The sequence below is a fragment of the Tinamus guttatus genome, unplaced genomic scaffold, assembly GCF_059628265.1.
Source record: "Tinamus guttatus ecotype Peru unplaced genomic scaffold, ASM5962826v1 Tinamus_guttatus_pri_ptg000327l, whole genome shotgun sequence".
In the NCBI taxonomy this organism is placed as follows: Eukaryota; Metazoa; Chordata; class Aves; order Tinamiformes; family Tinamidae; genus Tinamus; species Tinamus guttatus.
In genome coordinates, this window is record NW_028288861.1 from 8,765,636 (window position 1) to 8,836,288 (window position 70,653).

A 70,653-nucleotide genomic window follows, 5' to 3' on the forward strand; every position below is an offset into this window, starting at 1 on the left:
TATGAGATTACTAGCGGAGTTCCCCAGTGGCTCGTCCAGGGCCCAGCGCTCGTTAATGATCTTGGCGCACTGAAGTGAATGTGCTAATGAAACTGGCTGCTGAGCCAAAGTTGGGAGGCATTGTCAATGCAGGGGAGGATATGGATAGCCTTGGTTGACACAGTAAAATTGGGGTGAAATTTTTCTGTACTTACCGCTTGGAAATAACGGCACTGGAGAAGGAGGCAGGTGCCAGGAGGGGCCGCTCAGTTTTGGCTCTGCGGCCTACTGCACGGCCTGACGCGGGCGGGAGTCGCTGCTAGTGGCTGCAGTTGCTAACGGCCCAGCTTGGACATGTTGGGATCCAGCTGGGCTGAGGGAAAGCCGGACAGGGCTACCGAGCGTGTGAGTTTCATGGGAAATATTTCACGCTTGGCAGCCCCGACTGGGGTTTGACAGTCTGAGCTGGGGCTGATGTAACGTGAGAGCATCCGTTCTCATGGAGACCAAGAGCAGCAAGTGCACCGGGCCTTTGCTGGCCATCAAAGCCCCTTTTTGCCCTTCAGAGAGGGAAATTTCATTTCAGGTTTCATGAACATTGACAGATAATACACAAATACCAGAGTATTAGCAGTTCTTCCCTCCTGCACAACCCCTGGAGACGACATAAAAACCCATGCTGACACCCGCAGGCTTGTGTGGCCCGCGCGCAGAGGCGAGGTGCAGCTCCCCATAGCCGCTCCCTCCAGGAATTGTTCTTGCACCCCATGAAATCCGCTGCCGTGCGTGCGGCTGCGTGAGAGGAACGCTTGCAGCGCGCACACGCACACACACATGCGGGCGGGCAGCCGTTTAGTTCAGGGCCAGGGCAAAACTGAACAAGTAAGGCAGACACGGAGTTGAGAAAGTCCCACTTGGAAAAGGACCATGGGAAAGAGCAACCCCGGCACCGCAGACCCAAACTGGAGGGGAAGCGAGCAGGGCAGATGGCTTCAGACAGGGACAGCCACCACAGCCACAGGTCTCTGCCCTTAGCTGTGTCTCCTTCTTGGCTGAACAGGCTCAGATGCTGCCCATGGTGTTGCAGATGTTCAGAGAGCGTGAGCCAGAGTCCAAAGGAAGGAACATTCTTGCTACAGGATGAGAAAAGAGAGGGGAAGCCCTTCTCCTCCTCCGTAGAGGCAGGCAAAGACACCCACGGGGCACCCAGGCTGCTCCTACACGTGGAGCTGCTGTGTGGGAACCCAGCAGGGACTGGGGAGGCAGGGGGTTTCTGCGCTTCCCTCTCTCTGCATCCTCTCACCAGGAGTCTCTGGAGGCAGAGGTCAACATTCCGGGGTAAGGCACGGCCCTGCATGTGCGGAGCCGTTTTCCTTCCCGCACGTGGCCGCCACTGTCCCTCGGGCAGCCTGAGCCTGGGTCGCATGGGGGCTGAGCTCGCATGGGGCGAGGGTGGTGGGAACGGGCCGGGCTCAGCGCCCAGGTGTGCGGGGAGCTAATGCACGGGGTCTGCCTGGGTGACACCGGCCCTCGGAGGGCCGAATCTGTAATAAAACAGAAGAATGCCGTATCTGGAAGCCAGTGATTTTACGGAGCCTAAGCAGCCTGGCTTCCGAAGAGGAAAATCACGCCTCACTTACTGAATTCCTTGAACATGTCAAGGTTTGTAAGGAGAGATAGTATCTTTTATTAGACCGATTGATACAGCTGGAAAAAACAGACAAGCTTCTGGGCACAGAAACTCTTCTTGTCTGTTTTTTTCCAGTTGTATCAGTTGGTCTAATAAAAAGTTATTATCCCTGCCTACAAATCTTACTGCACTTAGTCCTGGGATCATCACGGCCACAGCACAGCTCCTTGAGCCTGTCGAAAAGGAATGGAAAGGGGCAGGATTCGCTGACACCGTTATATTCGCAATTCTTAGAGGCCTTCGGGCAGGGAGCGCAGAAGAACCCGACGATCCCTCAATCCCTCAGTGTGAGGTGCTGGGGCCCTGGAGCTGTGATAGGGACTCTCCACGAGCCGGGGCCGGGGGCTGGTGCGCAGAATCCCCGGTGCCCAACGCCCCCGGGCCTGGGCCCGGGCTTCGGCGCGGCCGCGGGGCACCTCGCCGGCAAGCCCCGCCCCCGCAGGGCAAGCCCCGCCCCGAAACGCTCAGGCCCCGCCCCCAGGCGCACAGGGCGGCTCAGAACAACATAGGCCCCGCCCTCATCCGCTCAGGCCCCGCCCCATCCGCTCAGGCCCCGCCCCATCCGCTCAGGCCCCGCCCCGTCGGCGTGGCGCGCGGCCGCTTTAAGAGCGGGCGGCGCGGCGTTGCTAGGGACGCGCGGGGCGGGCGGTCTCCAGGAAGTGCCGGCGGCGGCGGGATGGAGGCCGAGGCGGAGCGCGCGGAGGCGCCGCCGCGCCGAGCGGGGCCCGGGGTGAGGGCCGGGGCCGCCGCGGCGCTCCCCGCTCTGCTGGGCCCTTCCCGGGGCTGCTGCTGTGAGTAACCGGATGTCCTCTGCCCCTTCGCCCGCAGGTGCTGAGGATGGGCCGCCGAGCGCGCCAGGATCCCCTTCCCGATGAAGGCTCCGGCCGCGGGAACTCCTCCTCCTCCTCCTTCTCCTCCGCTGGAGAGGTGCGTGTCGCTCCTGATAACCTGCTGCAGGCTGAGGCACCCGTTGCCCCAGGGTGGCTTCCAGGGGAAGGTTCCTTGTCTCTGTCAGGTTCTTTCCCATATGTTGTGCTCTATCCTTGAGGTTTGTCCTTGGCCCATTGAATAGCTCTCTCTCCCTTTCCTGGTGTTGTCCTTTTGAGGTGTAGTTTTCACATGGCTGTATCCACGGCTGCAATATGTGGTGTATACAGAGGGTAGTATCAGAATGGGCATGATAAGGTGGAGCCTTCCAGACCTTGCACGTTCTTTTACCTCCTAGGGATCAGTGTGACCAGACACACTGCTTCATTACCATTTTTGCCATCATCCATGGTAGAAAGACAAAGTACAGGTGAGCAGTGGGGTGTGAAGTTGTTTTTCCTTCCCTTCACTCTTTGCTGGTGCTGGAGTGTAGTTTCTGATGGTCACTGTCCGGTTTAACAGCAACATGCTTTTTCCTTTAGTACTTTCCAGTTTCTTCCCTGTACGGACTATCAGGCTCATGCTAGGAGCCAATGAGTGTGCTGTAGCTGGTCTCCTGCAAGCCTCATTGCAGCTCAGCCTTGGAGAAAGGCTGTTCCATCAGTACCCCTGCTATTAGCAGGAGGAGGTGGCCTGAAACCTCTCCCTTATGGGAGAGGGAAGCAGCATCCTTGGATACTCAGGAAGATGAGATGGGAACCCTTCAGCTGTGCTTGAAGGTTGCTTTCTGATGCTTGACATGACTTCTACACAGGCATCTTCTGTTGGAAGAAGCACCCCTTATGAAGTGATAGAGATTATGCTTCTTGACACCTTCAAATAGACCAAATCTGTGTACAGTGACATCTCACAGAACAGGTTACTCTTTCTGGAGAAAGTTTGCTGTCATCTCCTTGCCCAACCTGTGCAGTCACCCTTTCCTGGCTATGTTAGGAGCTCGGGAAGAAATTTGAGGAAGGGTCTGTGGGAGGTGTGGAAGGCTCATGATCAGAGATGACCTAAACTGTGAAGTCTATCCTCATTGTTGCACTACTTGTCTGCCACTTCAGCAAAAAAATGAATATTCTGTATCACCCATTACCTGTGGTTTTTAGGGTTAAACCACTTCCTACTGGCAAAGTGAGCTCCCTTTGGTGCAGTTATGGATACTGGAGAATGAGGAAGAACTAATACTTGCTAAGTCTTTACTTGGGTGAAGCTATCTTGCCTGGGTGAAGCTGGACATCCACCTGACCAGCTGAGCTTCTTCCAAGGCGTTAGCTTCCATCCAATAAGAAGATGAATACACTCTCTGAAGAAGTTCAGGAGACTGATTCCCTCAGCAGCCTTTGTGCTTTCAGTGGGCCTCTCGGATTGCCTGTGAAGCAAGATGCAGGTGGTTTGGCCTGTGGTTTCTCCTGCCCCAGCAGCACTGCAAAGACAGGACAGGTCTGTGCAAAGCAAAGGAATCTCCTTATTAACAGCCAGTAGTAGAGTCTTTTTTAATTTATAAAAATCAGAATAACAGTGGGCCTTATAGGTAAGAACAATTAAAGAAACCACAGTTAAAGCAACCACATGATAGGGTGGGATTGCTGGTTAGCCTACAGGTTAGGGAGGCTTTCAGCCAGACTGGTCTCCAGCTGGAATGGGCTGTCCTGGCCTGAGCAATGACTCCCTGGTCAGGAGGAGATTAAACCCCGATGTGGGCGACAGTTTAGGGGTTGAAACTGTCACGGGTTGTGCTTGGCGTCTCGCTTGGTGTGTCTCATAGCTGTTGTAATGGTTGTGAAGGGGTTGCGATGACTCCAATTTTGGGCATCACTAGAGAGGCCTAAGAAATAATTAGGGTCAAGGCAGTGAGCTTTTCAGCAGTAGCAGAGAAGGGTTAGCCTTCCATGCCTTAAGATTCAAATATTTTATTTTTGGATCTTAACCACCAGGAAGAAATGTTTGAGTCAAGTCTCCCTTATTTTGTTCTAAATGTTGCTTTTAACTTAAAATCTCAGAGCCACCAGAGAACAGAAAATCCAGTATAAGTAATCTTCACTCTTTTCCTCTGTTGTACACTGGGGGCATCTCATACCAGATTTGATACTTCTAACGAGAGCTCATTTTGGTAACACTGTCTTCCTTAATCCTAGGTTGGTTAACACCTTCCTCCGTTCTGGGAGCTTGGCCCTGGCTCTCCCCCAAGCGGTGGGGTCAGCTGTTAGGATGGGTGTCTCGTTCAGCCAGTTGGTCACCCGGAGACCTTTTCAAGGAGTCTTCCCAAAAGGAGTGCTAAATAAAACCTGTGTTCTTTTCTAGAACTGGCAATAGTGAAGGATGCACATTGCAAGTAACTCTGACATAGGAGGTTGTCTTAAAAGTCTTAAAAATCAATAAAAGGAAGGGGCGGGGCGGGGGGGGGGGGGAAATGTGAAGAGATTGGCCTAAATGTAGAGATTGGCCTAAAGGTTTATTTTCACATAAACCTTCAGGATGGTGATTCTGAACATTATTTCAAAACTGTTTTCTCCCTCCATGTTGGTCCATCCAGCTGAAATTTCTGGTATTAACATCTCACTGTCATGCTATTGTTATGGCCTTTCCCTGGCTCTGGGAACCATGGGAAGTGATTTCCAGTCACAGCTAAAGGAAGCAAAAGGTACTTGTTTATGCATGTTTCGACACTTGGGCTGCTTATAAGGAAAGTTATTTCAAGGAATCAACAACTCTTTAACATAATTACAAAGATCTTTGTTTTCAATTCAGTAGGCAAATCTTCTGACTTGGAGCCTAGATTTTCGGATTGCTGCTGAGCTCCCCTTGACCCAGGCCTCTGTCTTCCCAAAGAGCCTGCGCACAGCGGTGCATCTCCTCAGCTTGCTTGCTTCTCTCCCAAGCACCTTGAGAACCCCTTCCCTAGAATGCAATTGCACTATGTTGTGCCTTACAGCCTGTTATACTTGCTCAGGATTCTGTAAACAGCATATGGTATCTCAGTATCTTTTCAGTGCGTATTGTGTGTATATGCTGTGCCCTCTCCCAAAACAAGTTGCTCGGAATGGTGCTTTCTGTGCAATTCCTCTGCTCAAATCTAATAGATAAATCTCATTCCAGTGCAGTGGTATCTAGATTACTGTCAAATTTAGACCTGTCTCCTCACTAAGTGTCACTAAGTGCAGAGTCAGGCCCAGACCCACAGAGCATGCCTGTGTTTTCAGTGCATGAGCAGTGACACAGAGCTGTACGTGGTTTCACGAGGCAAGAAGGAACAGAGCTAGTGCTGTGGCTGGTGCAGTCGGCATCCCCCACAGCAACGGCCGCGCGTGTTCCTGGCTCCAGAGCTCCTTGGCAAATCAACAGGCACTTCTTGGGCACCCGGGGGAATTGCTGTAAATGGGAATTCCTAGAGATAAGTCTGCCTGCTGCATGCCAGAACTCTGCATTTCAGGCATTCATTTTCAGAAGGGTAATGCATCCATTTTTCCATTGGGAGGCCTTTCCCATCCCCTGGCTTCATGTGTTCCTTTTTATTCATCTTGATGCTATTAGGATTCTGACAAAATGGGGACAGACTCAAGCTGGTCATATTATTAGTATAATGGTAAGAACAGATCATATGAGTCTAATGATCTTTGCTCCCCCATCCTACCAGTGCTTCTGGACACTTATAGAATAAAAGCCAACCTTTTTTCCTGGCTCTAATTTGCTATATCTAACAGCCCAAGTGCTGGCTTGATGACATTCACTGAAAGAAGCTGTTCAGCCAGTTTGGAGCTCTTTAGAAGACTGATTTGGAAAGTTGAGTGGAAAAACCTTTGCATTTAAATATATCAGCAATTTTTTCCTTTTCAGTGTCTCCTCTCAACAAGATTGAACTATTTGCTGCTCCACAAAAAAAAAAATCTGTATTCAAAAAATATTTTTCTGTTATCCAGCTTCCATGATCTGTTTCCTCTTCATCCTGCAGTGACAGGATTCCTTTGGGCGCTCGTTCAAGCTTTCCCTGCTTTTTCTACTTTTTTAATCTCAGTATGGTGTTGCTGCCAGAGGGATGCAGACACTTTCTAGATTCTGTGAGTGGAGACTGCTTTTAGCAGGGGCAGGAGGTCACACTGAGGAATGGGGGTCTTCCAGATTGTGAGAGTATCGCAGTACATGTAGGAAAGGGTCATTCCGAGTTAATCTTGGGATCTGACCAGAATAATTTAAAACCTTTCCTGGTTTTATTTTCCAAGTTTCCCCAAAGCCTGAAGAAAGGCTATGTGTGCCCATTTTGGAAAGTCTGTTCCTCTATTGTTGTCCTACCTGGTATTAGTAAACATGCTTAGGTAGCTGTAGCCCTTGGGTGATAATTAGGGTAAGTTGGTGTTCCTCTGCTATAAGTATGTGCTATACAGGATGGGTTCCTCTAGCCAGCCAAGGGCTTGGGCTGCCTCCACGGCATGCTGGAAGGATGTCTCCACAGGTGAATTTTGCAAAGCAGCTCATTGCACTCCTGCCCCCAGGCTTATGAGCAGCCCTGGAATGAGATCGCTGGCCACATTCCTTCGGCTGACATCCAGGCACCATTTAAATAAGACTCCTGTTATCTAACTGGAGAGAATAAACAACTGCAAATCAATTGCTGAGGGTGAAATCCATGTGGAAAATTGCTCAGAGAAGAGTGGTTATTTAAGTACTTCTTCAACATGTGCTGTCCATCTGGCTTTCCTTCCCTGCTACTGTGGAGTGCTGTACCACCTGTGGATCCTGTGCAGCTGGAGAAACTGAGGTCATGTTGTGACCTGCACAAGCCTTTCTATTCTCAGGTGTATAAAAAGCTCTTCCCTTGTTCTTGGATCTATGTAGCTATCTGAATTTTCCTGCTTGGTTGAAGCTGTTTTCATTTACAATGCTCACTAATATAGATACCTCTGTAGCCCAGCTGCATTAACCTCCTCCTATTAACCTCCCTCCACCCCAGTCATCATCAGAACATAAAGCAGACGACAGTGCAGAGACTAAATGAGTTCAGATACCAAAAATATTTTAATCACAGGTATATATACTGACTAATTATGTGACTTCCCTGTTCTGCAGGAGAGATGATGCAGTTGAGAAGGAAGTTGGTTGGGGCAGAGTAGTGGTTCCAACCATGTGGTATGTGACCCTTGTGCAGGGTCTTGGCCTCCTCTACGTTCTCTCCCTGAGTTACTCTAGCTGTTCATTTCTAGTACTGGATAGAGAATACCTGGTTCCTAGTTGGCTTGTTCTTCCTCACAACTGGCTGTCATTGCTTCTGGTGATCGCAGCCTGATTCTGTCAAAGTTTTTTGACATATTCTCAACACTCATAGTGGTTAACATGCTGTTTGCACTTAAGTTACTCCTCTATAACCAAACAATCATTATAGGTTAAATAAAGTGCATATATTCAGGCTAACTCTGCTGACAGCTAGACCTACCTTATGCCAACTGCAATAGATCCCGGTGGAGCTCAGAGAACAGTGGCTCCTGGAAAAGGGGCTGCAGCCTGGTAAAGTAAATGGGCCACAGCATGACAGTACTCATTTCTGGATGGTGGCACACTGGCAGGGGTTACAAATAACGGCCCAAACAATTTGGGTCTTCTCATTCTCTTGTGGAACAAGGAGCTAAGTCTGATCTCCTTTCATTCCTATTTGGAGTTGGTTTTCCTCTACTTGCATTTCAAGGCCCTGTTTGCTGGCAGACCTTCCTGCTTTCTCAATCATGCACACTCTCAAGTTTTTGTATGTGTAAATCACTACAAATATAAAATCTTATAACAGGGATACCAACTTTGTATTCTGTTCCTGTGAATAAGATTACAGAGCATGTGATGTGGGAGAGCTATTCATGTCAGTCTTCAGACTATTCTGTGCAGATTTCCATATTTTTCCCTTTTAACTTTTTCTCTTTTTCCTCCCTGATCCTTCAGGATGAAGACTCCAATGAAAAGGTAGAGCATGTAGGCCTAGAGAATTACTTTCTAGGTAGATGCTGGCTCCTCTGAAGGGGACTAGTAGGACTAACGTATTCATGTGCCTGGAGACTGCCTTAAGATGGGATTCTTGTACTGGAGAATAAGACGAAATCATGCTTCATATGCAGCACCTATCCTGCAACCTCTGCTCTTATTGCAGATAAGTTTTGTTATTATCTATCTTTATAGCAGTTGCTCTTATCAGCTACTGCATCTAGTACTGAGGTCACAGACTTGTATGTGCCCAGTGGAAAGATGCTGTATTTTAATTTGTGGGTAAGGCCAGCAATCGGCTAATACTGCACAGAAGCTTATGGAGCTTTGCTTTGCTATTTGGTGTGGCTAGCTGGCTCCCACAACATGAAAATTTGTCATTATGGAGTCTTATTGGTGCCCCAGAGGAGAAGGCCAGCTAGTAGTAACAGCAATGTGTCTTGTGTATTTGTTGTGGGTCTCCTTTTTACAGTACCAGCACTGAGAATTGTACTAGCTGGGATGAATAAGGTGGAATAAGGCTTCTTTCCAGGCTCCTGGAATGCAGAGAAAAAGGTTACACGCATCCTCTGTGATCCTGCAGCTAAGCGAGACTACATCTCAGCCTTCATTTGGCATTAGAAGGCAAGGTGTTGCTGTTCAGTACAAAGTGAGAACTAGAACCTGTTTCTGCTAAAATCTCTGGTTCAAAGGCCTATATTCTTTCAGCAGTGGAGTTGGTGTTGCCCAGCTTTTCTGACTAGAGCTGCTCTCTCTGTACACTAGACAAATTTAAGCATCCTTTTCCATACTCGGATTCCTTCTGCAGAAGCACCAGAGCAGTAATGGTAGAAGATAGTAGATTCATTAGTGAATCTTCTTTAGCCTAGATGAGAAGTATGTATCACTCATCTCATTACTTCTGGCCTCGCAGGTATTCCCATTGCAAGGAATGAAGACTGCTCAGCTCAGTTTTCTCTTGGTGCTGCCAGAGATATTGCTACAGGAAAGATCCAAAGGGCAGCCAGGTGTGTCAGTCAGGAGTGGGTGGCTCAGGGCTGTGCCCAGAGCACTCTAGCGTTTATTGAGCAGAGACCTCCCACTGGCACATATAGTTTTGGGGGTTGATGATCCAATAGAAAGTTATTTTCCCAATAATTGATCTAAACCTTCCTTTTTTTTTTTTTTTTTTCCTCATAATCATTTCACTGGAGCTAATTCTATCTCCATACATCGCCCGAAATCATTGATTCCCAAGATCCACTGTGCCAAGTGGTAGCTGGCCACATTCCGCAGGCACCTTCTTGCTCCTGGCTGCTAACGTTCATTAAAATAACCAAAGTGATTCTTCCACGTGAGTAAGTGTTGTTGCTTCAGGAATGTTGTGCAATGGTGCTTGGCAAGGTTGTTTTTCTCTAGTTTGAAGTGATCCTTGCTTTGAAACACCTTTTGTTTCCTGCACCCTTTTTACAGGCAATTGTTCGTAAGAAGTGCGGTCACGCTTTATAGAATTTTTCTGTTTGTAAGTGCCTATGAAGGGTAACAAAGTGGTTAACTGAGTGTTCAGGAATCTGACTGATGAGAAAGCTGCTTGTAATACTTATATCTTGAAAATGCTTACAAACTTCTATTAATTTTTATCATGAGCCCCTTCCAAGCCAATTATTAGTGGAACTTTATATCATAAAGTGTGATCCAAAACTTGTTTAGCTGCAGTATATCCCTCCCCTAGTCATGGCCAGGCCAAGCTGAAATACTTGGCTTCTTGAATCATTTGTCCGAAGTTGGCCCCTTCATCCCCCCGATGGCTCATGTAACCCTTCTCTGAACTCCCTCTGGGCTGTGCTGAGTGTTAGGATCTGAACTTTTCCTGGATTTGGTCCGTTTCCTCTTGCTGGGCCGGAGGTACTTTGTGGCTGCCTGAATATTAGCAGCTGCATCTGTGTTGTCGATGTGAACATACCTGCCGAAGTCCTGCCCTCCGGCATCTGCCTGCTCTGAGACTTGTTTTGCATCCCCTGGCAAACCACTCAGCCTGGGTCTGAATTTTTGCTAGTTGAATCACTCATTTGGCTGCACCTTCCAAGGCTGCCTGGGACATATAGCCAAAGGCTGTAAGGCTGATCAGTTGTATAATAAAGGGTGTATCCTAATATCTCAGTTAATTTGGAGGAGCAGAATAAGCAGAAGGAGTATGAACATGGCTGGGAGCCAGGAATTTGCTGGGTTCTCTTCCTGCTCTGCCACAGATTTGCTTTGGGGCCCTGGAGAAGTCCCTCCTCCAGTTTGTATTAGGCCCTGGCTGAAAGGAGGGATATAATTTTATGCAGGAAAACTGGGGGAAATCCCTAAACACAATCCCCAGAGGGGTTTAGATGCCTTACACTCATAGCAAAACTGGCAGCTGAGGTGAGGTACCCAGGCTGTGCGGTATGCAGACCAGCTCAGGCTGGGCTGTGGACTTACTAAGGCAGTTAAGAGTGGCAGGGGACTCCAGTGTGTCTGAAACCCTCTTCTTCCCTGGAGATCTGGCCTCTGAGAACTGCGCGTGAGCACCTGTGTTAGCAATGAATGATCCTGATCCCTGTCCTGGTGCTTTGTAGCCTTCAGCAGTGTAGTAGGGTTTGTCCTTTCCTTTAGCAAAGGGATGGAGGTTAACCTAAAATAACCTAAATGGTTAATTTTGATTCTGAAGCCACTTATTTTTTACATAAGCTGAAATATCAAATCCACTATCTTTTTTTCCCAGCTGTAAGATCTTGGTTTTATTCTCCTTTTCCTACTTCTGAAAGATATGCCGGATTTCCCACCTCCTGAGAGAATATAATATTATAATGACAACATTATGAGCTGCTTTGGATCTGAAAAGGCTCCTGGACCCTTCCCCTGAAGCTGCTCTGCTTTGAAAAAAGGTACATAAAGATTTTTTGGGCCGCAAGGGAGGACTTTCAAACTGAAAGGCTTCAACATGTGAATGTGGGGAGCCTCTGTTTCAGTCCTAGAGATCCATCTACAGTTCTAGAGTTGCACTCTAGTAGACGAGGCACAGATAGTTTAATGGACTATAGGAGGGAGAACAACTGATATCCATCCAACAGCAAGGTGAATACTGACCACTATGGTTCTTTGTCCCCCAAACTTTGAAAGATAATATGCCTTAAGGAGGCATATCAAGGAGGTTTTCTGAGCTTTTGTAGTTCTAGTTCCTGGCGTTCTTAAAAGAGTTTGGGTAGAAAGACGGGCTATTGTGTACTAGGCAAAGAGGATATGCCAGGAACATTTGTTTTCAATGAATTGATGTTTGCTGGCAAAACAACTATTAGGAAAGTTAAAGTACCTAACATGTGAAACCAATTGTGGACTCACCGGGTTGTACTACATGGCCCTGTTTGCTGAGGTGATTTACGTAGCTAGTGTTTGTGTCCTGAATTATAATGGAAATGATGCAGAGATCTCCTAGAGATAAGCAACCTGTACTCGTGGTGCTGTGCTGAGAGGAGGGTACCAGCCTGGTTACCAGAAGTAACTAAAACTAGACTGTTTGCAGGCTCAAGCTGACTCACAGGGATCCTGCACGCAGGTGTGTCTGCGCCTGCGGTGTAGACACGGCCTAGGGCTTAGTATGATGCGGACCTTTAATCAGAACGGTGTTTTCCTGACCTAATTCTTACCCTAGCGTGGTGGTTGACTCCCAGCTCTCATTCCATTGTCTGGTCTGGTCGTGGTCTGCACAGCAGCCACCCTCCGAGTACTTCCCCACATTCCTGATTCACTTGTTCCTGCCTGTCACTTAGCAGTGTCCAACTGAAGAGCCATGCAGTGGATGTGCTCAGCTGCGTGCCTCTTGGGGGGCACTATTTTTTTCAGAAATAATCACTGTTCAGGGCACTGTCTAGCCACTCTTGTTCAGAGAAATCATGACCTAGGAAGTCATGTTTCATCATAACGTAGTCCCTTATAATTCTTCCTGTATTTATGACTTGTGTTACAGTAAAACCTAGGGAATGTTGATGTTTGATTATGTCAAGAAGTTTTCATCCCAGCGACCTTACAGGCATTTCTCTCTAGCATTCTGTTCTCACGTGTGATCCTCGGCTCATAGCAGAGCCCTTGCCAGGGGCTAGCTCCTCTTGGTACACGGCGTGTTGCCAGGGTTTTGCCGCCTTAGGCGTGTTCCTGGGGCTGGAGTGGGCTGGCAGGAGATTGCTCTGGAGGAGAGAGGCGCTTCTGAGGACCTGGGAGAGTTCCCTGACAGAATTCCCTGTAGCCATTGCACGTTGTGGGTGCCCTCCCGTCTGCGTGTCCTGGGCTGGGCTGAATTTGTCTGTCAGTACTGCAGAGCCTCCGTCATCTGTTTGGATTCATGCACTGTGCTAATAAACGTCCTCCACCGCAGGGAGCCAATATCTGAGGTAACAGATATTGCACCTATTTCCCTTCGACAGAGTTGTTTTTTTTCCCAGTGGTCTTCTGGTTGCCTGTAGAAGTGCTGGACTCTTGGCCTGCTCCTGGGGACTGCTTGGCTGGAAGTTGGCCAGATTCTCCAGGAGGAATCTCAAAAATGCAGCTGAAATTTTGTTCCCTAATTAGGCCAGCTTCCTGAGCGTGAGCCCCAGCACAGCACGGCCTGGACTCCCCAAGGCCTTGCACTGCCCTTCTCCTGGGCACCCCAAGTGCCTGGCCAGCAGGGCAGCTATTTTCAGCTTTCTAAGGTTATCTACTAGTGTTTCAATGACATCTTTTCTCATTCTTAACAAAATAGCATTTCTAATCAGCCATGTTGTTCAGCCTTTCTAGTGGTGTCCTCCCTGTTTGACTAATTTGGTGTGGATTGGAAACCAACACTGGGAATTCCATGGGAAGTATTTTTACTTAAAACTTTTTCTAATTTTCTTTCTTATTTCACACGTTTGAGTGCTCCTCGGCCCACCTGAACCCATTAAGAAAGAGCAGTGCAGATGCCTGGGAAAGGGTTTGCCGGTGTGTAGCCCCTGGGAGAAGCAAAGTGTTTGAGAGCTGTTTGTGCAGCGTGAGCAGTGATGGGAAGGGTGCTGTCCCGTGGCTGCGGGTTGTGAGAGGGTTCTGCCGGGTAACCTCTGGCTGGGAGGGTCACATTGTTGCGTGATGTCTCACTGCTCCCGTGCAGGGAGAGCAGTAAATCTGGAGACAGGTTAAGGTGCCAAATGCTGCAATGCGGTAGTTTTCCTAGCAGGCACATATTTAAGCCGACCTTTTAACTGGAGCTGACTGTTGTTTTAGGGGATGAAATTCCCGATAGCTGCTCTACAGCATAAGCTGTTCTTTCATCCACCGTGATACACGACAAATCATAGCCCCTCAAGAACTTTTTGTCTCAATAGCAGTTTCCCTAATAAAGGAAGGTCAGTGAGTAAGAAGAAAGGAGGACAGTGGAAGAAAGAGAAATCTAGGGTGTTTGATTAGGTGCTTAAGAGACACACAGGTCCTTGGAGAGGATTTATTAAGCACTGCCTTTACCATCTGTGACCCTCGTTAAGATGGCTAGTAGAGTTGGGCTGTTCTCGACAAAAACCTAGGTTGGGGTAGCCTGGGGAATCAAACTTTGTGAATCTGTTTATTGGAGGGATGCAACAGCTCGATAATCTGCTTGGGCCATGGTTGGTGTTAACAGAAACTTTGGATTCTCAGGATCCAGAGAGTCACAGCTGCTTCCATGAGGGAAGCAATATCCAACTAGCATCTTCAAAACTACAGCTTTAGAGACATAATCTGACACATTGCCCAGAAATTTCTGCCATAATGGGAAAATCTAATTAGAATCCAGATCTGTGTCTGTGGGATAAGGAAGGCCTGACTACAGATAAAGAGGAGGGTAGAGTTTCTACTTTAGAGAGATGGAATTCTTGTTCACTGAGCAAGGCTAGTAGCTTCTCAAAGAAAGGATAAAATACCAAATTCAGTGGTAGTATGGAAGTATCGATAAGGAAGAAGGCCTTGGGGAATCATGGAAAAGTGCCTTCATAAAAATGGCATATTGTGCTCCTGAAGAAAAAATAAAAGGTTCAGACTATGGCAGTGTACCTGAAGAGAGGACATTATGTAGATAAGTAGCTGAAAAAGTTCAGCATAAAAGCAAACCACAGCAATAAGTAGTGAGGCAATGTTAAGGGACTGAATTCTTTTGTAAGAGCAGCAAGAGTTGAGAAGGGACCGTGCTGTCAGGATCTAGTAGATTCTCAGCGTTTTGAAAACTCAATCACTTGATAGCTGCATATTTCAGAAAACATACAGAAGAAAAGTTGTAACATAGGGTGTCAGCAACTTCGGATCCTGTCAAGTCCCGAGTCTTTCACCAGAATGGTGTGCTCAGCAGTTTGGTTGCTCTGCTACACAACCTCCTCTTCCAGTTCTGCTCTGCTCCCTCTGGGGCTGCTGTTCTCACTTTCCACTGCAAGCTCTTGCTTGCAGCTGCAACATCACCAGCCATGACCACATTACGGTGATTCTCAGTTGTAAATTATGCTGAGGTTTTGGAAATGTGAAAATATATGAAGCTAAGTTTATTTACTTGACAAAAGTGCATGTGGTGTGTGACCTTATTATGGCACTTTCCAGGCAACTAATGAAGAAAAACCATTTATCTCCAGCTGACAGCTAACACTGCCTCTCCTTTTGCTAGTCTTCCTATAGGCAGGTAAGAAAGAATTACCCAGTTTATTGCAAAAGGATTAAAAGGCCTGTAGGTAGATATGAAATATTTGTCAGGGTCTGACTGACATTCATATACACCAATGTATATGAATGTATATCTACACTGGTGTATATGATCAGTGGGAAGAAGTTGTAAAACATTGGTAGGATATCGGGTTCAAACCCCTAAACACAATGCAATCATGTCCTGTGCAAAGACTGGGACGGTCCTTCCTGTCACCCTCTGATCTCAGTGCCTGACTTGAGGTGTCTGGGATCTGAAGTTTTGATGATGAGGGAATTGAATCACAGGCACACTGGTATGTTCTAGCTGCAGCAGCAGCAGGAGATACTGTATTTTCTGTCAGCCTTATGCCCCAGGCTCTTGGGTGACGTCTGTGTGACTCGGTGTACCTTGGTGACGTTGCTAGTTGTTTGAGGGGTGTAAGGCCGTGTTGGGAACACGGCCCGCTGGCTCTCCGTGACACAGCATCATGGGAGGAGGGAGAAAGGTTGCTCGCACTGGGAAGCATCAGAGTGGGAGGCAGTGGATTTCTGAGGTAGGGGTGTGTGTAATGGGAATAGGGATGTTTATGTGGGCATGCATGCCCATATGTGGTGTGATTATTATTATTATTTTTTTCCCCCTTTTTCCGGGCCCTGGGTGTGTCAAGATCAACTGAATTCAAAATGCTCCTTTTTTGGCACTGTAGCCTCTTCTCTGCTTTGGCATCTTAAGAATCTGGGGGAATCATTTAAAGATCAGAAAACTCCATTCACTTGGGCCCCTGAAGGCCTCACATTCTGTGACATGGTCATTCCAGTCGACTGAGCTCTGTCCCCTGCGGATGAGCCCATATAAGGAGGCTGTTTCCTGCGTTTCATGCTCCCTGCCTGTCCCTCTGCCCTCCTGTGCTCCCTTTACTGAAGAAAGCTGGTATTTTGGGACTGCAGCTCCTGCCTCATTCCTGTTCCTTGTTTATTTTTGGAGAATGACTATTTTTGCTCCTATCAAGGAGCTATGCGGGGTCGTGCCCCCTCCCTGCATAGGCAGCGGCTGCCCCTGGCAGGCTCCCTGCATTTCCCACACTCACAAACAATGCTCTGCCTCGAGAAATAAACACGGGAGACCCCTGCCGTGGGGGTTAGCTCTACCTCTTCCTCATCTGCGGCAAGAAATGATTTGGCCTTGGCTCGGTGTTGACCCCACACATATGTAGTCTCCCCTCTGTGAAGCCAGAAATCCTTAGGATTCACGCAGCCCCTTCCCTTCCTTAGCAGAAGCTTGAGGAACCCACGTCACCCCTCCTCTGCTGCAGCTGAGGCTCCTTTTTCGGTTGCCACATACTTTCCTCCTTTTGTGATGCTGTTGCAACCAATCTTCTTGAGCTGGTCCCTTCACAAATCCCTGTAGCCTACATTTCCTCGCTGGGCAACATCATTTGGGAGCTACAGAATCTGAAATCCATTTGCGGGATTCATCTTGTCCCTTTGCTTTCACTAGTGCCTGTCCTGGAAAATACCTAAGCCAGGGCTCTATGAGGGGTTTCGGGCAGGCTGACCCCAAAATGGTGAAAAAATGGACATCTCCCACCCCATGGGGGTTCATGCTCCTGTCTTTGAAAATTCCCATCATGAGTCCCAAACTGGATTCCTGTTTCCTCTTGCTGAGCAGCAGAGTACCGCACAGGAGAGCTCCAGGACACAGAAGGCAGTGTCTTCTGTAATGTCCAAATCATCTTCCCCTTTAATATTTCTCTGTGTGTGTATTCATCTCACTTAGCTTTAGAGTTCTAATTTCCTATTTTTGGCAGTGGAGAAAAGCAGGCGCTTCCGGGGAGCAATTCCTCACCTAAAATACGGTGTCTAAAACACGGGAGATGTCTTGAGGTCTAGGAAACGTGAAGCATATGATGCCCACAAGCTAGATGTGGGTAGCAGTAACAACGGCGTTGGTGGTGGGACGCGCTTTGCCAGCACGGCACACACGTCTGCTGCACTCACTGCACCTGGGGTGAGTCAATGCGTACGGACCTGAAACTTGTCATGGCCTTAGAGCGATTCATCCTGAACTTGCAAAGACGCTTTAAACCATATCCAGCTTTTTAGTTTGAAGGTTTACTTTAAAATTCTATTTTGTGAAATACCATTTTAAACTGCCTCTCAGTCTCTTATTTGGTAAGTTGTTACCCTGTCCACTCATACTAATGTATCTGAACTACCTTGACTTTGGTTTGATTGGAGTTAGCTTTAACATCTCTCTCCTCTTTATTGAAGGGGCCACCACCTAAACCCCCACGCCGGCAAGGAGGCTGGGCAGATGATCCTGCACTAGCGTCTAGCAAGTGAGTACTCGCATGTTTCCTTATCGAAGGGGTTCATGTAAGGATTAACTGAACATCACTAGTCGAGTGTTGCTGTCGCAGGCATTGCAACAATTTTTCTGGATCTTTATAGACTGTTGTCTGCAATATCCTTGTTCTGTATCAAATATTCTTGGTCTTTCAGACCATCCAAAGTGTTGCTCTTGCTTGGTTTACCTTGCTGATGCTCTTTATGAATTGACCTGACTGAGCTCACGAGTATGTTCCAGCCCTTGTCTGTTGGAGACAGCATGTCCCTTATGTTGTACAGTAACTTTAAGGAATCGTCAACAAAAAGAGCATAAAAAGCGTATTAAATACAGGATCTGTGGGGGTGATTTGTCTGCATGAATCCTTTACATGAGAATGACACAGAACAGTGTACTACTTCAAGTACACAAGGAAGAGTTCAGGATTTAGCAATCAGCCTTCCCAACAAAGGTGAAATTTCTTTATACCTGTGAGGGGGGTTATGTTATAATGGAGATGGATGGAGATGATCAGAGGGAAGAGCTGATAGAAGAAAGTATATAAATTATTCATATATACAAAAGATACAAATTGGAGAATGTAGGTTGAGAAGCCTGATAGTTATGAGGGACAACTTAGGAAATATCACACCATGGTGACAAACTGGGTATCAGAACTAAGGTGTAGGTTAGACTTCCTTACAAGCGTTTCATTGAGAGCTATAAAGTTACACTCATGTTACAGTTTCTGCTCACAAAGCTGAAGGGCTCAGCCATGAAGTGATACGAATATATGTTAAGGTCAGTAATAAGGGTGAACGGAACTGCACCCCTGCCTTGGAGGCACTCTGATTTATGGAAAGGCTGTGTATTTTCTTTCCTGGCATCCTGATAATGGGATGGGATATCCAAAGACCTGTTACATATCCAGTATTTCTAGGCAAGTGAGGCAGGTTGTCTATACTTTTCAGTAATCATTTTGGAAAACTGTGCTTTTTTTTCTGGAAAAGGTGTTGCTCTTTTATAATAAGAATAAATGAGGTTGGCTGCAGCTGGAAGTTGCCGTAGCAAAAGTGCATCTACCTCGGTGTTATAGAAAGATTCTATCAATGATCTTGGAATTTCACAGGACTAAGCAGAAGCTTTATGCTAGCCAGGAGTACGGAATAACAGTGAATTGTATCATTTAGGAAAAATAGATTATGTAATTGTGGCAAGGTGTGGGAGTGGATGGGAGGTAATACTGCTGCTCAGGGCTGACCATAATGTGTCCTGAGGGATAGCATGGCTTCACGCTGTGATATGTGTTGTTATAAGATGTTTTCCATCAGTTAACTCTGGTCTCATCGGATAGATTTGGAGCCAATGTCATCAGTCCCAATTGCATGGTTTACAGATAGAGCAGGGGATTGGCCTAAAAGGCTTCATCCCAGGTTGGGCACAGCTCTGCTGAACAGGTGGTAGAGAAAGGGGTATAGACTTTCCTACCTGTGAGACTATGCACAGTGGGACCTGGGATGAAGATGTGTGCCATGCATAAAAAGTACTCAATGGTAATTTCTTGTTCTGAATTAAGAGCTTTTATGGAACAAATTTAATGAAGGGAAAGGGTCGTCTTAGAATTATAAACGGGGCCAGCACTCTGTGCAATGCTCTCCTGTCATTTCTTTCCTTCAGCTGCAGATTGTGCACAAGTTGATCTTTCTCTCCTCCGCTCCCTCCCTCTCCCTCCGTTAAAACAGGCTGAAGTGGTGGTGCCTCTAGGGCTGTCTCCGTGACATATCCCAGAGTAAAGCGTCCATGTGAAAAGTCTGAGTCATGGGCTGATGTCATACCCATGTCGCTGTAGCTTTGTTGCTTCTGTTTTCTCAGGCCTTATCTCCCTGCAGCTTTTCTACCAATTTGACTCAGTTTGGAAGCCCATTAAGATAATGTGCACTCATTTCACTAGGGTAGATGTAGTTACACTAGAATAATGTTATTATATTGGCATCTTTGGTGTAGGTATAGCAGTTTTGCTGGTGTGACTGAGACCTCACTTGGGGTTTGCACCGCTTCAAGAAATTTTGTTTTTAGAACTGACAGAGTTAAATCTATGTTTTTTTACTTAGAAATAGGGAGCAGAATGGCTGCAGTTAGGTTTTCTGTGTTGTGGGCACATACTGCAGGTCAGATGGGATTCTGCATCCATCTGTGAAGTAGTCTTGTACTTGTTGGTGTGTTATTCCCTCCCCATTTGAAGTCTAACTCTTTGATTCTGTTTCTGTCAGCCTGTTGCTGCTGCATACTTGCTGCCTTTTCTGCAGGGAAACTTAAACTCTTTTTGGTATCTTTCTAGCTTAGAACCTATCAATGTGAGATAATTGCTTGAAATTGCTTTGTGTTTCCATTTGGCATAGAAGAATTTCATCAGCAGCCTGTTTTCCATTTTTTTTCTACCTTTGATTCCTCTAGTCCCTTACTTTCCCAGCTCTTGTCATGCCTAGGTAAACTTGCAAATATTCTCATTATCCTGCTGGTTCTTTCCATCAGATTGGTGCTGTCTCAGGCTACTGCAAGATGGCAAGGGGAGAAGCCTTGAAGATTTCCCATGTTTAGTTATTTTTAAAGCCAATTTGCACATAAAATAAGATAAAGGATTTCATCATAAGTTCCCATAGCACTTACAAGTGTCAGATGTTTAAATTCCCTCAAGTGATTAAAACATTGCCTTTTCTTGATAAGATTTCAGGAATTACAGAGAATACTTTGGACTTCCAGTACCTCTGTCCATCAGTTGTCTTTACTACTAGGAACAGCATCTTGTAAATCTGAGTAAGTGCCCAAGCAAACTCTGGAGGTCTTCCTCTCTGCTCAGTGAATAAATGGTACCAGGCAGTGACAGGAGAGTCTGTGTTTCTCACCGAGAGGGCCCTTTGCAATATAATCTGTATTTATTTTAATTTGTACTGAGCGAGAGAAGAATAGCCTAGAGGCAATCCCACTGCTACTTATTCTAGACCCAGTATGGGAGGAAAGGGGACCAGCCAAGAACTTCAGCTGCCACTTGGGGCCTAGTACCCTGCTGAGATTACATAAATAATAGTAATTACAGCTTTCTTTTTGCTACAGAAGCAGCTTTCCAACCACTGGATGGAGCCCAAGTGCCATTCTGAAGGCTGTGCTGATGTCCTTAATGACATCAGTGTTGACACTTGTGACAAGCAAAGCAGAGGTTTTATTGTCAGGGTATCTCATGCATGAGAAAGGAGAAGCACACACTGTCTGCCAGCAGGAAGAGGCAAAGGGAACTCAGTTCCTCACACTGGTGAGGGTTTAACAGATGAGGTGCTTCTGGAATCTATTTAATTCCAGCTTCAACCGATTTTATCCAAGTGGCTTTCCTTATGACAAATTTTTCTTACAGAATCTCTTCATTTTTTCTCCCTGTTAGTATCTTTATTTCTTTCCTTCTTGGGTTGCCTTCAGTTTCCTTGGGTCTGTGTTCCCTTTGCTTTTGTAACCTCCCTATGATTGGCCTTTCAAAATCAGTGGAGTTTTCCAGGCTGGGGCTGGTGTGCAATAAACACAGCTCATTTCAGGTGGCCCTGCAAGCAAAAGCAAGTGCTGCTTTCACTAGGAAGTCCCTTCCCTTTGCCTGCACATGGGAATCCTCTGTTTTGAAGGGATGGCGGCATTTCAGCAACAGGAGCCCCAGCTATACCTGAAGCTGCTCCTTTCTGACTGGTAGGTTTCACAGAGCTGGAATAACCAGGGCTTGTTTAGCAGCAGGGCTGTGCTGGAGTGTTTGGGAGCAGAACTGGCAGTACAGCATGCAGGAATGCATGCAGCAGGACAGTGAATACCAAGGGCACCACAGGAAGGAAGCAGGTGTATTTGGGGCGTAGTTGTAGTTGTAGACCATGGCAGCAGGGGTGTCCCTGCCGCTGTGCAGATATCAGGATGCTAGAGGGTGGGCAAAGGTGAGATTGTACCCTGGAGCTGGACGAAGGTTATTTAAGAGATTAAGGGTTTGTATAATTCAAGGCCTCAGGAGAGTAAGTAAAGTTAAAAACTCCTGCTTCAAAAAAATGAGCTTAAAGTATCCTGTGCTGTATCTATATGGCATGACCCTTGAGAGTGCCAAGTTTATAGAACCTCTGGACATATCAGTCTTGCAAGTGGGAGTAGTAAAATGCTCATGAATTTTTCTACCTTACATTCTAGGGGGAAGCTTGTGTCATTGCTTCTCCTCTCTACTTCCAGTCTGGGAGAGTTGAGAAATCTCAGGCTGTGCTTCCCTCTGCCACAACTGTATCAGGGGCAGAGCCAGGCTCTTGGCTGGGGGAAGATGGCAGCATCATTCTGCATCTTGCAGCCATCTGTGGATATCCTCAGTGATGTGGAGAGTGGAGGCACAAGGGACCAAGGCTGCCAAGTAAGGGGGCACAACTTAGAAGGAGAAGGTAGAAAAGGAAGACTGATTAAGTTTTGTCTTGAAGTGTCTGTTTTTGGGTTTGTCCCTGCATTGATCTGCAAGGGAATGAGGCAAGTAATGGCCCCTTGGGGACCTTCAGGACTTTCCTCTCAATGTCAGCCGTCATTTTCAATCACCTTCTCCCTCCCAGCCATTAATTTTGGCCCAGGATCATGGGGACTTGTCCATCTATCACTCCTAATTGACACTAAATGATCTGTCAGTTTATTGATGAACGGCAGGAGTGGAATTGTCACAATATATTTTACTTTCTAACAACTCCTCCTGACAATTTTACCTTGTCCATCTCACTCTCCTCACATAAATCTCCATTGGCCTCTCATTCCTTCTCTTGGGCTGTTCTGGTGCCAGCCGCCTCCATGCCATCGACACGCATCAAGGACATCAAGATGGCGGTAAGCTGCAATGTGCAGGCCCAGAGTGGGTTTTTTTCCCTTCTCTGTCTTTCTCTCTCTCTCTTTACTGTTGGTTTTTTTTTTTTTTTCTTTCTTTCTGATAGGTTGGATGTTCTAGGAATGATAACAGACTCTTGTCCTCTTGTCCCTCCATGTCATTGCTGGGGTAAGCTGTCCTTGGTGTTGCTTTTAGACTCAATAAAGGTAACTGGCAGAAGAACACAATTCCCCCAAACCAGAAAAGTCACCTGAGAATCCCTCAACACTGTGGCTGTGATGAGAGATTTTTTTCCTTCTAATCCTGCACAGTGTGACTTTCAAGGTTTTCCTGCAAAGAGAAAATGCTAGAATCGTGCCCTCCTCTATATCTTTGCAATACCAACTGTATTTGCAACACTTGGAAAAGGTTCTTTTTCTTTCTTTTTTTAAGCCCCTTTTTATGCTATTCATGTTTCTTTTAACTTATTTGTCTTGAAAGACACTGGACAACTGAAGTGGTAGAACCGTAGCAGTAAGACTGTAGAGTCCTGATGCCCTACAAAATGAAGCCTGAATGACAGAAACGGGGTAGAGATTTGGCATTTTTAGTAGAAGTCCATGTGAGTTGCTGAAAAGATGAAGCATATTCAGGTTGAAGACTTCTTGCTTTTTTGATTAAGGACAAAGCATCTTCCTTCCTTAGTTCTCTGCAATTTCAAGGAATTTATCAACAAATCCAGGGAAGACCATACTTTCTATCATGTATTTCTAGCGGAGGACTCCCTCATCTCCTAAGAATATATGCAGTGTCCAGTCCTTTTGTATCTGTCAAGCCAAAGCTTAAAACTTGTCTGGTCTTTTTGACTCACTTCTAAACAGGCTGTGAAGTCTGGCTTAGTGCAGGTTGCCCTTGGAAGGAGATCTGTGATGACCTGATGTACTTGCTGGGCTCTAAATCCCTTCTCCCGCCGCCCTTCCCCATAAAACCCTTCCAAAATTCTCAAGCTAGAAGCCATACTCTGTAAAAACCTTCTTTCAGAAGCCATGGCTCTTGGATGGCAACACAAATTGCCCAACATTAATAAGTACCTAGTTCTTTGTAGTGCTTTTCATTTAAAGGTTTTCAGTAGGGTCAATCACAAGTGAAAACTCCTCGGCCAGGTCTGTCAGAATCGGGAGAGTGTTTTATATTGTGCACTTTTCCCTTTAAGCAGAAACTGAAATGCTTCTATAACCTCAGTAGCCATTTGGTGTGAGAGTTGGCCCTGTTGGTTACTGGAGACCGAAGACACGATCACTTGGATAGGAGCCCCTGTTCCCAGGGAATGAAGACGTGTGGTGGATACCTCTAGAAGCTGCTGCACTGTTTTCCCACACAGCAGGAATTTGTATGGAGTGTTGTTGTTTTCTCTGTTGCTCAGCGGGAGCTCTGAGCAGCTTCGCCGGTCAGCCCTTCACCAGTGAGCGTGCAGGGGAACCCTGGGAACATCTGTTAAAAGGATGATGCAGTGAGTGGGCTGAGGCTGAGCAACCCGTGACCTCTGTCTGTCAGCTCGTTCCTTCGTGCCAGGTCCTGAAAGCCTGCTTGCCAGAGCTGTCCTGCTTTTTTTTGTTTGCTTTTCTGTGAAGCAAGCCCATGTATTAGGACATGAGGAAAAAAAAACAACATTTCCTCAAGAGATTGATTAGCACGTCATAAGGCCGTTTCAGCTGGAGCTGGTTAGCTGCAGTGTCAGATCCTGTCCCGCAGAGCCTGCCCTCACTGCTGCGTCCCTCCCCTCTCATGCAGTGCTCGAGGGCAGTGCGTGCAGCACACGGTCCAGGCACCCCAGGGAACCTGGAGGATCAGAAAGTGGTCTGTGGGACCACTACACTTTCAAAAAAATGTGTTTCTGCCCAAAACCCTGTTGTGGAGATACACACGTGTATCTGTGTGCCCCAGGGCTTAGAAGCTGAGGTGACTTCTCATGAAAGAAAGGAAGACTCTTTACAATCCTCCTGTGCTGAAACCAGTGGAAAAGCTTCCCTTGATTTTAGAAAATGTGAAGATTAACTCCTTGATTTAATCCAGGGAAACTTGGGTTTGCCAGGCTGTCACAGCCTAGGAAGAGAACGTAGAAGTTTCACTGACCTGAGCCTCAAGGAGCATGAATGGGGATAGCTGAGAAGACAGTTTGGGGTTGTACTTTCCAGTGAGGGCTGCAGTCCTGTTTTGTGTGTGGCTTTGAGTCTCTTCCTTGCACTATGCCTCAGCAAACAAGCAGTGACCAAGACCCGCACTTCAGAGTTGGAGAAGTGATGACGCACTCGTGCGTCACTCTGGATGTGGTACTTAGTCATGCCCTAGGCTGGGAACAAGCTGCAACGGGTAGCTCACCGCCCACGCACGCAGCGATGGGCACTGTAAGAGGTACTTGTGCAAGAGAGCAATGGCTTTCGCCTTTTTGGTTTTTACTTTTTTTCCTTGACTTTTTTTTCCTTCTTTTTTCTTTTGCAAGCCTAGCGCACAGTTAGCCTGTGCTCTAGAGGCCCACGATCCGGGCCGCTGGGCCCCTGTGGCATGGGGCGGGAGCAGAGGCAGAGCGCAGGCCCCGAGGCGCTCCGCGCTCGCCCGCCGCCTCCAGGCGCGCCGGGCCCGCGGCCCCGGCCGCTGCGCGCCCGCCTCCCGGCTCCGCTCGCCGCCCGCCGGGCGCCTTCCCGCCGCGGCCCGGCAGAGGGCGGCCGCGGCCCGCCCGTGTGCGCCCGTGACGGCCCTGCCGCCGCGCTCGCCTCATGCCCGGGCCGCTGCTGCGCCCGCTGCGCCGCGGCCCCCGGCGCGGGCGACTGATCCCTGCCAAGGAGCCCCTGCTTGTGCTTTCAGCCCTCCCTGCCCCTCAGCCTCCGCTTCTGACACGTTTACCACTCACATTCTTGTCAGGCCACTCCAAAATTTGTTTCAACAAGCCACCATAGTTGCTACACTTTTTCTTAGCTGTCCTGCCCACCCCCTCGTGCCTGCAAGGGCTTGTGGGCACCTTGCGTGCTGGCCTGCTGGCACCTGGATGCGGCATGGGCAGGATACCAGTGCGACTAGAGCTCTCCTGAGCTGTGGATGGTAAAAGATTTCAAGGACATCTCGCCCCATTCATCCCAGTTATGTCTCCTGCTAAAATAGGTTAACGGTGTCTAATTAACCACTGAACATTGTCATGCTGCATAAAGATAGCATCCTGGCTGTTCTCTGAGCCCTGCTACTTTATCTCCATTTAGATTTCCATGGTAGTCCATTAAATGAGAAAGAAACAGTTTAACAGAGATGATGTCTACATTAGAACTGCCTTTCACCCTTCAGCACAGACCAGGCGGCAAGTTCCAAGGCAGTTCAGCGGGGGTGGCGGGGGAAAGCCTGGTTTGGATGCTCAGCCCCTCTGGCTAGTACAGTGGGGAGATTCTTGCTGGCTGGAATAGAGAGCAAAGGCAGAGATTTGTACCCTGCCCCAGCAGGCGCACAGGAGAGAAGGAGCATTGTGTAATAGGAGCTGCATAACAAAGGGAGACGGGATCTGCTGGGGGTCTTCTGTCCAGCTATTCAGACCACTGAAAGAGAGGAATGGAAGCTGGTGAAAGCCAGTGAAAATATTTTAGGATTTGAGTTATATTTGGGAGCGCAGGCAACCTTACAGTGAAAGGGATTTTAAACACAGCTGTCTGGGTAATAGGGTCAATTCATGTTCTTCGGTCCACAGGAAGGAATGGGCTTATCAGAAGAAATGAGACCATTTGAGGTATGGCTGGTTGACAAAAACTGGTGTATAATACACCAGACCCAGTGCATTCCTGAGCACTGGTCCCAGGATAAGCTAAGGACTGCCCTTTCTTGCATAAATGTACCTGTATTTCATATACAACTCATCATTTTGTAGATGCTTCTTGTTGCCCTCCCTATGCTATGCCTCTAGCTGCAGCAGGCAAACCAGTGAAGTGCAGATTCCTTGGAGATGCTGAGAGCAAGGGAGATAGAGCCAACATCTGCCAATGTTGCCTTGAGTTTACACAGTAGTTTCTTCCATCTCTGCTCTAACTGGTCACTGGAAAGCTGTGCTGTTGTGGTGGGTGAGGAGGATGCTAGGTACCCAGGCTTGATAGTTAAGAAGGATGAAGTGTTGGTTTCAACATGTTGCAGTTGGCATGGACAAGCTGATTCAGCTTTCAGAATGGGGTGTTCCACTGAACTTATAAGAGCGTAACTTTATGACACATCCCTGCAAGACTTCCTATAGCAACTAGAGGCCAAAGAGACAAGCAGGTGACTAGTTTTAAAGCAATGGTATTCCCATGCCATGCCCTCCCTTAAGGAACAGGATTCAAGTTAGGGTGCCTTTAAAGGGTTTCTCAGAAACTTTTTTTTTCTATTAGCCTTCTGATAGTTTTAAACTTTAGAGTATAGTGCTGAGCCTCTCTTTTTTGTCTGGATCACTTGGTTAGACAGATTTAGGTAATGCAAGTATGCCAAATAAGCAAAAGATCAGGCTGCAACAAACCAAAAGTATCATTTTTATTTTCCAAACTATAACAAAGGATAAAAATGTAATTGTCATTGAACAAAATTAAAGGGAAAGTTTGGGTATAAGACCTTGTAAGAGAAGGGAAGGAAATGGCAGGCTGGGTATTAGGTCTTTACCAAATGGCTTCGTTATCAAAGCCACTGGGTGTTTGGATATCCCAATGCATGTCCTTTCTATGCTCCAGGAGCTTCATGCCACATTTTCCAGCTAGTTCTCCACCTGTGGACTTATCAGCTGGTTTGAAATGCTAGTTTCATAGTTTTTCTCCAGTCATTTCTAGCTCTTGCTCTAATTCCTTCATTATCTAATTGTTCCACATAAGTCACAGTTCTGTCAGCACAAGAGTTGGCACCACCCACTGCTGTCTTTGTACCCTGAAACCTGGGGACTAGGGTGGTCTTCTGGGGAGGCTGGCAGCGGGGCTCCAGATTGCCCTAGAGAGAGAAGGGAACTGAACTTTCATTCTTGTTTGACAGGAGAGTCAACTGAGTTGACTCTGGGATTGAAGGGGGCAGTACTATTTTCCCCTTCTGTTTTTTGATTTTTTTTCTCAAGAAACTGCAGCAATTTCATAATGAAATAAAACTAGCATAACTGTGGATAGTTTGGGGAATGCTGAAACTACATTCTTCTAAAAATGTGGAGACATCTAAAGATACTGTACAAAATTGTCAAGTGTGACATTTTCCCCCGTTTTCCACTCTTGTCACTGCTGCTTTTTTGTACTAAGTCACCAGGCATAGTACACATGGTGGGACGTGAACTAGCATTTTGTTGCACATTGCAGGTAATACAAGAGGTAGGCCTGATCTATGAACACTAAGAGTTACTACCTTACAAAAAATAAATAATAACCACATCCATTATTGATGACTCTGCCTATGTCTGAATTGCTCAATCCTGCCAAGATGGCAGGAGACAGCTTGCTAAAATGCTGTTATATCTTCTGGAGCCCTTTCTCCATTTTACTGTGAAATGTGTTGATTGTCCAGTGGAACTTGTAGCCCTCAGCCTTCGTTCAGGGATTTGGAAATGTGTGCTTGAGGTTGTTTCCTAAAAAGCCAGAAGCTTTATAGATCTAGCCTGGCAAATCCCTCTGTATAAATTATGGGTTCATCTTCCATGGACAGCTCCTAGGTGAAAGGGTCTGTTGATTCATCAGTGCAAAAATAAGCCTGATGTTAGTAGGAGACAAAAATTAAACCTTAGCCAGGGCCATTGGGAATCCTGGCAAAGTTGTCAAGGTTTGGAGTTGCCTACATCACAAAGCTGAATTCTTGTGGTATGTATTTTCTTATTGTCCTCAGTGAGTCCTTTTCTAATGTGTCGAGAGAGCCGAGAAAGCTTTAAGACTGGGAACATGAATAAAATAGTCTCTGCCTTTAGGATTAACATATGACCGCCTTCCCTGTGGGCCACCTGGTTATCTGTGATGACAGGGAGCTCAGGAGAAAGAAACAGAAACTGCTTACAGGGATAGTGACCCTCTCCTGGGAAGTGAACATGAGGGGCATTTCACTCCTGCCTAAGGACAGGAGATGAGCAAGAATGCAAGGAGTGGGAGTACTGAGTAAAAGAGAGGATTATTTGGGATGGACAATTATCAAGAGTAATAGGATCATGCTAAGAAGAGTTTACATTGACCCTCCAGGAAATCATCCTGCTGTGCAAAGCTATAGGATTGCCTCCTGAGGGAAGAGCTAGAAATGCCCATCACTGTGGGTGTTTCGGCTCCGAGGGGGCAAGGCTCTGAGGACAGGGTGGGGGAAGCAGTTCTGTGTAGGCAGGAGGGACTGCTGAAATAGGATAAATCACGGTCATCTTTTCGTCTCTGTCTTCTCTGATTCAGAATCTCCTGGGTGAGCCAGTGAGGGGCCTCTGGAGTCCTGCCTTTCTCTCTCCTTATTGTGCAGGGTTTGCTGCATGTGCTTGGCACTACTGGGGAGGAGGATGGAAGTGAACTGGAGTGAGGAGTAGTCACTCCTCATTGCAAGTGCCCTCCCCTAAATTCCCCGCCACCGTTACGCTCCTGCCCTTTTGTGAGGAGCAAAGGTGTGCAGGCATAGCTCAAAGCACAGGTGCAGGTGTCACTTCTGTGGCTTCAGTTCTAATCATGGCAGTGCATTTTGGTAGACTCCGATCACTGACTTTGTTTAATCTTTAGCTTCTCGCAGGCTGCTAGCTCCAGGGAGAGCAGTGGAGACAAGGGGCTCTCTTCTCCTCCTAGCTGGACGTCGAGTCCTGACAGGAGAGCTAGGTGAGGCCTGTGGCCTGCTGGAACAGAGAGCAGCTGAGGAGGAGAGCAGCTTCTCTTGTCTCATGGTGCCTGCCGGGACGGCGCGTGTGGTGGGTGAGAGCCTCGTGTATTCCTATTCATGCCACCCTGAATTCACGGGCAGGGAGACTATTTATTCCCAACACAGGGAGTTGAAACTTCATTCTGCAAAATGGCCAAAGCAATCAGCGAGTGATGGAGTATCTGCTAAAAAGAAACCTGGCATTTAATTAACTTTTCAAAGTGCTGGTTCAGCAACCTCCATGTTTTACATTTTGAATATTGAACAAGCATCCCTAATCGGAACTGAATTACTTCTGGGCTTGCTGGGGTGGAGAGTGAGAGAGGAGCCATTTGCCAGCGCCTCCCCGCCACGTTATTATTATGAACTCCTGTTAACTCAGCCAGATCAACCCTGATTTACTGCAACGGCAGCGTGTCCGGCCTGAACTTGGCCAGCTCAGGTGGGCTCCTAACCTGCAAAGGCAAACAGATAATTTTTGTGCAAGACCGGGCCAGGAAGGGCCTGTTGGTCTCCCAGGGGCAGGTGGAAAGAGCATAGCATCTTCTTCCTTCCTCGTGTGCTGACCTCCGTACTCAGATAGCGCTCATGGCAGAGGGGATGAAGAAGTATCTGGGGAACTAGGGAAATAGGGAGTATTGCTCTTGCTGTTTCTGGGCCTGGCTCTTTCGTCTCCCAAATATCTCTGCTTTGATCTGATCCATTCAGGAGCTTTTTGATGCACTGATTTAGAGTTCACTGTTTTAGTCTGTTGCACTCAGCATTCTTTGAGGGTGCAATGTGTTATACCATGCTTGAGTTTAGGAACTGTTTGCACAAAGAGAGTGTTGTGGGGACAGATGTGTTTTTTTTCTCTTTTTCCATAACCCTTTCCTTGTTTTGCAGGTCAGGAAGGAAGCATGCAGAAGAAGTAGAAGAGTAAGTTTCTATTCTCTGTAAGAAAGGCAAAATAGACTTCTTCAACAACTTTCATCTGACTTCATCAAGTAGGGACATACGACTGCACACCTGTATACCAAGATCTGGAATTTGGGAAGGGTGTAGGGATTAGCATGAGTGCATGTGATGTGTCCTGGGATGTGGCAGGGCTGTGACTCTGTGGTTCCTTGCATATGGCAGAAGGAAGGATAAGTGGAAAACAGCCCTTGTCCCCCCAGGCCCTTACTAGGCCCTGCTCAGCAGCAATGTGAAAAAGCCTAGAGGGTTGTCTAACGTTCAAGAGGTCTTGTTTAAGCACTCTGAACTGAGATTTCTGCTGAGCCCAGCAACGAGGAGTATAGGAGAGTCAGTCTCCAGGCTGGGCCCACTTGGGAATTTGACAGGCTACTAGGCCTATGGGGGGAAAGGGGCCACCCAAAAATACCTTTTCTGGGCATGTATTTGAAATTTTTTCCTCCTTGTGTTTTCTTGCAGCCACCGTCTCAAGCAGCAGAGCCTCGAGGCATCAGATGATGGAGGAGGTAAGGTAGCACTTGCTTAACTGCAAGAAATGCCTTCTGTCTGGCAGTGCTCCAGTAAAGTGGAGAGGCATGTCATAAGAAATGGCAAGGAAACAGGCTGCCCTGGGGTAAACAAACACAGGAACAGGAGCTGCTTCCCACCCAGCTGCTGAAGAGCTGCTGTCTCTTCAGCTGCTGGGTGGAAGAAAGCAAGGTAAGGAGGAAAAGAACCTGACACCTGTGGTTTAAGTCTAGCCCTTCATTAACATAGGATGATCAAACACTTCTGGGAACATGGAAAGGCTAGAGGACATGTTTTCTTTTGTGATTACCTCCACAAGAATAGTGTACTGAGGAGAGAAGAGGGCTAAAAGACCAGTAAATTATTTAGAGCAGGGAAAGAAAGCACTGTTCTCCCCCTGTTCAGGCGATAATAAGCTCCACTTCAAGCCCATCTTCTATTTAATGGTAGCACTGTTATCTTTCCCCATCAGGACAAGTGCCTGCCCTGCTTTCCTGAGGCCCCTTATCCTGTTCTCACCAGGTACCCCAGCTCTCACTCTTCTTTGGTTTAGGGTGATAAAGGCTTGATGAAATTCTGCATTTTAAAAATCTGCTTACCCTAACCAAAGATCAAAGTTCTAAACAAACAAGCTGGTAGGTTATCCCATTGCAGTTCTGCCAGGCTTCTGACATAGCATCAGTTTTTTTTCATAGCATATATCAGCTGCTTTTCTAAGGTGAAATAAGCTAAGAGAAATATCAGGAAAAATCTTAAGTATGAAGTTCTAGACAAACTCTAGCCGGAGTACAGAGAAGCTTGGAGAGCACAGAAACCCATTAAAATTTCTAGAAGCTACCTCACTTTTTAAGGACTGAGAATTTTCTAGAGTGAATATAAAGGCGCATCTGTAAAATATCACCAAGAATCAACAGAATTATCAGGAGTCACAAAGGTTCAGACATCAGTATGGTTAATGAGACTAAATAGAAGACTTATTTGGGTCTTACAGACAGATTAAGTATTGCAACATATGACTGCCAGAAATGGCACCTTTATAGCATTGGCATCTTTGGAATAGATTTAATATCCCCCCTGAGAAGCTTCTTGAGCTTAAATTTCAGCGTATATCACTGAGTCTGATAGTCTGTTCTAAATAGCTCCTTGACTATTCACATATGTGCTGACCTTCTTGTTGAACTTTGGTCTTGTATTCAGAATTTGATAACTTTCTTTTCTAATCAGGAATAAAAATGCTTGCCACATGTTTGCAGCATGTGACTTTTAATGCTTCAAGACCTTGAGTAATAAATACCTAATAGAATTGTTACAGAATGTGGAATGAATGCATAATAAGTCATAATGCAGTTCACTTATTTATCTGTAGATAACCTACAGCTAACAGGTCATTTTGGATTGTTGACAAACCAAAATTCAGCTTTGGATTATGTGTGCATGTTAGAAGAAAGACACTGCTAGTCTGCTTATAGTTCCTTTCAAGGCAATTTCTGATACAGTCAAATACACTGGATTGTGGAACTACTTTGGTCATGGAGAATCTCTAAATAACCATTATGCTGCGTTGTTGTGGTCATGGTTCTACTGAGAGAAGGGTTCTCTATATGGGCTTAGCAATTGCAGAGAGGAAAAGTGACCTACGCATTCCTAAACCTGAATAGAATTACTTCAGTGAATAAGTACAAGAAGGCAAATAAATAATACAGCGTAGAAGGTAGAGCACTGTGCTGTAGCTGTACTGCGTTGTATCGGCCTCTTTGGCACGGAATTGCGCCTTGTGTCTTTAACTGTAACAAAGAAGCTCAGCATCTAAACACACAGAACCCTAGACGTTGGTGTATGGCTCCCCAAGGATGGGTCATGGTCATTTTGTGCTGCATAATGTGTTAGCTTGTTCACCTTAATATGAACAGGCACAGTTGTCTAATGATTGCTGCTGTCAACGTGCGCTTGGATTGCCTTCCTTTAACCTATTAGAGATCTGGCTGTACAATTCCATTAACATTGGTTGTCCCTCATATGACCTTTTCATTAGAGGCCTGAAAGATGATCCTATGTGCCCTTAAAAAAAGCCTTGTGTATCTACAATGTGCTCAGTTGTAATTACTTATATGGCACTAACATGAGGAGGCTCAGAATTTGGCATCCTTTGGAGAAAGTATTAAAAAAACAAAAAAGTAGCCCACAGTTTGGCCTGTGGAGAATGGAGGTGAGGTATATAACCAAGTGGAGACATTTTTGGTTTGACATGCTCTGTTGTTACAGCAGTAAAATAAAAGTAAAATTCTGTCACTACCCCATGCCATTCATCCTGTACATGAAATAGCATCTGATGTCTCATCTCCATGAGAGCTTGGGAGAGGAAGACAGTCGCTTCTCAGGTTGAGGAAAGGACTTTGTGGGAAGACCAAGACAATATGGGAGATGGTGAGAGCATGGACAAGACAGGAGGAGGTGCTTGGAAACATCTGCAGTTTTAGCCATTCTTTATATTTGCCCAGGGAAGCCCAGAAAGTGCAAATCATCCATACTCTGTGATTAAAGCCATTGAAGTGCTAGCGATTGATAAAGTACCTTGTCTTAGGCTGTGCTCAGAATTCATTTTATCTAATCCCTTTTCTTCATAGAGGCTAGTTCAGGATCACTTTAAAGAGCTGCTAGTTTTGAGTTATAGGAAAGTGAAGAGATGTGTTCAACAGAAACTATCATTTGCTCTTATAAAACTCCAAGCTGGAAGAACTTTTTAAAGAAATGCTCATTTTTTTTCAGCTGTGGTTCTGTTGCATCCAGCTGGTGAATGCTGAGGTCTCTTGCAATATCTGCTGTGAGCTCAGTGTCCATCCTCATATAGACACACTGGTATCTCCTAGTGCATGGGCCCAGCAAATGGGATAGTATCCTGCTGCTAGTTCCTCTGTGTCCAAATGAACCTGCGCCACTGGAAACCTGCTTTAACAGGATTTAATACATCACAACTTAAGGAATAATAAACCTTCCCTAGCAACAAAAAAGTGTTTAATTCCTAAAGGACAGACCTAGTTGAGTCACTTTTGGCCAGGGGCAATTGAGGGCTTAATGCTGTGTATGTAGCAATCTGGGCAATCTGAAAGAGAAGAGTTCCAGGGTAATTGCTCAATTTTCTGTCCATGTCAACAGGGGAAATGGGCAGCAGTGGCTGAGCGTGTACAGCAGGGAAGCTGCATGAGATGTGAGGCTATCACTGGAATTAAAAAAGTGCTATCTGCAGGGTATTGTCTTCCTTTCTCTAGCAACGAGGAGCTTCCCCACAGCTACTTTCTGCTGTGCCAATGCAGGGAGGATAGAGTAACTTAATTCATATTGAAAGGCTCCCCCCTCCCTTTGTTCCTCTCTCTAGCAGGACAGCAGAGTCTCTCTTATTACTCTGCTTAGGTATTTCATTTGGTTTTACTCTTTTTGTGTGTCTTTCTGATATATGACTAGAAAGGATTGTCCCCTGTTGGGTAAGGAATCCTTGCCTCTTCTTGTAGAGCTGGGATTTTTGTTCCTTTCCCTACCAGGAAACCTGCTTTATCATTTTGAGTGAAAGTTTCCTCTGTGTTCCCGGCTTGCCTGTCAGTTCTGTTTGGCCAAGTTGCACTCCCCAGACTCCTATCTCTTTGCCCCACTGCCCTTGGACTTCTTTTCCAAGCTCTGTGTGTGTGTGTGTGTGTGTGTGTGTGTGCGCGTGTGTGTGTGTGTTGGGAGGGAAGTTAGGGCGGGAAGTATTTTCCAAGAAGTAGTGGGGACTTCTTAGATAAGATTGTCGTCTCTTTCCAGTTATCCTTCCACAATGAACTGCTCCCTCATCTTCAGAAGTCCTTTCCGCCTTCCCTCTGTTCTTCTGGGAATGCATAGTTCCTGGAACGGGGGCTTTTCCTGGAGGATGGGGGTCTGACATGTGTGATTTGCTGTCTGTGGGAACAACAGCTTGTTATTTTAAAGCCGGGAGTGTGTGTGAATGAGAGAGCTGACTGAAATGAAAGCCTGACTCTGCCACACAGACAACCCAACCTGACCTGCAGGTGAGGGAAGCTGCCAGGAGACAGACACTAGATCTGTGCCCTCAAGGCAAACCCTTTTCCTGCCTGCTGGGAAGCCTCCTTGAGGAAACAGAACTGACGATAAGACCTCTCTGTGCAATGTCAAGTCTTTAGAAGGACTTCTTACCCTTCTGGGGTGTGCTGGCAGCTCCTTTGCATTTGAACAGGACAGGAGTCCAGGCTCTGTGCACAACAGGAGTCACAGGAACTATTTTAAAGCTCCATCATAGGTTAATATTGCTTGCTTGGGAGAGGAAAAAAAAGAAAGTGGGCATGTGCAATGGTCCGTGTGTCTGCTGTGGAGTGGTGCGTGCCTGTCAGGTGGAAGCTTGACTTTACAGGATATCCAGCACCAGGATTTCATAGCTGTAAAATACCCTTCCTGAGCTGCCCGCTCAGCTCAGGATATGCAGCAGTGATGAAAATGCTCAAAAAGAATTTCAACTACAGTACTGTGTGGGTTAGGGTTGGCTGTATCATTTCTAATAGAGTTTGAGTTGCTTTGCTGCTGAGTTGCTGTTTTACGGGATACACAAAGTGCTGGTGGGTTCCCAGAGACTGTGAGCTGCAAGAAGTTTGTGGTGGGTCATTACAGCTGTAATGGCTGAGTGCTAGGCAGAATGGTAAGAGGTGGGATGTTCAGGGAGATGGCCAGTGAATAATTCCAAGGGCAGTGAGACAGCAGGGGAATGGTTTACAGGGAGCTAAATTGGACAAAGGTGCTAAGCATTGGTGAAATGGAGATGGAGTGAAAAATCTGGTGTTTGAAAAGTTGTATGAATGGGGTAAGAGAAGGATCTGTGGCAGAGAGATGGTGGCTACGGGATTTCTTGGATTTTGCATTGTGACTTTGTGTGTCCCTGTCCCTATATGTCACTGGGGGATCTTTCAGTACACCAGAGTCCCACCTTGGCTGGCCCAAGAAGGTACTACCTGGAGTCTTTGTACAAGGTCAGTGAAAGACAGAACGAGAGCAACCTGTTTTTTCACCGTGCTGCTGGTGCAGGCCGGTGTGAGCTCTGGCTGTGAGCGCTGCTGTACGAGCCGGAAATTTCCCTCCTGGCAGTCACAGGAGAAGAGCGAGAGCAGAGAGTATGTCCCCAGGAGTGGCTGATGTCAGATTTTGAGTAGCTGACCGCTGACCAAAGGATGGCGGACTGTTTAATTGCAAAACAGCAGGCACAACTTTTGGGGGGTTTAATAACATAGCCTGGGTCAGCATTTTCCATCGCTAAATTCTGCAATATGTTAGATACACAGTTATATTGGGCTGGTGATTGCTGAGTCCATAAGTGTAGGTGATGGACTAGGTTTACCTAAAATACCCTTTAAGAAAAAGCTCTTGAAAGATGATTACAGAATTGAGACACCATCATTTAAAACTGCCTGAGGCAAAATCCTTTGAAAATTGCAGCAGTGGAGGGACAGAGAGAGAACCGCGTAGCCCTTGATTGTAGTGTCGTTCCCTCAGGACCCGTCCCCCCTCCCCCTCGGTTTCTCATCTGATATGAGAGAGAGCAGCAGTAAGATTCCTCATCTGTCTTATGAAAATCCGATTCTGAGTGGCTCTGATCAAACCCGGCTGGCTGTCAGCAGCGGTGGCCTTGTGCAGAGGGAGGGAGGCTTCTGAGGAGTTGCTGGATGTGGAAATGTCATGGGTGCTGCCGATCAAAGAGGCATTTTTTAATAAATATATATAAGAAAAAATAAAAAAACCTAAGGATTTAGCATAAAAGAAATGTAGTTTGTCTTGTTTTTCCAGCGTAACATGAAGAGGATGAAATAGAATCAGATACGCCTGCTCCCGAACATACTTCCACGGGAGCATTCTGAAAGCTTCTTCCCCTGTCACACTAGCACTCTCATGCAAAATCACTCATCCCCAGAATTATTGAGGAGGGTTTTGTGTTTCTGAGCTCGCCAGACCCTCCCTGGGCACCTCATGCTTTCTCATCTGCTGCCCCACCACCTCCTGAGTGTCTTCCCGTGGGGAGGACTCCAAGAGAGCAGGCAATCCTTCCTTTGAAAAGAGGAGAACAGATGTTATTGAAAAGTAAGGCAGGCACAGTGGGCTCTTGGTAAGGCTAGTAGGCGTGTGACTGCTGTAGACACTGGTTGTTTCAGGAATACGTGGGACTCCAGGTCCTGAGCCTGGGCTCCAGTGTTTCTTGTTTCCACTGCTAGTGAAAAGCCTGTGTATTAACAGATTCCTGCTCTTTAGAGTTGTTAGCATCTGGTCTTTCTTCTTGCACAATACAAGCCATAGATACTGCCTACTGAATCCTGCACGAAGGCTGGTGACTCGTGAGACATGGCTGTCCTGAATGTGTTGCAGCGCTGCGTGTCTCTCCTCACGCTTGCCAGGAGTTGAAACTCATCACATACTTGGTGTCAACAGCAGCCCTGGGACATAGCAGAGGAGCCTGACTGCTGTTCCCCGCAGCGCTCGGGTGAGCAGGAGGCCACACCAGGCCAAGCAGCCTGCGAGAGCACAACACTGTCACGGTGTGCGGGGCGTCTCAAGCACCTCCCAGCCAGTCTTCTCTCTAGCTGAAAATATCATCACAGGTTGGGTGGCTGAAGAAAAAAAAATACTTAATCTGTTTTTTTTTTTCCTTCAGTATAACCTCCCCTAGGTCTATGGCACTTGCTCATAGGGTAGCTTTTCCAAATATTTTGCCTGCCTTGTGCTGTTCCTGTTCGTTTTCCAAAGGGTTGCTTTGGGTGCGGGCCCCTCGGGTTATCTTCAGCTTGTCTCAGCTTTCAAGGAAGTGCCCTTGCAGCTGCTCTCCACTGTTTCCATCCTCTCTGCTGGCTGGTGTGGCAGGTATCCTGCTCAGCATCAGCCTGTTACTAGGACATTTGAATCAGGAAAACATATTCCTATGAAATTAATGTCCAAGTATCTGAAAGAGTGTTCTTTATCTTCCACATTTGCCTGCTGCTCTCATGAGAAAGCTTCCAAGAGCCTTCAGGCTTGTTTGTGTGTTCAGCAGAAGCTGTCTGTGTCCCTTGTTCCTTATGTTTTTTGAAGATTTTTTTTTTTGCCTGTTGCTTTCCACTTTTTTCTTTCTTTCTTTCTTTTTTTTTTTTTTTTTGTTAATTCTCCATTTTTGCACTTTGAGAGAAAAAATATTTATTGCATTGAGATGCGCTAATTAAAGCCATTTTCTGGTATTTGGTTACTGAAGTGTTTGATGTCTCTCTGACAAGACCATGAAATGCACGGAGTGTCCACAGGGATGGAATTTGCTGAACACGGTGCTTTGTAAATGAGGGGACACAGTGTCGCAGCAGCTCATGAATATGAAACGCCCATGATGCTACCTCAGTGGACTTGGGAACACAGATGAATCCTGTCATGTGCTAAATGAGACCAATTTCTTTCACTTAACTTCATCTTCAATCAGACCTTCTTCCATTTGCCTGTTTAAAATTCCCCAAACGTGGTGCAGAAGGTAACAGCATTCAGTAAAACAAAGTTTTGCAGCAGCAGAGAAATTGTAATCATCTCAGTGTTGTATTTTAAGAGCCTGCAACTTAAACTAAAGTTAGTTTTATTCTTATGTCTGTTTAGTAGGGGACTGTTAACCCCAGAAGCCTCCATCCTCTGTGTTTTCTGAATATTGTGGTGTGCAGACAACAAAGTCCTCGCTGCAAGAGGGTCTGTTCTGAGCTGTCCATTGAAACTCTTGCTTGGTTAGTGGGGAAGTGAATCTGCCTAAGGGCAAAGGAATTGCTCTTTTGAATGTCAGGGCTTTGACTCAGTGATTCTTAAGGCTGCTCAATGAAAAGTTAACAGCTGCATTGCTGAAAAAGTGTAGACCTGACCTAGGAGATGGTTTCTAGATCCAGCTCAGTTAATGATTTAGTGTCTGACCTTGAACAGTTTGTGTCTCTCCCCACTAATTGTGCTTTCTTGTCTCTAACAGAACTTGTGAGTTCTCTGGGGCTAGGGCCATATCTTACTGTGAGCTTGCAGCATTGCAAGGGACCCAGCCTGTAGGTGTTGCTGTAATACAAATAATATTAAATCAAGAATCAGCTCTACCTGGGAGAGGAAGTGTAATGTAGCAACCTGCAGGAGTAGTTAGGCTGTAAGGTGGTGCAGGTCCTTCTACCTGCTGCCTGCTTGCCATAGTTCTCTCAGATGTCAGTAAGTCCTGTGGCTAAGGGGCAGGAAGGGTGGTCGTGGTGGTCACTGCATGCATTCTAACGCGATCACAAAACTCCACTTCGTTTGGGACTTAAGAACTGCTGTTGCTTGTTACACACTTACCGAGATGGTAGCACAGGTCATGGTTTGCCTTCCCTCCCTATCCTTCTCCTCCTACTATCCGCGTACTTCTACCTTACTCTGTGTCCTGCCCTGACTCAGCCATGAGACGGTTTTTGTGTGTGACCACTGCCTATCTCAGTCCAACTCTTGTATTAAGATTACTGTTCTTAATTATATGCTAGGACTTAGCTGTTCTGTGGCAGTTGGTCTGGTGCAGTACGTTACACCTCTGCTGCCTGTCAGCACTAGGTACTCATGTCTCCCATCCCACTACAACTATACTGTAAATGAGTGCATAGGTGGTGCATAATCCCTCCGTTTGGTCTCATTCTTTGATCGTTCTCTCTTGTGCATCGTGATCTTGGAGACTGCAGAGAGTCTGCAAAGGTCATGCAGCATGTGGTGCTCGCTCAGTACTTTCCATCTCTGCCCTATGCAGTTTCTGAAGACAGTGTCTTTCTGGCTGATGGGGAAAGGCTTGGTGTAACTCTTCCTTCCTGATCATTGTGGGCAATAGAGAGGCCTCATAAGGTCACAGGATGCACTGAGGTTTTACCTCCTCTCCATTTTCCATCTTCCATTGTATATGCTCATCTGTTCTCCTTTCTGCTTGAAAAACACTACCTGACGTGTGTCTACCTATTCCCTCTTTCCTTCAGCCATCTGAAAGTGGGATACCCTCTCTGAGGGGGAGGGCGAGCACTGGCTTTTAGGAACACTCACTCTGAGAATGTTATCTGCCATGGGAAATAGAGATTCAGAGGAATACTGTATAGCAGCGAGCAGTTGAGGGAGGCTGCACTGGTTGCAGTAATCTACCGTACAATGCTCAGAATGTCACAGGGAGACCAAAGTTGGAAAGGTGTTTTTTGTACCCTCTTTGTTCCCATTTTATAGTTTGTTCAAGTTGTATTTAGTGTTTCTTACTATTCTTACTATTATTATTATTATCACTGATTTGTTCTGTTTTTCGAAGACTGGAGGGAAGGATGTGAAAATGGGAGAAGAAATGCTGAAGCATTAAGGTATTCACTTTGCTTCAAAGATTTGCATCCAGTGTTTGATATTGGTTGATATTAAGGCAATATAGGCTCTATTTTCCAAAATGCAACTGAGGAAGGAAGGAAGCTAAAGCTAGATTGCAGAAAATCATTTTTGTTTCTGGGTTTTAATATACCCCTTCTTTTCAGCTGAAATGTATCTTTGTTTTGTAATGCTCAGGCCATTTTTTTTCACTTCGCTGAGTGTTCTGCTATCTGTAAAGGTGTTTCCTTTTGCACACAGGGGACTTTTTAACATATAGGTACATTATGAAGTATCTATTTCTTACAGCTACCTGTGAAGACCTGAATTTAGACTTTAGGGCTAGGACAATAAAGAATACGTCAGGTTGCTGCATCAAAAACACAGACTTATCGGTGTGATAAGGAATGATCTGAAAGCCACACAACCCCACAGGAGGGAGAAAAGCGGGTTACAGGGCAGAGGTGTGCAGAATGGGACGCTGTAAAGTATCGCTGATAGATGAAACTCAAACAATTTCCAGCTATATGTTTATGAGTGCTGCAAGGTGGGACTGCGAGGATGTGATCCTGGAAACACTTCTGCAGGTACTAACGTTTTATGTAAGCAGCTGCAGTAGCCACAGCTAATGACAGTATTCAAAGTAAAGCATATGCCAACATTCTTGCAACACTACAGCCCATGTGGTTCATCTCCCTACGGCTGACATAGTGCCATGACTTGGCAGTGTTAGCACAACTTACTGGAAAAAAAAAAGATGTAAGTTCTAAAAAGAGCAACAAAAATGATTAGGGGGCTGGAGGGTCTTACTGAGGGGAAAGGTTGGCTACCTGTTCATAATGGGAAAACTCAGACACCTTCCAAATTTTCAAACAATGCAAAAAGAGGAGAAAGGGACATTGTGAAGTTACGGCATCATGGGAGTTGGCAGAAAGAAGAAGAAATTATGAGTAACAAGTGAAATAAAGAACCAGATATTTCAGGGCTGACTTGTCACTGATAGCAGTCAGCCCGGGGACCTTATATTTTCTTAAAATTTGGGATATTTTTGTTCTGGTTCCCGTCAGTCTCTCACAGTCCTAAAGGGCATTGCCTCTGCCTAGAAATGGACAAAATTATCCGCACTTTGCAGTAAGAACAATCATGCACTGGCCTTTGTTGGAGGGGCTGCCAGGGGCCCCCAGAGCATTTCCAGCTCTTCTGTCTGAAATATTTTCAAAGCTCCTATAAAATACCAGAGCCTTGAATTTCTTTTGGAGAGAATTTCTACGTGATAGTCTGTGTTTTGCTAATACAGAGTAGAGGTAATGCTCTGCAAGGGGTTTGGGAATGTCTCCGTGGAATTCAATGGCAATGAGATAAAGTCAGCGCTAGTTAAGTCCAGCAGCAAGATGCTATTTGTAGGACTCTCTGGGAACCTGCAAAGTGAAAGGTACATCATTGATCTGGGCCCGAAGTGTGCATTTTTTTTTCTAGAGCAAAAAGAAATTAACAAAAATCTAAGCAAACAAGGAAGAGGAAGCAGCCAAAAGGAGCACTGAGTGAAGAAATTGAGTTTGCTGCAAACCTCTTCCACATGCCTGCTGTCAAAAGGGATAGGGATAAGGATGTGACTTTCTCCTTTGAATGTGGGTAAGGGTAGCCCTGCTCCCAGGTAGTTTTTCATTTAGTTTTGTTTGCTGAGCAATATTCACAGTGTCCTGCTGAAAAGGATAAATTAGCTCAGGAGTGACTAGACAGTTCCTCATTGCCATGCCAGCTTGCATGGCCCTAGCTGCGCACAGCACTGCACTTGTCCTCTTGGACCAGCCTCACCAGTCTGTCCCCTCCTTGATCCTTGCTGCTTATGTGTAGGGACTTGCTCCCACATTGTCACTGAAGAGCTTGTGTGATCCCCCTCCCCAGGTCTGTCTGTCTTTCCATGAAGTTGCTTTTGTCCTCTAACTGCATTTTGTTTCAAGCTTTGGTGAGAGCTGGGAGTCCTTGCAAAGAAGAGCTGGTAGAATAGCAGTTTCTACCATGTCCTGTCTTTACAAGCAGATGGGAGACAGATCTGTCCCTAACAGAGAGGCATTTCTTGAATGTGCCTCCTCCATATAAGGGACAGATTGGTGGCCTGCTGCTGCAATTTTCCTTTAAATGTCTTTGGGAAGTTTGTTGTGGTGAGAGAGCTGTTCCGCAGGCACCTGTTCCTGTGTGGTGGGGAGCGAAGGCAGAGCGCTGCGGCAACCGTCCAGGCTGTCAGTACCTCTGCGGGCCCACTCAGCCCTCCCACCAGGCACACGATCAGCGGGAAGTTCCCCTGGGGCCAGCGCCAAACGGCCCTTTCCCGAGACCGCTGGGTCTGAGCCGAAGGCTCCTCGTGTGTCGCGTGGGTCTGGGGCAGCGGAGGGCGGTTGAATCCTGCGCAGCTCTGACGGGCGGCTGCAGGACGGGGCTTTCAGGAAGACGCTATCCAGACCCCTGAGTGTCATAGGTAGGACCATCTCTCCAGTTCCTGAATGTTCGGCTCAGCCTGGGCCAAACTGGGCACAGCCAAGCCCAGGCACCTGCAGAGGTGCACGGTGCCACGGCCGTGCCACTGTGACAGAGCCAGGAGCAGCCCGCGCACCGTGGCTCCTGGGCCGGCTTGTCCAGACACTGTCTGAGGGAAACCCGGCCTCAGAGCCGAGCCACCCAGTTCCCCTCGGTTTGAGGGTTCGGGGCTCTGGAGAGACTGTGTGGATTTCAGTCTTTACAGCAGCTCTGTGCTCATGTGTTTTGTCCTGCTTTGTTCCTTTGCCTCCCTGTGCTCTTTCCCCTTTTACTCCCACTGTCTGCCAAAGGACACAGGACTTCGTCTACTCAGGACCTTGTCCGATTTTGTCTGAGCCTTGGTGTTCTAGCAGGGCTCAGTGGGCACCCATTTTTTTTTTTCTGCTTGCCTTGTTTCTTTCTCTTCCCCCTTCCTTTTCAAGCAGGTAGGTTTAGTCTTTGTGCTGGAAACACTCAGGGAATACACGTGTCCTGTATCAGCCATTCCATGTTCACATTGGAAATCATGACAAGATTTATGACATTCCAACCTGATGCATTGTCCCCAGTCTTTGTATCTACCAGGCCAGCAGCATTTCTGTCCTCAGCTATCAGAAAGGTCACAAACTTCTGCAGTCTGAGACCCAGACAGAAGCTCCTTCAGCACCCAGTTTTGTAGTTTAAACTTTTCCCAGTTTCTGTCCCCTTCTGCATTTAACTTCTAACAGTCCAGATGACTGGACTGAGCAAGTGATAATATATCTCACAGGAAGCAAATTCTTACCCAGTCTTAGGATGATGGCAAGTAGTAGGCAGCAGGTTTCAGTGCAGTTTATTTCAGTTTCAAGGTTGTGTTCAAATGCACAGTCCATGACTATTGAGTCCTGTCCAATACTGTTTGGTCCTCTTGTCAAATATCTTTTGACCTCAAGCTTCAAAGCTTTATTGCTGCATTTTAATACTAAACAATATGTTTTAATCATTGCTAAATAAACCTGCTGTATTTTTCTGTAAAAAGGAGCAGCCTGCTTTGTATCTATGAAGCACGGAAACCTTTATCTCTAGTGAGAGAAGAGGACAACACTCCTCACTTACTGCTGCTGCCTTCTCCTGTTGCAGACATTCCTGTGATCCCTGACTTAGAGGAAGTCCAGGAGGAAGATCTGGCCATGCAAGTGGCAGCTCCCCCCAGGTAAGAGCACTACCAGGTGTACTTGAGACTCATTGGCAGCACTAAATGTGAAATGGCTCTGAAATTAAATGCTATCTTATCCTGTGCTCTGTGGATGTCAGTGACTGTCGCATTCAGCAGTGTTTGTTGCTTTATATTGTGATAGTGAGAGTCCAAGCCAAACAGGCCAAACTTGTTTCCTGTTACATAGAGAAGGCAATTCTTGCGCATTGTCTGTCTATATGCATATATATAAAAAAACCCTACATTAGAAAAACATGCTTGATGTTGCAAAATGAAACTCTCAAATTTAGAAAGTGCTTAATTTAAGGTTGCCTCTATAACCTCAAATGCCTCCAGTACACATGTATTATCACAGACACTTTGATTTCATGGTCAAAGGCTGCTTTGCCCTCCACAGGATGTCCTCCTTACTCAACTGCCTAGTTAATTTGCAAAGTACAATCCTGTTGTTTGAAGGAATTATCAGAGCAGTCTTGGGGTTAGCTCAAAGGAGACCACCAAACTTTAAAAAATGAAATAGTTGGGGGCTTTATTTTAAAAGAATCAGGAGTGTCTTCTCTCCCCTGTTGGGCCTATTGCCAAGAACACAGACTGGGATTTCTCTCAACTGTTTTTTGGAGAGATGAAGTATCTTACTCCAGGCTACAGATATCTCTTGTAAATATGGAGTAGGTATTGTCATGAATAGCTGTTAACAAAAATAAATGACACTTTGCAGGTGATGTAATACTATGAAAAAAGACCTATATTAACTTCATTTCTGTTTATGCTTGTCCATGAAAACTACCTATCATTTCCATTGCAGAGAAACAAAGGAAACAGGAATAACAGATAGGATTAAAAAAAAAAACACAGAAAACATAAATGAGCTCTGGTGAGAGACAAAGTAATTTTTACTTTACTACCATAGAGGGAAAGATGGTATAACAGTGTGATACCAGCCCTCCCCCTTTGAAGGCTAACTTTTAAGAAATTGTGTTTGATATCTGTGACCCCAATTGGACATGGAAATCGTAAATTCCCTCCGTTTTTTTTTTTGCTTGCAAGGCTATCAGAGCGTGCTTTACTTTCAAACTAGGAGAGTGATTTGGGCTGTTAGGTGCTGGCTGTGAGTGCATACTGAGGTGGGGCTGTTTGACTGTTTACCACATGCTCTTTTTTTTCCCTTTTCCTGGCCTTTGGAGCTGATCTGTGGCTATTCTATCTGGAGTGCTGCTTTCTCTGAGCGAGTTAGTTGTCCCTCTACATCAGCAAGAAGCTTTTCCTATTTTTTAGGCCTGTACAGGACATGTCACACAGATGTATGCGTCAATGACTGTTCGTTGAATGAGATGCACTCCTGTATCAGGCCTCTTGAGGTGATGTGGATGCTCAAGATGGGTGTCCCCAGACTCCCGCTTTTCTCAGATGTGTTCCCACACTTATGGAGGTTTGTTTCTTTCCTCTTCTTGGTTATAGTGTCCAGGTGAACAGAGTGCTGACTTACCATGACCTGGACAAAGATCTCATGAAGTATGCTGCCTTTCAGACTCTGGTAAGTGGTGGTTGCTGTGAGATGACTGATGTTGGTTCCTCTCCTTCCAGTCTCCCATCATCCTTAAAAATGGTTTTCAGCTCCAGAAAATTCACAGTGCTGTTATCCAGACATCTTCTAGTCTACCTGCACACTTGCTCCTCTCTGTACATGTGTTTGTGGCTATAAATCATATGGCTATAACATCTGTTGCTCAGGAGAGCCTCCTGGTTCTGTCCCAGGCAAGGCATCTGCTACTTATGAGGCTAAACAGTGTCTGCATCTCTAGCAACCCCTTCCTGGTGAAATGACAGCACCCTTCTTCTGCCTGGCCTGCTGAAGTATTGTGGTGGTTTGTGCGTTCACAGGATGGAGAGGTTGACCTGAAGCTTCTCACCAAAGTGTTGGCTCCAGAGCAGGAACTACGAGAGGTGAGTCTTTCTTTTGGGGAAACCCCGATAAACTGCTTATGTTTCTCAGACTGTGCTTGGAATGTAGACTTCTGTCGATGGGGTGGAGGAGAGACAGGTGAGGAGAAGCCTGTGAAGAGGACCTTGACAAGTTGAGGGAGGGCTTATTTCACCAGCACCTTATTTTTAGTGTTTATAGGGCTTTCTGTGGTTGAGAGAATGGCATCACTTTGACTGGCTCCCTTTTGTATGAAAGAGCAAGTAAGGAGATTGTGAAGGGCCTAACATTGACACAGATCCGTGCAGAAACAGTGCTCTGTCATCTGTTAGCTTTTGATAGCTACCATTAGCTCCAGGTGCTTCTGCAGGGTGGTACAGAAGGACAAAAGCAAAAGGCATTTGGGGTTAAGGCAGAGGAATATTATAAAGCAGGTCAGAAAAAAATCTCGGTGCAGCTGGGCAAGTGTGAACTTAGGACTGGAAGCAAAAGATTCTTGCAGCTCAGAATTACAGATGTCTCAAAAGAAGAATAGAAATTAGGAGGTTTTTGTGTCTCTTCCTTATGCTTTGCAGCTGAGTATATAAGATTAATGGATATATATATATAAAAAAAAAACCACTTTATTGGCTTTGAGAACATGAATAATTATGTCCAAATCATTAAACTTTGGCAGAGATTCAAGTTTCATTCTCTCTAGAGTTTGTATTGCTGCCATGAGACTCTGGGACTTGGAGACCCTTCCCCAAGAAGGCTGACTGCCATCTAGCCTCTCTCTTTGCTCTTCAGCTTGAATATTTTGCAGCATGCAGAGATTTCTGGATGTCATCAGTGAAATTTCAGTATGTTTGTCTCTCTCTCTCTCTTTTTTTTTTTTTGGTAGGATGATGTCAACTGGGATTGGGACCATCTCTTCACAGAGGTGTCCTCAGAGCTAGTGACTGAGTGGGACTTGGGGCAGTCTGAGAGAGAGGACCACCTCAGTCTGCCCTAGAGCACTGCCACACAAGCCATCTCCTCATCCACACGTCCTCTGTAAATAATTTAGCACTTTAGTTTTTTATTCATATATTTGTATTTGAAAATTTATTTCAGACATGGAAATAAATATAAGCTTCATAGGAACACTGGCTCAAGAGTTTGGGGTATTTTGTAAGCAAAATCTTTGTTCTTGAAAGAGATTAAGAATTCCAAGCACAATAAAATACTTACTTATGAACAGTCACTTCTACCTCACTCGCACCTTTACAAATAACTGCAACAGTCATTCTTCTACTGAAATGCAACACTTTTGGAGTGGACCATCTCACAAATGAGTAGGACAAGTGTGGTTTTCAGTGATGGCTGTCAGATGTCAGTAGGATTTTTTTTTTTTTAACCTAGGACATCAGTATTACCATTTACAACAGATGCCACAAGTTGTCAGGATATCCATTTGTAAATCTCGTCCAGCGGCAAGGTTTTGCTCCAGCCTCCAGCCATCCCCTGCTACTTTAACCTCTCCTCTGGAACATTACCTCTGTATTGACTCAGAAGAAACAGCATCACCTATTAAACTGCCAACACCATTTCTTACAGCACCTCTTTTTCCCCCTTGAGGTCTCCCAGCTAAGTACTGACCAGACCTAACCCTGCTTAGCTTTTGCAATCAGATGAGATCACAGCCTGAGCTGAGATAGCTTCAGGCAATAGGTGGTTTGCAAAGAAAATACTGTTTATTCCACATATGTGAAAGAATGAAGCCTGCTGCTCTGAAATAAGATAACTCCCACGTGGGTGTTTTCTCAGAACCAAGAACCCCACTCTTCTTGTCACCTAAAAAGAGATCCATGTAGATGGTGACTTCCCTGTCCCCGCTGAACCGTAGGCACCGCTTTCAGAAAGCAGCAGGATGAGCTGTGAGCCCGTTTCCTTCAAGCCCTGGCTCACTGGAGAATCTTGCTGTGCTTCTCGAGGGCAGTGCTGGTGCTAGGCAGAAGGTGCTGCTTTGGTAGCTTTAATGGAGCACCATGTTTTCACTCGTGGGCTCAGAGCAGGACAGGTCAAGTAATTCACTGTGAATTCGGTACTCTGCAAAATGTCAGCCCAGCGATTCTGCCAGCAAGAGAAGCACTTGTGTGCCAGTGTGAGGGTCACTAAAATAAGGGGAGGTTGGTCTGTCCCAAGAAGATGCTAAGTTCTTTAAAAATAAAAAAATTCCCCTTATAGCCAGAAAGCTAGATGAGAGAGAAAGCTTGGGAAATCCTTGGCTGGAGAAACTTGTTTTTATAAGAAAAAACTTCCCAGCTAAGGCAGCATCTTTTGGCCTGTGACACCTATGGTCTTTAGCCAGGGAGTACTTAGGATATTTCTTACATTCCAAGAAAACAAAGCAAAACAAAACATCTTTCCTTAGAAATCAGTAAACTAAAGTAGTTCAATAGATTAGACAAGACCAGCAAGCCAGTGTAAGAGGACAGTAAAGGGAAGAGGGAATGGGAATAGAGCATAGAGCAAACATACCTGTTTCTGCACCCTGATAATGAGAGGACAAACTTTAGTAGTTGCAGGAGTGGCCCAAGTATCCACCTCTGAAGTCTGGGTCACTGGAACATGCTTCTTCCAGCAATGTGCTGGCCTCCTACCCAATCAGTGCCGCACTGGCCTCCAGATTGTTGAGAAGAGGGACAAGAAAACAGCATGAACAGGAAAAAAAATGAGACCAAGAGATTACATGGGCCTTCTTCCTTCAACCAAGCTTAAAAGCATAGGAGGCCTTGTACTCGTGTAATTTTATAAACACACTCAGTCACCCAGTGCAAGTCAACTAGCTTTCAATGACTACAGAAGCGGAAGATGCCCGGGCTGCAGGCAGAAGAGGGGGTGAGCTATGAATCCAATTTGTTGGTCCAGCCTGAAGTTTTGTCTGTAATATGTGGCATGTTATGTTTTGAGGGTGTTTTAGAGCTTTGGGGAGGTTATGTTGCTGGAGATTTGCATCCTTAGGAGTGGAAAACTAAGTGTTGGCTGTGTGAGCCCTCCATGCAGCAGTCACGCAGAGCCTACCACGTTCCAGCAGCTCCGTGTGCTGCCCACACAGTCATGGGACTGTTTGCAGGAAGGCTCCTAGTGACATCTGCTGCCTCCAAGAGCTTCTCCAAGATCTCCTGGCGCTGTGGGGAAGACACTCTGACCTGCTGCCATCCCAGCAGGGCGAAGAGTAGCTTCTGAGGCCCTTCATGTGGACCCTTCAGGAGCTGAGAGGAGGAAGAGAAGCATTTCTTAGAACAAGCATAGGAAGGACATTGAATCCCCAGAGATCCTCCTGAAGTGGTGAGAGTCAGGAATGGGTGAAGGTTTGGGAGAGCCACTCGAGGTGGGCTGTGTGGAGGAGGGGGCCAAGAGCAATAGCAGAGTCTGTGGGAGATGCATGGCAGAAGCAGGAGAAAAGTGCATGATTTGGTAACTGACAGGGTGTGGGTAAAATTTTGAGAGGACTGAGGCCAGAGCAGGTGCTAGTCAAGAGGCAGGAGAGAACAGAGCACAAGAAATGGACAGTGGGAGTTGAGACATTTGCTGATATGCAGTGGTCTCTTTATGCTCTAAAGCTGCCAAAAATCTGCCAGAGCAGGAGAGTGCTGGGGCTGAGAGCTACCAGCCCCCGCTGTGCCTCGAGGTCCTGAGCAGGGTGTCTGGGGTGGGAGACAAGCGTGTGGGAGCCAGGCCTCTGCCTGCGCTGGTGCCCTGGGCTCTCAGCGGGCACCTGGGCAGAGTTTTACTGGAGCTTGAAGACAGACTCATCTATTTAAGGCAAGAAGAAGTGGCTTTTTTTCATTTAGTCTGACCTGCTGTAATACAGCCTGTAACGGAGGCCAGTGAAATGTGACTGAGCTGTGCCTGCCTCTTAGAAAGACAACCAGTATGTTTGAAAGGCTTCCCTGCTTAGTTACTCCAGCAGTTAACTGCCCTTATGGTCCCAAATCTGCTTTATTTCTAGAGTCATTGAGTTTTGTCTTTATATACCCTAAGCCTGATTATGCTTTCACCTTCCCAATTATACCATCCTCTCAGATTTTTTCTCCTTGCTTCAGTATTTACGTGTACTGTGGTCAAGCTGTTGCTTTAATTTCCTTCAATAAACTCAACAGACTGAAACCTTTTCCTATGCCTTTTCAGTTCCTCTCCAGTTGGAGGAAGGGAGGCAAGCTGTCTGGCTCCTGGCCTGTCTCCAGCAAGCTGTCCCCGCTCGCCCTCCTTCTGCAGTCCCGACATGGTTGCAGCACTGGGAAGGTGACTGAAACCTGCTGCATCTCCTCGCTGAGGTACTGATGCTCTCACAGGAGAATCTGCTCCTGTTAACTATCCTCACTGTAAAAGCAGGAGGTACCTGTGCAAACCCAGGGCAGCTCTTGGTTCTTGGCGTGCGTTTGAGAAGTCCCATGGGAAGACTCTACAAAGGAAGAAATAGCATTTTTTTCTTGTAACCTGCCTAGGTGTAGCTCTGGTTGCTCCTCATGTTAGGTGAGGACAGCAGTTCTCAGCACAAACTACCCTGCTCCAGAAACTAGAACAAGCCCTCAAGGATGTGCCTAGCTGTGGAATAGAAAATAATCCTTTTTTTTTTTACCATTTTCAGTGGTAAATTCCCTGTGGTTCCCACACCCTAACGAATAACGCTGCACAGCCATCCTGGGTGGCTTGCTGGGACACTCAGGTGCAGGACTGTGCCCAGAGCCACACTGTGACTCTGTGGCAGAACCAGGATTAGAAACCAGGAAGCCCAAGCTCTGGATTCAGACATGGGGACCATATACCCACCAAGTATTTCCCATCTTCAGTATGAAGATAGTGCTTCAGTGTAGAGAACCTTGAATCCCGTGTGCTGTTTTGCCTGGGTCATACATCACTGAGTCACTTTGCTGGCGAGGATGCCTTACGAGAGTGCGGTTTGGTGGGGGACGGAGTGAGATATTGTGGCAGAGCCCAGATATGCAGCTCTGGAAAAAAAATGTAGAAAATAAAAGCTGAGAAAAAGCCAGATCTAGCAACTTTCTTTTCAAGAGCCAGCCAGGAGCCTCTTAAAGGGACTTTGGCTGGCAGTTTTATTAAGTGTTGCAAAGTGATGGGAGGTGGTGGGGGGAGCTCCTATGTTAATAAGTTGGAAAGGCATCGCCGTTCTCACTGGAGCATCTTGGGGGAAGCGGAATTAATTCACGGCATATGCTCCCAGCATCTGCTGCAGTGACCTGGAGTGGCGGGAGCGCAGAGCGAGGCAGCAGGAGCCGGTGCGCGTATTCCCCAGCCTCGCTGCCTGCGCCCGTGCCCGAGCGCGCAGGGAGCCGACGCGCTCGCACCGCTGCTCGCTGGGGCCGCCGCAGCCGGGGGCGTTCAGGCTCCCTGAAGAGGGAGAAATGCTCCAGACTCAGGAAGGATAAAGATGTCTGAACAGTGAGGAAGCCGTTTTGAATAGAAATGAATCCAGTTTGCCCCAAACAACCTTAATTCCGTCCCCCCCCCCAGCCTAGTATACCTCTCCCCAGACGCCTGACGTTCTACAGGAGGCTCTGAGGCTCTTTGACTCCTCCTTCTCCTTCTTCCTTGTTTCCCACCACTTTTGAGTATCTCCAGAGGACAGAGATTGACTTTGCTTTTAGGCTGTTATTTCCTTCCCTGCATAGAGGCTCCCTGGAAAGGCTCCCTTCCATCCTGTACTTCCACCAAACTGCACCGTGGACAGGGGCTCAGTCCCACCAGTCCAGGTGGGTTCATGCCTTGGTTCCCAGCTGGAGAGGTCACTGCATGTGCTCCGTGCTCTGATGCTTTCCCAAGGGCAGGGGCCCCTGGAGCCAACCTCCACTGCTGCTCCCTCTTTGGCCCCATCCTGTCACTTTTCTGCACAGCCTTCTAGGATGTGTGACACTCTCCTGGCTGGGAGCGTCAACGGAGCAAGCCAGGAGCGAGGTGGTGCAGCAGGAGCCCCGGGTCAGCTGGAGATGCTGCATGCGGCTGCCCCATTGCCTCAGCAGCTCCTCTCGCTTTCAGAGCTTGGCATCCCAGCGCCTACCAGGGCTGTGCTCAGGCTGTGCAGTGCTGAGGAGAGCAGCTGTGGGGCAAGGCACCTGCGCGGGCTGTGGCATGGCCGGGGAGCGTCCTGCTCCGTCCCGCGGTGACCGCTGCGTGCGGACGGCCAAGCGCTGTGGCGCTGGCGGCAGCCCTGGCCGCGCTGGGACCTCTCCTCCGCCGCCCGGCGAGGCGGCCGCCCCGGGGCCAGAGGAGCTCTGGGCTGCGGGCCCTGCTATCGGCCTCCATCACCTGTCACTTTCAGGACCACTTCATTATCCTTTTATTATCCCTTTTCTCCCGCTTATCGTTATTAATAATCGCACTGGATTGGTTGGAGTGCTGACAGCTGCCCCTTGTCTGTTCTTTCTGTCTATTTTAATCCTGCCTGCTTATCTGGAATAAACCTGATCCTTTTTCTTTTAATTAAAGACATTTGGCCAGCCAGCCCCTCCCCCTGCAGAGATAGGACTGATCACGCGAGTGATATGTGGCAAGCAGGAAAAGGGGCCGGTTACCAGTGTCGGTGTATTCCGCAGCCCAAGGACTCGGCACCGTGGAACAGGGGCAGGAGAGGACCCCGCTGCACAGTGTGGGGCTGTGGGCGCTCCGCTCTCCAGGTGGCTCTGCCCGACCCCCGTGCTGGAGTGGGCTCGTGCGGCTGCCTCAGTGCCGCAAGCAGGAGGCCCCACGGGCAGGGGGCCGGGGTGCTCCTCTCCACGTTGCAACAGTCATGCCAGGTTCCAAGGCTGTCCCGGGGCCCTGCCTGGGGCTCCTGGGCAGTGCTGCTGGTCACAGCGGCTGCCCCTCGCAGTAACTACCAGCATCAACACAGCGGGGTGCATAGCAGCCTTGCACTTGCTGCTCCTGCGTGGATGCGTGTGCCATGTGCGCAGCCCCTACAGAGCTCATTCCTCAGCGCTTTCACATGCTGCCAGGAGATGCCAGTGGCAGGTTTCACGGGACCGTTTCCACATCGCTGTCTGTCCTCCCTACTTCCTGGGGATATAGCCCTAGTTCTGGCCTCTGAAAAATGCCTTGCCAGGCAGTTCACTTGAGCTGAAATATTCCAGTTGTCTGAAGGGACAGGTCACTCGAGGAAGGGCTTTGCAAATAGGCTGAGGAAAAATTGTTGTGCTAATTCACACTTTTATGAACCCATAAACTCAAATCTGCATTCATTGCAATCTGCAAAGTGACTGGAGCAGGCTGAAATGCTTAGAAAGTGTTAACCAGGGGTCCGTAGCAAAGCGAAATGCTCTGAAGTGCAGCAGCAGGACTTTGGCCGTGAGCAGCAGGAGTACTCAACCTTAGCACTAAAAATGCATATTGTTTGATTCCCGAACGGTTCATTTCAGATGCACAAATTGCAAAGTTGACTGAATGCGTATGTACCTCCTCCACAGAGTGTGGCAACTGGCTCAGATTTGTAGGGCTCTTTCACCCCTGAGAGGCTGCAGGCCCATGAAGGGTACAGGGCAGAGTTTCCTGATGCTCAAATGAGAGCGTAGCTCTAAAATCCTGTCAAGCAGACCACGCTGCTTTCTGTCCGAGTGCTTCTGCTGCTTGGGAGCATTTCAGCTGACGGGGTGAATGTTAACCTGCAGTTCAGATGTTGTTTAGGGAACTGCCACAATGCAAACCTATGCATATGGCTTAGCAGATCCTTTAAAGCATGTGATTCTATACAAATCACAGACAAGAACTGTATGTAACATGTGTAACGTGTGCTGTTGCTTTCGTGTGAAATTTCCTGTTATTCGCAGAAAATATTTTCCATCAATTTTCTTCTACCCAGAGATCGAAAATGAATTACAGAGTTTCGCTCTTTTCTATCCAATTATTGATAGCAGAGAATGAATGATCAGTACTTAATGGTGAACGAGATGTCTGAAAAATGAGAAAACACAGAGTTTGCTTGTCTAAACTGAAGTACTAATACATAGCTTTTATTATCTTATGTGCACTTTCAGCAAAAGTCCTCCCCATTCCAGATCCAAGTAAAGAGAATTCTCAGGATGATTTTTGGCCATGAAACGGCTAGGGACACCTTTTCTGGTGCTGTGAGACATGTTGAATCAGCCAAAAAAGATGGACTTACAAACCATGCAATAGGCTGAAGTCTTGCTTTGATCATTACTCTGATCAGCAAACTACCCACAAGGCCAGAAAAGCACCTTGGGAAAGTGCCAGAGAATTTGGTCCAAGTTAAGCAGCCTTCTAAGTGCTTTGAGCTCCAAAGCCAAATTGGAGTTAAGCATGTGGCTCCCCACGGCCTGCGGGGTTATGTGTACAGATGGCTGCGTGGCTTGGTGAATCAATCCACTAAATGGATCATAACACTTCAGGGTCATGTAGATATACCTGAGCTAGCTCAAACAGCAACTCCGCCTAACCCAGGGAAGGAGAAGCAGCCTGGATTTGTCTGTGCCAAGTGCCATGGCTCGTCTTCTTTGGAGCTCCGAGCTGGCTCATTCGCAGCCATCTGATACTGCTGCACTACACTGCTCTGCATCCCATAGAGTTATTCTCTTGCTTCCTTTGCTTTTAAACCCATCGTGCCTGAGACTGAAAGCCCTGTGTGTCCCTGGGTGAAGGTGTTTGGATGGTCTCCATTTTACACATGGCAGCAGAGTCATGGACTGACCATGCGCCTTCTCTGCTGCCCCACAGTGAGACTGTGACACTGCTAAGAACTGGACCCCCCTTGTCCCCAAACATAGAGCACGTGCCTCATCCCCACTAACTGATGTACAAGGCTAGTGTATATACATTTATTTTGATTTTCAGCTGAAATTTGGTTCCAAACTCCTTCCAGATTTTCAAATACAGAAAGCAAGACTTCATAACCTTTGTGGAAAATGCACCATTCCCAGGAATAGTACAGCACAGTGCCCACCTGATAGTCACCCACTGGGTTAGGAAAACATAATCATCTCCTGCAAAACCGCCTTCTTGTTGTTAGTTTGCTCCCCTTCTCCCAGGAATGCCTCGGGAAGGGAATGAGTTTTCAATGTACTAGACTCTTCTTTTCCAGTGCAAGCTCTGGAAGCCCAAGGCTGGCAGGCTCTTCAGCTTGGTACTGTCTCTCCCTACAGCATCTAGAAAAGCTCTTCTGCTGAGCTCGCCCCTAGCACATCCAGGTGATTCTCAGAGCAGAATGGGAAACCTTTTCTACGCTACGGGATGTACAGAAAGGCATTCAGAAAACCTTGGATGTGCCACACAGTAGTGCACTGCATGCCTTAAGATTAGCCAAGATTTTTGTTTCTTTTTCAAGTAACATAAGAGTCAAGTGGCTTTAACAAAATTGTGGGCCCTATGTATCTGTCCCAGGGGTTGTGGGCCCTTGGCAGGGGGGTCCCCTTGTGCTCACCTGCTTAGTGCCTCATCAGGTGGAACTGGTTGTGCTGCAAAGTCAGCATCTCGTGAGGTGAGGCAGGCACAGAGAGCTTTGCGGGACGCCTGTGGCTGGCGTGATATGCAGTCAAACAGGTCCAGCTCTGAGAGTAATGGTCGGTGTGGTCTGTGTCCTATTGGGTAAGCAGGCCTTGAATATGGCATGTCTGTGTGTGTGTATGTCTAAGGCATCCCTCTTCATTTTGTCGAAAGGAAAAAGGAAAGGACAGGAAAAAGGAAAGGGAAGGGAAAGGGAAAGGGAAAGGGAAACGGAAGGAAAAGGGTGTTTAGACTCAAAGGAAGCGGGGCTGTGTCCGGGTGCTGGTGGATGCTCACCTCTCCCACTGTGCATGGCACTGCAGTGCCCCGTCTTTCCGTGCGGAGCTCTGTCCGCCCGGGTCTGGGGATCCGTCTGTCTGTCTGCACAATGTGCATATGCACCAGCCATCGCTGAGGTTGGAAGTATTTATGGCAATTAAAATGTTTTGCCTGGGAGCTGTTTTGGGGCTTTTTTGAAGTGAGGATTTTCAGACTTCAAGGTGTTAACAGCCCCTCTAAATGGTTTTGTTTTTTAATTGCAGCAAATGACTGTGGAGCCATTAAACATTCGCCTCTCTGCAGTTGTTTCTAAGCCCTTTCAGTCCTTCTTCTATTTATTCTGTTTAATTCAATCAGGTAGCTTCGGGGCAGTGAAGATCAATACTTTACTTTGATAGAAAAGAGTCAGGTTTGAAACATAGAGATAAAACTGACACATTTTGTATAAATTTAATTAAAAATGCACCTTTAGTGGCTTGTTGCAAGCACAAAGCCAGCCCTCCATCTAGCTATCTCTCTGTCTCTCCCTCTGTCTCTCTCTTCCCTTTCTTGTTCCAACAGGAAGATCTCTGAATCTGCCTCGCCAACAAAGCGCCTCGTTTTATGATTTTTTTTTGTCTTGAAAGTTTCGCACTGAGGGAGCGGCGCGGAAGGGATGTGAAATTCTAAGCAGGCTCCCGCGCTCTCGGCGGGCCCGCTCCGTTTGGTGGCAGCGGCTGGGGGCGGCGAGGAGCCCGCTCCGCGGCGGGGGGAGGAGGGCGATGAGGCAAAATGATTTTTATTTTATTTTTTTTTAAACCCAGCAGATTGGACACCCTGGGGCACTTTCCATGCGGTTCTGTAGCTCTTCTCCACCCCCGCCTCCTGCTTCTTGCTTTGTTAAAGTGAGAATTATGTTTCTGAGTACGCGTGCATCCCGGATCCCACTAGGATAGCGCTGGCCACAAGGCAGCATCTTTATTCTCTCTCTCTTTCTTTCTCCCCGCTGGCCCCCCTCGCTTCTTCCCTCTCCCTCTTTCCCTAACCCGGCTGCCAGCGAGGACATTTGTCTTGTGTTTTATACTCTGGCCCCTTCGCCCCCTTCCCCTGCGTGTCTCCCTCTCTCTCTTTCTCAATCCTGTTTGGCTCGGTTCATTTTTCACTTGAGTGGCTTTCCTCCCCGCGCCCCTCCGCGCCGGCCTCCCTCCGCTCAACACCAATAAAACACGCACAACACGGGTAGAACAAGGTGCCAGGGCTCAGCGTGACAAACGGCTCGCGGCCCGCTCAGTAACCACGGCTGTAAATAGCCCCCGCGCCCGGTGCCAGGGACAGCCCCAGGGCCACCAGGGATGGGGACAGCGTGAGGGCCACCAGCACTGGGGACACCGCGCGGGCCACCACTCAGCAGGTCTCCTGGCCCGGCCCTTGGCTGCCTGGTGCTCACTGACTCCAACAAGGCTCCGATGCATCCAGGAGGGATTGGGAGTCCAGCAGGAGTCTGGACGTTTGTCACCACTGGGAGGCACCTTTGCTGGTGCTGTTGCTGGGGCCTGTTGAGCTCCATGTCCTGGCCCCATGGCCATGCATGACTAGAAAATGGGACCATGGAGCAAGGGGACGTGAACCACGTTTCTGTCCTGCAAGCCACAGAGTCCCATGCTTTTGGCCAAGAGGCAGATAGCATCTCCTGGCTGGCAGGACCATGCTTGCCAGGTTTGCCTTGGCTGTGTGTCCTCCCGGAGCTTGCTGCACAGATCACGTCCGTGCGCACAGCGCCGGCTGCAGCACGCACGTGCGCAGGCACGCACGCAGGAGGGCACCGAGAGCCGCAGCCGAAGGAGAACAAACCACCTGGGAAGGGACGGGCAAGGAGAGAAAGCAAGTTGCCAAAATAAACGTGAAGCATATCTCATCAGCTGGTGCTATCTGAGATCAACTTCTGTCTGGCTCTCCAGAAACACCGTGGAGAATAGTGGCGTTAAAGGGCAACGTGGCCTGGGGAAGTGCTTGGTAAATTATGGATGGGGTGAAAAAGGGGAGCAAGAGGGAATAGAGCAGGCATAAATGGTGGAGACTGGAGAACAAGAAAAGAGAAGGTCTGGAAGAGGAGACCAGCTCAAGGCTCAAGCACAAGCGAGGTGAGCTTGTGAAGCGGGGCTGAAGGGCAGAGAGGCAAAGCTGGACACGCTGGAGAGCCATGCCAGGAGTAGCTTGGATGACTGGGGCGAAAGATAGGAGGTGATGGACTCGCTGACTGTGGGTCTGGGTGACCCTGGGGACGGAGCAACTGTCAATGCCCAGCGTGAGCCACAGCCGCTGGGAGAGCCAGCCCCGCCGCCCCGCAACGCGCTCCCTGAATTCCCTGTGTTTGACTTTCCCTGTCAAAACTGCTCTCCCTTGGCGTTTTGCATGAGAGCTGGTGCTGCTGGAGCTGCTTGTTTTGGAATACAGTGCAAAGCCAGGCTCCTGACCACTGATTTCAGGTATCTTAAGTAATTGCTGACTTCAGTAAGTGGGTATTTCTCCTGCTATCCATTTCATTTGGATGTGGGTTTCCTCTTCACCTCTCCCTGTGTAAATTTGCATCAGTAATATAGGCAGCATTTCCCACCCTCCTAACTAGAGGAGACTGCATTTCAACTGTGAGCAGACAGAGCAGATTTTATAAAATGTTAACTGCTTTACAGTGCCAATGTAAAAGAAAAATCCTCATCTTGTACTGCCGTGCCCTGGTCTTTATTGGCAGCTCTGCTCTACTTCAGCAGTAATAAAAGCACAACGCATTTTTTGCTAAGCTCAGGCCTGATGGGGTTAACTCAGTCTGTCAGTCTGTCTGCATTATACCCGCTGCAACATCAGTTAAGTCCTTCTGAGTGATTCGTGGAGGTGAGTGCTGAGGGCTGGTTTCTCAGGGACTGCACTGCCAAGGAGTGTGCGCGGTACACAGTGCACCACTGCATATAGGCAACTTCTCTGTCTTCTGCCTTTAATCACAGCAAATGAAAGTTTCTAAACAAGTGGAAGATGCCAGGCTTTTGTGTTCTGCCACCGGAGCTGTCTCTGCACTGCCTTCAGTGCCGGTAATTGCAGACAGAAGTAGCTTTGTGTTAAAATGGCAGCGATAATTGAAACGGAATTCAGAATCAGGACCCTGCAGGCAGTGCGTGGTGAAAGAAGAAATAAAGATCGTTTGGGTCACATCTTTTGTAATTTGCGTTTAATAATCGTACCAGGAGGTACATACAAAGAGAGAGGAGACATGAGAGGCAGCCGGCTCCCCCTCCCCGCGCGGGCTCTGCCTCGCAGCCTTCCCGTGGAGATGGGGACGGTGGGACCCGTGCGGGCCAGCGGCAGGGCAGGCCGCACCGGGGTGCGTGGCCCCGTGCTCCCGGGCAGGCAGCCGCAGGTGGAGCTCTCTCCCTCGCAGCCTCCTCGCTAGCCACACGGGAGGGCCTTCGGGCTCCCAGGGGTGATGTGTCTCCACAGAGAGCATCAGCCGGCACCAGGCTGCCTTGTTCTCATAGCGCAAGGCCACGACTGTGAGGAAGTTTAGCCTCTCAGGTAGCTCCAACATAATCTCTGGGATTAAATAAGAGATCTCCTCTGGTGAGTTGCTCTGTAGTTTCCCTGGCTTTGCCTCAGTTGAGCCTTCCCCATAGCGCACAATAATCCAGATTTCTTCTTCAGTAAAGAAAACAACAAGCCCTTTATTTCTTTTACTAAACCCCACAACACCCAACAGAGGTCTAAGGAATGTCTTTATCTATTTGCATGTTCCACTTTGGTCTTTCTAACACACAGATATATCTTGAGACATCCTGGGACTTAAACACACATGAAATGAAGATACCTGCATGCAAGGCCAGTCCGTTCCACCCCTGGGCAGTGACTCTCTGTACCACAGACTCTGAGTATATTTGGGAGAACAAATTCAGTCCTTGAGACTTTTGTTAGTGTCCTGTAAACCTCAGTGGGAAGGGGCACATGGCACTGCTTGGACGTAGGTCATTTTCCTTGTTACTGGGCTTGACTTCACTGCCACCTGTGATCAGGGTACAAAAAAGCCACCTCTGAGGCCCAGCAGCTCCCCTATCTCTGTGCTGACACTGTGTCCCCTGCACACACGCTCTGCTGCTCCTGGCAGCTCACCAGGTCACAATTCTCGCCCGTGGCCAAGAAGAACATCATCTGTCGGATACATCTGGAGCTCTCCCATGGAGCCCAAGGGGTCCTTATCAGAGGGGCAGAGCTGCTGTCGTGACAGGAGAAATCCAGAGTTTGTGGAGAGAGGTTAAGCCCTGTACAGTTACATTCATGGCATGCTAATCCTGTCCCTCGCTAGCATTTCAGAAAATGAGTGAGTCACAGGCTTTGCCCTGCAAAGGTGTCAGGTGAGCTGCTGCCACCCAGCCATGGCCTGTGGCCATCCCTCTTTGGGGCACAGCTAATGGGTCTGGGCAGGGTGCCACACTGCTTCCTTCCCTCCATGGTGCAGCCCCCAAACCCTCCCCAAATCGTCCCCTCTAGGTCTAGCACTTCTACCCTTTCCTTCCATGTGAGCGAAGGGGAGAGCTAGAGAGTGTGAGCAGCCAGTTGCACGTGAGAGAGAAGACAGATCTCGAAGAGGAATGTGAGGCCTGTGTCTCGAGTTAGCTCTTCTCCTGTGGAGACGGTTGTGCCTGGCTCTGTGGCAGCAGAGCCTCTTGGTGCTCTTTTGTAAGGCCCACGTTACCCACAGGGTAAGGTGCCGTTAGGAAGAGCTGGCCATAAAACTCTCAGCAGCCCCTTCCCCAGCTCTGCGCCTCGGCACCGCGCAGCCTCGTGTGGTGATTTCACCCGCGCTTCTGCCAGGCTTGCCCGGGCCCGAGCACTCACGCAGGGGCACCGCTCTCCTGCTTCCTGCCGTGCCTTTCCTTCCCTCTTCCCATCTGTCTGCTGAATAATTCCGCGCTAAGTAACTTTCCCTCAGCGGCGCCCAGGATGGGGTATGGGGCTGCCTCCCCGAAACACATGTTCAAAAGCCCCCCGGACCGCCGTCCCGGCGGTCCGGGGGGCTTTTGAACATGTGTTTCGGGGAGGCAGCCACCAGCTGGCTGTGAGGCCGTTTGCACAGTCAGCTAAAAGCGCCCGAGCTGGGGACGTCTGGAAGAGCCTGTGGCAGGGCGGAGGGAGCAGGGAGGCTTTGGTCAGCTCGAGGTCAGCTGGAACAGATTTCCAAAGCAATGGACAGATGGCAAGAGGAGATGAGGGGCATGGGGGGCGGGGGGAAGTGGGGGATGCACATCAAGGCTTTGACATCAAATAAATAAATAGCTAAATGCGGTAGGGGAATGAGTGACCAATGTGCATGGCAGTTGTGCTTCTTCCTTCAGTGTAAATGGTGCAGGGCACCATTATGGGACAAGCCGCCCAGAGATTCACTGTATTCCTCCATCCCAACAGCTTCCTCAATCCCTTCCTCCATGGCCAACCATGGAGGCTGCTATGCATTCTCCACGAGCAAGGCTCACAAATTATAGATTGTCTTTAAAATCCTGCCAGCTGCAACTGGGTGTTCCCCTAATCGCACAGCTGCCTCAGCCTTTCCAAAATTACATGCTCCATGCACCCTCAGCAGCTCCTATAAATTAGCAATACACTGCAGTAAGAAATACTTAATTTAAACATTATCTTCCAGGCTCATTATATGACTTTTTTTTTCCCCACACCAGGAGTGGAAATGTATTTACATTATTTTTCATTCAGCCTTGGGGTAACTGGTATTTTTTCCTTTTTATGGTGACTGCTTTTTTTTTCTAATACTACTGCTTGGATGGTGCTAAGCCCTTTCCTGAGGAATGAGAACACATCTTCCCGGTTGTGCATGGAAGCAGATACATGTTATGGGAGTGTATAAAGAAGGCTTGTCATTAAGGGAGAGCTAGTGTGGAAGGGCAATTCCATGGGAGCTCCTCATGCAAGATCCTAGCTTATGCTAAGAAAGTCTGTGAATTAAGCTAAACTGTCAGGGCTCTGAGGCAGCAATAGGCTTTAATGGCCCTGAGTGGCTTCACCTGGGAGCCCTCAGCTGCTACCCTTGGGCCCAGGAGTTCTATTTAAGCTCAGGCCTGGCCCTTGCCCCTTTCTTTTGCTGTGGGTAGATGTGTTTACAGCCTGGTCCTTAACTTTCTCATGTGGATGGACCATTGCCTGATGCTGCAGCTCTGTCTCCCATCCTATTGCTAGCCTTATCTCTGCTGATCCTGACGGGACCCTCTGGATGGATCCCAGACCTTTGCCTTGGTGGGGGCTGGCAATGGACCCTGTGTGCAGGTACTGCTTGACTATGCCCTGTTGCAGACACTGCTGCTGGTGCTGGGCTCACCTGCAGCTCCTGGCTTGCCTTTCCTTAGGGAGAAGCTGGCCCTTGCTGCTCCCTCATGTATAATGCAAATAATGTTCTTGGTGCATAGTAAAGATGTTGTTATAGGAGAAGCATAAAATAACTAGAGCCCTTTTCATGCACAGAATGGCTTATTTCACATTAACTCCTCAGAGCAGGCTGGCCCTTGGACCAGCACGGTGATGATGGTGTCTTTGGGAGATGAGCCTGTGTTAGTGTTGTGCTGCTTAGAGCAAGCCCATGTGCAGCTCCGGAGATGTGCGTCTGGAGGGAGCAGGGAATGAGAGTTAGTGCTTGGTGTAAATGGTGCACTTGGCCTGATGAAGGTGGCGAGCACCTCCAGGTGTATGTCTTGTTGTGTGCTGCTGTGTATTAATCAGCACTGGATGTGCCTGCTGCTGTCCATCCTTTCAGAGTCTTTCAGTTGTCTGGCCTGGATTTGCCAATATAGTTTTGCCCATGGGTATGCTCTATTTGCCCTAAATTGCTGACAAATGAGTCAAACAATGTTTCTAGAAAGTCATATTATGATATCTTAAACTGGTTCCTCTAACCCCTGCCAGCTTTGTCAACTTTACCTCATCATGGCTTAACTTTATCATTAGCCTCTTCAAGATGATGTTCTCTTTTTGCAAGTTTGGGTAATGATGTCTCCTTTTCTCTCTAGCTTCTCCCAGTTTTTGCTCAGATGTTACCAGTAGACAATGCCTGGTGTCTTTCTTCTAGGAAATAATTTCTGATTTGTCACTGGCTTCCACTATTCTTGCTCTTTTAGCCTTGGGATACTCAACTTGGAGAGCTGATGGACAAAAGCCATTTGGTGTTTTAGCTTCAGCAGTTTAATTCTCTGCACTCTGAGCAGTAAACTCAGAAACCCCACCTGATTGTGCAGATCCTGCCTTCAGCTTTCATAAGTAAATGTTTCTAGTATATGATCAGCTATCAAGAAGAAACAGATCTTATCTTTTAACAGTGATAGCTGAATTTCTAACCTATTCGGTAAGCCTTTTTTTCCTAACTCATAATTCATTAAACAACTGACTCCTCTAGACCAGGTAGTCCAAACTCATCCTAGCTCCATCTGTGTTTGATCTAAATGTCACTGCCCCAACATGCTAAAAGCCAGTAAATAAGATGTTCTCTATAGTCAGAAAAGCCTTGTGTGTGCCTGCTACAACAAAGCAGCAGTAATTGTCTTTAGAGTTCACTGAGTAAGAGGAAAAAATGAAGTGCATTGCTGTTGCTTTTTTATTTTTTTTAAAGTCCTGAATTTGGTCCTCAGGGCCTTATTATTTATCACTTGGAAATATTCATATGACTGTTGGGATTTCATAAGAAGGTTTGCAAGTCCCCAAAGTTTTCTGAATTCTAGTAGGGGAGGCTCTCCTGTCTCAGGCATGAGCTGTTTTGCTATTCTGTACTTAACAATGTTTGTCCTCTAAAGAGGGAAGAGAAGTAAATCCCATTTAGTGTGTCCCGTGCAGCGGTGCGCTGGCTGCTGTGCTCGCCCCTGAGGCAGCCGCCTTTCTGCGGGCCCGGGAGGTGTGCGAGACCCGGCGCGGTGGAGCGAGGGGACTGCAGTGAAAACGGTCCAAGCTGTTTTCCCCTGCCGTTTGCTAGGGTTTCAGTCGGTTATGCTGCTCGGTCTGAATGCCTCTCTGTCTGAATTCTGTTCAGACTGAATAGCTGAAATAACATCAGTGAAGTACACAGGGAAAGAGTGGGTTTCTGCCAGCTATCTTTTCACACGTGCGCACACACGTATATGCACATGCCATAACCTGTCAGTTCCCTGAAGTCTCTGAACTGCTGATGGGATACAAGGAGTCTGTCTACCTCCAAACTTGAACTTGTGCTTCCCTCCTCATGGGCAGCTGCTGCCAAATGTCCAGCTCATATTTTGTTTTATGAATCCCTTGCTTCTGTGAGGCTTTTTTTATTATTATTATTTGAGCTAAAATGGATCCATAACCTTGTGGGACAAGGACATCAGGCTGGCTGGCAGTGCACATGCTTTCTGGTGCTCATGCTCTCCCTCCCCTGCACAATTATTCTTCATTCAGCACAGAAAATAAAACATTCCAGCAAAATATGACAGCCCCAATGGACTGCCCCCTCTCCCTACAGGAGGTCACTGAGGCTTGGACTAGTGCAAGAAAAAGAAACCCAGGAAAAGAGCTGTTCCCTTTTGATTTATGTGCTGGCTGGGAAATGGGAGAGATGGCTGTGTGGAAGGAAGATGCTATAAGAGCTGCTAACTGAGTAACTGAGGCTCAGTGCTGCAGAGGGAGGTTGAAGAGCGAGAGCAGGAGTGAGGCCTTCTCTCCTGGCTGGCAGGAGTCCTTATCTTTTCTTGCCATGGGTTGGAGAGCAATAGGACAGGTTTATTTATCTGCCTCTTGACACTGTGCAAAGCACAATTCCTGTGTCTCTGCCATAGCTAAGTCTGCCTCTGATCAGCATTTGTCTCTTCTCCCAGTTTCCTTTAACACCTTTCCTACTGGGAAAACTTAATGTAGTCATCCTGTGTCTGGGCAGACTTCAACCCTTGGCTGTGTCATTCCCTTTGGGGAAAGAGATGGGAAGGTGAGAGGTGTCATTTGCTCACCCTTCTTTCTGAGCTTGTGCCCCCAGCATGAACATGCCCCTGTGCACAGTCTGTCATTTTCGTCCTGTTGTCATGGGGCCACACCTGGACACTGGGGCTTTGGGGCTGAATTCAGTGAGAGCTGAAATGCTCTTCTGTCCTGCTGCTAAATGCTGCAGTTGTCAGGGCTGTGCAAAGGGGATAGTGTCTCCAGGAGTGACTGGTCTCAGCCAGGAACTTTCTGTTTCTGTTCCTGCCTCTCCCCATGTTGAGCTGTCATCAGCTGAAATCCATCTCCAGCTGAATGCAAACTTTTTGTTCACATGTTTCAAATTGCAGTCAAGCTGCACATCATTTCCTGGCACTGGCAGCTACCCTCCCTCTGCATGCACACTAAAGCACGTGCCCCATGCCAGGGTCCTGCTGGGGCAGCTGCCTCAGGAAGGCAGAGCGTGAGCAAGATCCAAGGCCATTTTCTCACCTGCATTAGTTTTTCCAAACTCTGCTGTCCTGCGTGATCATTCCTCTCTTCCTCCAGCCCCTGTATAGGTGAGTGGATATTTTTCTGACCGGTCCTTGTTTCTGTCTGGCTCAGGAGGAAGGGGATTACTCACTAGTCGGAGCAATCTAGACAGCTGTTTTGGCTGTGGAGGATGCTCGTGGGGAGAGGACAGGCAGAGTCCCTCCAACATCACTAGAGGTCTCTGTTCCTCTGTATGTGGTTGTCTGAAGGGCAATGGGAGAAAAATGCACTTGCTCAGAATAATTTCTTTATCTGCTTCTTGACATGTCACAGCCTCCTAGAGCATGCAAACCCAGCAAAGTTACTGGCTTGGATTCTCATGGCTCAGTTTCTCTAGACATTAACTGCTCAACAGTGTCTCTGCCTGGGATTTGCCTTCTGCTGCCCTGCTCTTCACAGCTCCCACCTTCTCTGCAGCACCCTGCTGGGCACTAGAGCTCTGCAGTTGGGTGGCAACACCAGCCCTTTAGCAAAGATGTCACCACTAAAGTACCTGAATGGAAAGTGATTTTTTTATTTTTTATTTTTTTGGGAGAAGATTAAAGTTGTTCCCCTGTTACCTTCTCCCCCCTCCCCAACTCTGCCTGAGCTGTCAACCACACATCTCAGCCTGCCCCATGGTGCTCTGACTTCTGCAACCCCTGTGTACAGGCTGGTGCTACAAAGTCCTCCAGCATCCACTGGCAAAGAGCACCAGCAGCAAAACTCTGCTGTTCGGGGGCAGAAACCCAGTCAGCCAGCACCCTACATTAGAAAGGGAACAGCATTACTATTGGTGGCTTGCCAAGTTGGCAATTTTGGAGGACTGGTCATGTATTCTCCCAAGTGACTCACTTTGCTGCAGTATGGGAGAACTGTGTTCTCAAATAAAACACTCCTATGCATGGTACCTGCAGCAGGAGGCCAGTGAGGAGCTGGAGTATCTACATCTGCCAAATACTTCACTTGACACTAGAGCCTCTTGCCTGCATTTTTCAATGGACTGTGCAGTGACTCTGAACACAGTCACCACACTTTGATGTGGAGGCCTAGTGCCGTGTGTGAATGAGGCTTGCTCCAAGTGCCTTCTATACTGCTTTCTTCCACCTGCCATACAGCAGCCACCACTGCTGCCCAGGGGTGTGTTGTGCCTCAGGTCCTCTCCAGCAGCCTCTCTCTGGCCTCAGGCATGGCCCTGCAGAGCTGTTTTGTCCAAAACACAAGTTACTCAGTTCCTATGGATTTCCTGGGTAGCCCTTGCAGGCACTGAGTGTGCCAGGAGCACCTTCAGGAATGGGCAAATGGACTTCATGCTGCTGCATTTTCAGGTCTGCTGCTGTGCCTAATTCACACCTCTCCTAGGCAAACGGTTAGCAGCTGGGCTGGAAGGTGCACTGCAACTTTTTCCAGCTCCTGTGCTTTACTTGTGCAGGGTTTTCCCTTGTTTTTTCTTCTGACATATATATCGGAGGTGGGAAGTGAGACAAATGAAATAATTCCATTACTTAAGGAATGGATAGGATGAAGCTGGCTACATGCAGATGTGAAACTGGACTGTCTCTCAGAACTCTGCCAATGTTTTCCAAGTATCTTCTGAGCTAGTTCCTGATGCTTAAGCCCTCCCTCTCCTGACACTGCCTTGCACCTCCAAAAGCCTGGTTAGCAGGCTGGCCTTCAGCACTAGGAGACAGCAATTCAGCCAAGCAAGCCATGTAGATACAGAAATCAAGGCCTGGCGATGGGGAGCAGTTTTAGAGCACCCATGCCAAAGCTGGGAAGAAGGAAGTACTGTTGGCAAGGATGCTGCAATCAGTTTGCACAAGGCTAGAGATACTGACTGATTCTGGGACACTATTGACTTTTTGGAAGCCTTTTAAATTAATTAGATCCTTGTCTTGTTTTGTGTTCATTGACTGATGCCCCCTTCTTCTCCCTGCCCCTATACATCATTTCTATCCTTCCTCTGAGCAGAAATACAGATAATTCAAAACATGGCATACGATTGGCTTGGGAAATGTGAATAAACTGAGCAGTTGAGCAGAATAAACTGAGTAGCTTTCTTGTGATGCATTTGACTTCTAAACTTGGGAAGCTACTGGATGAAAAAGATGGGTTCATTGATCTGTTTTGTCCTTTCTTTAATCTGTTCCCCTGCCCTGGTCTCTCTTGCTGTACCAAGTACCAATAAAACCAGTAACAGTGTAATGTCTTGTGCCAGGAATCCTTTTTGGGAAGAGTTTAGATGCCAGTCTCCCTTAGATAATCTGGTAAACATATTTCAGTAGTCTGGTTCTTTTCTGTGAGGAGCATTTCAAGGTTAGTTAGATGTTCCCAAACGCTTGAGCCCCATAAACTGGGGCTTGTTCAAAGCTTGATAATGATAGTGGTGTAGAAAGCTGGTGTTCCACAACGAAGCGGTAAAGAAGTGACGCGATGGCTGAGGGCTGGTCCTCTGTGCTTGCTCCTGGAAGGGTGAAAATCAAGTGTCCTAGTTCTAGCCTTGGTGAAAATCAAGTGTACTAGTTCTAGCCTTGTTGGGTCTCTGCAGCTGAGATAGCTGCTCGGAGGGCAGCAGAATGATTTTTGACATATTCTACTGCAACTGGACTTTCTGATGGTGTGTGCTTTTCCCCTCTCCCTCTTTCCTTCCCCATGATTATTTTCTGTCTGAGGGAGCTCCAGAAGAGGAAAGCTCTTTTCAACCTGTTGCTCTGGTATACAAAACCTGAAACTTCTGGGTAACTGGGGAAACTGGGGGAGGTATTTTCTGAGCTGGTGAGGAAAGGGGATTCTTGCCAACAAGCATTGGACACTTCCAAAAGTCCTATCTGAACTACATATGGTATGTTTTACACTGTATGCATGTTGTGCAGTGCAAAATCAGAGTGAAGCGCCATCAGTTGCTGCCACTGGTTTCAGTGGGATTTAGGATGCCTTAAAGACTGGATGCAGATGTCTTTATATCTGCTCTTCATGTGCATCCAAGTGCTTACTCTGCATGTCTGCAGGCACAGGGGCAGTCATCTGCCCACACTGTTGTGTGCTCATGTGTTGGGAGAGGCCTTGGTTTGTCCATGTTCCTGTGTCTCAGCCCGGGGATACAGTGCCATAACGAGGACTGTCTTGGAGCTGAAGCCCCTTTAGTAATTACAGCAAATAAACAGCTCTGCTTGAGGGTTGCTGTCCCCGCCAGGCTGAGACAGGCAGCCCAGCTTCACCAGTGAAGTCTATTCATTTTCATAAGAGGGACACCCTGTGTTATTAAGAAGAGTGTTTATTACTGTCGCCACATGCTGACAGCAGCTTCCATCATCGTTAAAAGGCAGATGGGGGGAGGAGGGTAGGGAGTTGTGTGCTCCCGTCTCAGAGGCTGGGACCCAGCTGCTGAGGAGGCAGGGGGCTGCAGGGCTTCCCCTCAGGCCAGAGGAAACCCGAGTGCTGCAAGGGGGCCCTCAGGAAAGGCGGGCGGGTGGGAGGTGTGAAGCCCTGTTTGAGGTCATCTCCTGGGCAGTTTTGCTTCTTGGGCCCAACTCAGCTGAAGTCTCCTCTGTGCTGGATGCCCATGTGGGGACTGGGGAACCTCAGGCAGTAAGGGCCAAGCAAGGGGAGCACCAGAAGTGGGCCCTCACTGGGGTGGGAGGGCAAGGGATACATGGGATGTTACTGTGGTTGTACCGAGTCTTCTGCTTCTCCTGGATTTGGCCCCAAAGCAGGTCTTATCCCACTTTGCCAGTTTGACTGCAACAGCAGTGCTGCTCCCTTCCCAAGCAGTGCTGAGGGACTGTCTCAAGCAGACCCTCTACCCGTCACTGCTTGGGTACATCTCTTGTTATAGAGACTGGCCCTGTGATGGAGAGGCTGAGTGAGAAGCAGGGGGGGGCAGCAGCAGGATGGTACCCTTGGTTATCTGCTATGACCCCCCAGCTACCCTGGCTGCACGTCACACAGACTTGTTAGTTTTGGGTAAATGGAGAGGAAAATGATCAAAAGTCATGTTTATGCAATATGCAAAGAGTCAATATCAGTAGTCGGCCTTGCTAGTGTTTTCATTGTGCAGATGAGACCTTCTTAGTCAAGATTTAGGGAAGCTAGTGCTAGTACAGGATAGGATGGGGACAGGATACCAGCAGAGTTGGGTGAGGGGGGGGCCTGTACTGTGAGTGTGCCCCCCCTCCCCCCCCCCAGTTTTCCCTGCCACTCTCACATTTTGGAGCTGTTTTCAGATGTTAATGCAGTCGAATCTCTCCTGGTTACTGGGATGTTTCATTGCTTTGTCAGGATCAACTGCATTAAAAGTCAAAAAAAAAAAAAAAAAAAAAAAAAAAAAAAGCTTCTTTACCTTGTTCCTCAAAGCTCTAGGCAGTCACCAATGTTTCAGCTGAAGACATACAGTTTCAGGTGCTACTATTACGTTTTAAAACAAGTGTGGGGAAAAAAAATTCCTTGTCTTTCTCCCTGTTCCCCATTTTCTGACTTCTCCTTCAGTGTGAGGAGTGGCTGAGGAAGCTGGAATTATTTAGTCTGGAGAAGAGGAGGCTCAGAGGTGACCTTATCACTCTACAACTACCTGAAAGGAGATTGAAGTGATGTGAGGGGTTGGTCTCTTCTCTAAATAACTACTGATAGGACAAGAGGAAATGGCCTCAAGTTGCATGAGGGGAGGTTCAGGCTAGATAGATATTATGAAAAATTTCTGCACGGAAAGAATAGCCAAGCATTGGAACAGGCTACCCAAGGAAATGGTGCCGTCACTGTCTCTGGCAGTGCTCAAGAAACGTGTAGATGAGGCACTTATGGATGGATATGGTTTAGCAGGCATGGTGGTGATGGGTTTACAGTTGGACTTGACCTGAAAGGTCTTTCCCAACTATTATGATTCGATGCTCAAAACCGCCTGCAGCCTTCATCTCTGGGCTTCCATTTTCTTCTTATTCTCTTTAGGTTTGAGCTTATTGGGCCCTTCTTCCTCCCACTTTCTTCCTGTAGGTGTGGTACCACAGGAGTTTGTGATACCAGGGACATCTGCTCTCCCTTTTTACTCTCCCGCTGAGAAAGACTGATGAAGGGGAAGAGATGACCCAAAGGGATGTGGGTGGTTACCATATCATAGTCTCTCCTGGACCTCCTTGTTAGGTGCAGCATTTGTTGTAAAACATCAGTGGACCCCGCTTCCTCCTGAGGCCTCCACAGCAGTAAAATATCTCCACAGCCCTTAGGAGCAGTTGGGGAGTGATGTGGGATGGCTCCGTGATGGAAACTCCCGATGTCCTGTATCTTTATAGCAGCACCACAGACTGATATACCAGCAACTTCATCCTTACAAGTGATAGGTGAGTGCAAGGGGGCAGCGGGAAGGAGTAAGGAAGGCCAAGGCTGGGCTGAGGGTTGGTGGGGAGCCAGGAGGAAGCTGTGTCCTGAGGCAGTGGTGGGCGCATGTCTGCTGTGCTCTGATGGATGAAATCAGCCCCAGCTACACTCAAATGAGATGAAGAGACACAAGCCTGGGGTCTCCTGTCCTCGTTCTGTGTGACTTAATGCCTTGGACTGACAGCTGAAGCTTTAGCTGGTCAGATGCCTCTGGTGGTTGGGGACTGCCCTCCGACTGCTCCTTTGGCCCTAGCCCACCTTGCTGGGGCTCTCCAGCCAGGCGTGACATTAAGGCTCCTCTAGGTCTTTACAGGCCTCACAAGGTTGATTGGGACCAGTGCATGTCACTCTCGGCCACTTCCTCATCACCATAACTCTGGGCTGAATAACAAGAGGCCGAGAATCTGCTAAC

General features: G+C 47.6%; 1 protein-coding gene across 1 annotated transcript; it reads left to right on the plus strand.

Moving 5' to 3' along the window:
- The first annotated feature begins 2,315 nt into the window (after positions 1-2,315).
- IFT43 (intraflagellar transport 43) lies at positions 2,316-46,790 on the plus strand. The gene is made up of 10 exons (XM_088529384.1): positions 2,316-2,399; positions 2,498-2,596; positions 8,504-8,524; positions 17,435-17,535; positions 30,100-30,132; positions 30,628-30,674; positions 43,669-43,741; positions 45,203-45,278; positions 45,626-45,688; positions 46,549-46,790. The coding sequence occupies exons 1-10, from the start codon at positions 2,346-2,348 to the stop codon at positions 46,657-46,659; spliced, it is 678 nt and encodes a 225-aa protein (XP_088385510.1). The 5' UTR covers positions 2,316-2,345; the 3' UTR covers positions 46,660-46,790.
- Positions 46,791-70,653: the final 23,863 nt, after the last annotated feature.

What these genes read in the sequence shown, in the direction of transcription:
- IFT43 (XM_088529384.1), top strand. Translation starts at nt 2,346, where the DNA reads ATGGAGGCCGAGGCGGAGCGCGCGGAGGCGCCGCCGCGCCGAGCGGGG. An exon ending in ATGAAGACTCCAATGAAAAG is followed by an intron (nt 8,525 to 17,434) that starts GTAGAGCATGTA and finishes GTTTGATTGGAG; the next exon opens with TTAGCTTTAACATCTCTCTC. An exon ending in GGCATCAGATGATGGAGGAG is followed by an intron (nt 30,675 to 43,668) that starts GTAAGGTAGCAC and finishes CTCCTGTTGCAG; the next exon opens with ACATTCCTGTGATCCCTGAC.